Genomic DNA, 71,659 nt, shown 5'->3' with positions numbered 1-71,659 from the left:
ACAGTAATATTGTCATTTTCATCATTTTGGCCAAAAACGTGCTCCAGACGAGAAACCGAGCTTGATTTTAGAAAAAAGTATATATTTCACAAGAACTAACTCGTACTTTCACTGATCAACCAATGACAATATGCAGTAGCATGTTCAAGCAGTTTCAAACTGCTTATTCATTGGATTTACTCTGCGATTGTCATTTTCATCATTTGTGAGAAAAAAACGTGCTCTTGACGAGATACTGAGCGTGATTTTGGAAAAATGTTAATAATCACGAAAACACACTCGTACTTTCATTGATCCACCACATATAATATTGATTCAGCATATTCAAGCAGTTTCACCTTATTTATTCATTGGATTTACAATAATATTATCATTTTCATCATATGTGGCCAAAAACGTGATCCAGACGAGATACTGAGGGTGGTTTTGGAAAAATGTTTATAATCACGAAAACACACTGGTACTACTTTCACTGATCAACCACAAAGAATATGCAGTAGCATGTGCCAGCAGTTTCAACTTGTTTATTCATTGTATTTACTCTGCGATTGTCATTTTCATCATTTTGGCCAAAAACGTGCTCCAGACGAGAAACCGAGCTTGATTTTAGAAAAAAGTATATATTTCCCAAGAAATAACTCGTACTTTCACGGATCAACCACATACAATATTGATTTAGCATATTCAAGCATTTTCAACTTGTTTATTCATTGGATTTACAGTAATATTGTCATTTTCATCATTTGTGGCCAAAAACGTGCTCCAGACGAGAAACCGAGCTTGATTTTGGAAAAATGTTTACATTTCACAAGACAAACTCGAACTTTCACTGATCAACCACATACAACATGCAGTAGCATGTTCAAGCAGTTTCAAGCTGCTTATTCATTGGATTTACTCTGCAATTGTCATTTTCATCATATGTGGCCAAAAACGTGATCCAGACAAGATACTGAGGGTGGTTTTGGAAAAATGTTTATATTTCACAAGAACTAACTCGTACTTTCACTGATCAACCACATACAATATGCAGTAGCATGTTCAAGCAGTTTCAAACTGCTTATTCATTGGATTTACTCTGCAATTTTCATTTTCATTATTTTGGTCAAAAATGTGCTCCAGACAAAAAACCAAGCTTGATTTTGGAAAAATGTTTATATTTCCCAAGAACAAACTCGTACTTTCACGGATCAACCACATACAATATTGATTTAGCATATTCAAGCAGTTTCAACTTGTTTATTCATTGGATTTACAGTAATATTGTCATTTTCATCATTTTGGCCAAAAACGTGCTCCAGACGAGAAAGATTTCACAAGAACAAACTCGTACTTTCACTGATCAACCAAATACCCTCCACTGTGTTTCCCCTCCCTCCCCTGTGCGACTCCCACCCTCCACTGTGAAACACCCTCCCTCCACTGCCGTCATATTGAGACTCATTCCCTCTACTCTGAGACTCCCAGCCTCCACTGTGAGACTCCCTCCCTCTGCTGTGGGATTCCCTCCCTCACAGTAAAGCGCCCTCGTTCCACTTTGAGCCTCCCTCCCTAACCAGTGTAACCAGTAGGCTCCCTCGACTATAAGACTCCCTCCCTGAGCAGTAAGAATCCCTCCACTATTAGGCCCCCTCCCTACAATTTGAGCCTCCCTCCCTCCACCGTGAGACTCCCTCCCTCCACCGTGAGACTCCCTCCACTGTGAGGCTCCTTCCACTGTGAGACTCCCTCCCTCCGCTGTGAGACTCCCTCCCTCACAGTAAAGCTACCTCGTTCCACTTTGAGCCTCCCTCTCTCCCCAGTTCGACAGCCTCCCTCCACTGTGAGTCTCATTCCACTGTGAGACTTCCTCCCGCCAATGTGAGACTCCCTCCCTCCACGATGAGCCTCCCTCCACTTTGAGTGTCCTTCCACTGCAAGGCTCCCTCAAATGTGATCTCCCTCCCTCCACTGTGAGACTCCCTGCCTCCGCTGTGACTCCCTCCCTCCGCTGTGAGACTTCTTCAGTGCAATATAGGATACCCTCCCTCCACTGTGATTCTCCCTCTCTCCAGTTTCAGACTCCCTCCCTCAACTGTACGGCTCCCTCTACTATAAGACTCCCTCCCTCAACTGTAAGAGTCCCTCCACTATTACGCTCCCTCCCTCCAATCTGAGGCTCCCTTCCTGCACTGTGAGGCTCCCTCCACTGTGAGACTCCCTCCCTCAGCTGTGAGACTCCCTCACTCCACTGTGAGCCTCATTCCCTACGCTGTGAGACTCCCTCCCTCCGCTATGACTCCCTCCATCCACTGTGAGTCTCCGTCCACTCTGAGACTTCCTCCCTCCACTTTGAGTGTCCTTCCACTGTAAGGCTCCCTCCACTGTGATCTCCCTCCCTTCACTGTGAGACTCTCTGCCTCCGCTGTGACTCCCTCCCTCCGCTGTGAGATTTCATCCGTGCACTATAGGATACCCTACCTCCACAGTGAGGCTCCCTCTACTATAAAACTCACTCCCTCAACTGTGAGTCCCTCCACTATTAGGCCCCCTCCCTCTAATCTGAGCCTCCCTCCCTCCACTGTGAGGCTCCGTCCACTGTGAGACTCCCTCCCTCCACTGTGAGGCTGCCTTCCTTCTCTTTGAGACTGCCTCCACTGTGAGGTTCCATCCAATGTTTGTTTCCCTCCCCTGTGCGACTCCCTGCCTCAACTGTGAGACTCCCTCCCTCCGCTTTGAACTCCCTCCCTCCGCTGTGAGACTCCCTCCCTCACAGTAAAGCTCCCTCAATCCACTTTGAGCCTCCCTCCCTACCCAGTGTGACACCCTGCCTCCACTGTGAGGCTCCCTCTACTATAAGACTCCCTCCCCCAACTGTAAGAGTCCCTCCACTATTAGGCCACCTCCCTCCAATCCGAGCCTCCCTCCCTAAACTGTGAGGCTCCCTCCACTGTGAGACTCCCTCCCTCAGCTGTGAGACTCCCTCACTCCAATGTGAGCCTCCTTCCCGACGCTGTGAGACTCCCTCCCTCCGCTATGACTCCCTCCCTCCACTATGATCTCCTTCCCTCAACTGTGAGAGTCAATTCCTACACTTTAGGTTCCCTCCCTCCACTGTGAGCCTCCCACCCTCTGCTGTGAGACTCCCTCCATCCGCTGTGCGACTCCCTCCCTCCACTGTGAATCACCCTCCCTCATCCTGTAAGGCTCCCTCCTTCCACTGTCAGCCTCCCTCCCTCCACTGTTAGACTCCCTCCCTACACTGTAAGGCTCCCTCCATAAACTGTGAGACTCCCTCCCTCCACTATTACGCCCCCTCCCTCCAATCTGAGCCTCTCTCCCTCCAATGTGAGGCTCCCTCCACTGTGTGACTCCCTCCCGCCACTGTAAGGCTGCCTTCCTTCTCTGTGAGACTGCCTCCACTTTGAGGCACCCTCCCTCCACTGTAAGGATCCCTCCACTGTGATCTCCCTCCCTCCACTGTGAGACTCCCTCCCTCCACTTTGAACTCCCTCCCTCCGCTGTGAGACTCCTTCCCTCACGGTAAAGCTCCCTCGTTCCACTTTGAGCCTCCCTCCCTACCCAGTGTGACACCCTCCCTCCACTTAGGCTCCCTCCCTTTCGTGAGATTCCCTCCTTTGTGAGACTCCCTCCACTTTAGGCTCCCTCCCTCAACTCTGAGACTCTCTTCCTCCACTTTAGGTTCCCTCCCTCCACTGTGAACCCCCCACCCCCTCTGCTGTGAGACTCACTGCCTCCCCTGTAAGACCCCCTCCCTCAAATCTGAGATTCCCTCCCTTCACTGTGAGACTCCCTCCCTCCACTGTGAGACTCCCTCCCTCAACTTTGAGACTCCTTCCAGTGTGAGACTCCCTCCCTCCACTCCAGTGTGAGATGAACTCCACACAATGTTGAGGCTCCCTCAACTTTGAGGCTCCCAACCTCCACTTTGAAACTAGCTCCACTGTGAGGGTCCCTCCACAATAAGGCTCCCTTCCTCCACTCATGAGACTCCCTCCTTCGTGAGGCTCCCTCCCTCGACTGTGACTCCCTCCCTCCACTTTGAGGCTCCCTTTAAAGTGATTCCCCCTTCCTCCCCTTTGAGACTCCCTCCCTCCACTTTAAACCTCCCTCCCGCCACTGTGAAGATCTCTCCCTCCACTATGAGAATCCCTCCCCTGTCAGACTACTTCTACTGTAAATATCCCTGTATTGTGAGACTCCCTCCCTCTGCTGTGAGGCTCCCTTCACTGTTAGGCTCCCTCCACTCTGAGGAACATTCCCTCCAATATAGGCTTCCCTCACTCAACTGTGAGGCTCCCCTCCCTACACTTTATGCTCCCTCCCTCCACTGTGAGACTCCCTCCTTTGTGGGACTCCCTCCACTGTCAGATTCCCATTCCGCATTGTGAGGGTCCCTCCCTCAACTCTGAGACTCATCCACTGTGAGACTAACTCGTTCCATTGTGAGACTCCCTCCCTAAGACTCACAGTGGAGGGAGGCAGTCTCACTTTGAAGGGTGAATCAAAGTGGAGGGAGGGAGCCTCACAGTGGATAGAGCCTCCCAGTGGGAATCTCATAGTTTCGGCAGTCTCACAGGAGAGGAAGGGAGTCTCACAGTGGAGGGTGGGAGTCTCGATTTGGACTGAGCCTCACAGTGGAGGGAGTTTCACAGTGGAGGGAGTCTCACAGTGGTGGGAGGGGGTCTAACAGTGTAGGGAGGGAGTCTCCAAGTGGAGCAAGGTATTTCAAGAGTAGAGGGAGGGAGTCTTACAGCGTAGGAGTATAAAAGTGGAGGGAAGGATTCTCACAGCAGAGGGATAGAGTCGCACAGTGGAAGGAACCTAACAGTGGAGAGAGTCTCACAGTGGAGTGAGGGAGCCTCACAGTTTATAGAGTCTCACAGTGGAGGGAGGGAATCTCATAGTGTAGGCAGTCACAGCGGAGGGAGGGAGTGTCAGAGTTGGAGGAAGGGAGTGTCAATGTGGAGGGAGCCTCTGTCAGTGGAGGGAGCCTTGCAGTGGAAGGAGCCTTACAGTGGAGGGAGGGAGTCTCAGAGTGAAGGGAGGCAGGCTCACACTTGAAGGAGGGAGCCTTTACCGTGTGATTGTCATTTTCATCATTTGTGGCCTAAAACGTGCTCCAGACCAGATACTGAGCGTGATTTTGGAAACATTTTTAGATTTCACAAGAACAAAGTCGTACTTTCACTGATCAACCACATACAATATGCAGTTCAGGCAGTTTCAACCTGCTTATTCATTGGATTTACTCTGCGATTGTCATTTTCATCATTTGTGACCAAAAACGTGCTCCAGACGAGATACTGAGTTTGATTTTGGAAAAATGTTAATAATCACGAAAACACACTCGTATTTTCACTGATCAACCACATACAATATTGATTCAGCATATTCAAGCAGTTTCAGCTTATTTATTCATTGGATTTACAGTAATATTGTCATTTTCATCATTTTGGCCAAAAACGTGCTCCAGACCACAAACCGATCATGATTTTGGAAAAAAGTTTATATTTCACAAGGACTAACTCGTACTTTCACTGATCAACCACTTACAATAACAATATGCAGGAGCATGTTCAAGCAGATTCAAACTGCTTATTCATTGGATTTACTCGGCAATTGTCATTTTCATCAAATGTGGCCAAAAACGTGCTCCAGACGAGATACTGAGAGTGATTTTGGAAAAATGTTTATATTTCACAAGACAAACTCGAACTTTCACTAATCCACCACATACAGCATGCAGTAGCATGTTCAAGCAGTTTCAACTTGTTTATTCGTTGGATTTACAGTAATATTGTCATTTTCATCATTTTAGCCAAAAACGTGCTCCAGACGAGAAACCGAGCTTGATTTTGGAAAAAAGTTTATATTTCACAAGAACTAACTCGTACTTTCACTTGCCGGGTTGGGGGGGCGGTGGGGGGACCGGCTCCCGGGGGTGCGGCGGGGTGCGCTCGGCCCGGGGGCCCTGCTCCTGCCTTTTCTTGGCTTGGCGGCTTGGGTCGGGGCCTGGGGCCCTTTATCCTTCTCCCGTGGGCTCCTCTTGCCTAAGGCCCCCCCCGCCAAACACACACACACACACACACTTCCATTCCTCACGAATGGTGCTTCTGAAGTTGCTTGTTCTCTGTCATCATTTGCTCAAACTCTAAAAATCGTGTTCCTCTTTTGTTGTTGCTTCTTTGTTAATTCATGTTCCTGCTTCATGTTCCTGTCTAGATAGAGCTGCTCAGGCTGTTTAATGGATTTGGATCACTGTGATAACTGCAAATGTATGTAGCACAACAAGGGTATTGTATGTTACACCCCCCCCCCCCTCCCCCCCTTCCCCCCTCCCCCTCAACTTCTCATCTCTCTGTCTTTGAGCGTTCCCCCCCGGTCGTGTACAGCAGCCATGCCAATTCCTAATAAAGCAGCAACAGGAGGAAACTCCAGGTCTCTCCCTGTTCAAGAGCAAAAACTGATCTGACTCAGTAAGCTATGAGACCTCCCTCCACTGTGAGACTCCTTCTCTCCACTGTGAGACTTCCTCCCCCGAATGTGAGACTCCCTCCCTCCACTGTGAGACTCCTTCTCTCCGCTGTGAGACTCCCTCCATCCGCTACGAGACTTCCTCCCTCCACTTTGAGACTACTGTCATCCCCTTTAAGCTCACTCCCTCCACTTGGCAACTCCCTCCCCGGACTGTGAGACACCCTCCCTCCTCTTTAGGCTCTCTACGTAAACTTTGAGGCTCCCTCCCTCTAATGTGAGACTCCCTTCCTTCAATTTGAGACTACCGTCCTCCACTTTAGGCTCCCTCCCTCCACTGTGAGTTTCCCTCCACTTTGAGACTGCCTCCCGCCACGGAGCCTAAAGTTGAGGGAGGGAGCTGACAATGGAAGGAGGGAGTCTCACAATGGAAGGAAAGTGTGCTAAATTAATGCCAGTGGCAGAAGATGCATGCTACAACGACACAGGAAAGCCAAGATAGGCTAAGCCCAAATATGGAAGACTCAGCATACTCACCTGATCCAAAAGCACTGCCCCCTACCTCATACCTAACCCTAACCTTAATCTCACTCCTAAATTCTAATTTGAACCCTATGCAAATTGTAACCTAATGAAAAATCTAAATATGGAACAACGGAGTTTAAAACCTAATTAGAAATCCCAAAATTAAGCCCAGTCCTGATCCCAGCTCTAAACTAACCTTAATCAATGTAACCTATGTAAATTAAAACCTAATTAAAAATCCAAATGTGGACCTATGGGAATTAAAATGTTATTAAAAATCCCAAACTGGACCCTATGGAAATTATAAAACTCCCAAAATAATTGATATACAAGGAAAAACCACAACAACTGGGGTATATTCTTTTAATTACAGTTAATAAGATCGGGGTTCCAGAACACAAGCACAGAAACAGCAACAAAAAGGCATACAGAGGAGTTACACTGACTTTCGGCAGAACTAGCTTCTACATTACTTTGGAGTGTTTACGTGGACAAAACAACAGGTACATATTGGTTGAATTTAATATAGTTTTAGTGATAATAGAGTAGTAACTACCAGTTCTTATTGAGAGTGAAAATCTAAAAGGATTCAAGCATTTTGTTTACATTTGTTTTGTTATTGCTGGGACACTAACAATAGCCATAAGTCATGATGAGGGTTGTAGTGATGGGGGGGGGGGGGGGCAGTATGGGCTTTCTCAGTCTACTCACTCCTCTGTGTGGATTGACATCCGCCCTTACACTGTTTTGTTTGAGTCGGGGATTGGGGTTGGGATTTGGGGTTTATTTGGGCATAGATCGGTTGGCAGAGCAGTCGTCTCCCAATTGGAAGCTTGCAGGGTTCGATTCCCATCTCTACCATCACTGCCTGCCTACATGCCGAAGTGTCCTTGGGCAAGACACTGAATCCCAAACTACCCCCATTGGAGTGCCTTGCACGGCTGCAGCCTCCAATGGTGTGTGAATGTGTGTGTGAATGTGTGTGTGAATGTGTGTGTGTGAATGTGATGAGCTATGTAAAGCGCTTTTGGGCTGCTGTCATTTTAAAGGTACCAAATAAGTTAGTCCATTTATCATTTAACATTTATTTGAAATGTTCTTACATGCTTGATTTTATTGTGGTTTATTTTAGTTTCGCTTTTTGGTTGATGGTCACACTCAAAATCTTGTTTCACTTAAAATTTTGGAAAACTCAAAACTGTCAGACTTAATCATTATGAGCTGGAATGTCAGGGGACTCAATACATTATCAAAGTTGAAACAAGTTATGAACAGACTTAAAAGTTTAAATTCTAAAATATTCTTTCTCCAACAAACTCATATGACCGCCTCAGAAATCCAACATGTGGCAGGTGGACAAGTTATTGATGCAAATTATAATAATTATGCTCGGGGGCTCCTGATTCTTATCCATTAAACAATTCCTTTTTAGCTTTTCGTGAATATTCAGGATCTTCAAGGAAGATTTGTTATTGCTCAGGGACATATACGGTCTCTCACATTGAATCTGGATTGTATTTAAAGCCTTAATGAGGACAATCCTCATTGTATAGTCTAAATATTATTGGCGGAGATTTTATTGTACATTGAACACACTGTTGGACCGCTCTTCTACATTAGATCCCCATAAACAAAAATGTGGAAAAATGATATTGCAATATATGACTGATTTGAATTTAACAGAAATTTGGAGAAAACTTAATCCAAATAAACTAGAGTACTCAGTATTGCACAAGTCCAGATCTCGCAGGGATTGTTTTTTAGTGTCACAAGAATTTATATCAAAAATTACAAATTGTTGTCTAGTTATTATCGACCATTCCCCAACTTCACTCTCTGTCCAGGGAGACAGACTCTCAGGCTGTCCCCCTGATTGGCTCCTACAAGTGAGATAGTGACAAAACTTAAAATGTGTAGAATATCTAGAAGAAAGGATCAAGATCTACTTTGAGATTAATACTGAACAAACAAATGCGTGTTAGGTGGGAAGCATTTAAAACATACATTAGAGCGGAAACAATTAGTTTTACATCTACAAAATGTAAAATACAAAGAGAAGACACAGTAAAATTGGATCACCAAATAAAATCACTAGAAATTGATTCAAATGAGAACAAAGATCCTGAAAAACCAAAACAATTCCTTATCCTAAGAACAGAATACAATAAATTAACAGCTGATAAGGCTGCAAAAAGTCTACTGTGGCTGAAACAGACTTTTTACGACCAGGAGAATTAAAAAAAATTGAATCTGAAAAAACAATCAACTGTATTTCTTTACAATCAGGAAAAATTACAAATGATCTACAAAATATAAACAATGCATTGAAAGAATTTTACCAGTCATTGTACAAATCAGAACGCTCCCCCGCCTCTACAGATACTGATAATTTCCGACTCTCCCTGAAGAGATCAGACAGATTGGGACAGTGACATATCAAGACAGATTGGGACAGTGACATCACTGTACAGACCTACTGCAGACTATTAAAATCATCACATTCAGGTGTTGGGCTGAAGATTCCAGTGAACTGTTTCCCAAAGTTTCTCCCCCGAAGGAGAATCACCAGGGACAATGAACAGCCATAAAACAGCAGGGGAGCGAGCCAGACCCCGGAAGTGGCCAATGAGGATGGTTGAATCCGACCCGAACACCACAGGGGTCTGAAATTCTAGCCTGGGTGAAACTTCTCCTACCAAATCTCTCTGCTTCTCAATCTAATCTTCGAGGGAGAGACATGTCTCTGCCTCAGGATGATGAAGAGAACACCCAGTAAGTCCAAAAGAACCACCAACGCCAGCCCGCTGGACGAGCAGGACCCAATTTGGACTACATCTTGTGTTTTCCTCTATTTTTCCTGTTTTGGGGGGATTCTGGAGACCAGAGCCATCGTCTCCTTTCCAAAATCACCCTCTCAGCTGTCCACTTCTACAGCTGAAGCAAAGCCTCTGAATTCAGGACGCTGAATTCAGACCCGGTAACAACCAGTTACCACAGCCTCCCAGAACCAACAGCAGAACCATATGGTGAGAGAGCTTTTGTCTGGGCAGAGAATAGTTAGAATGATGTTCTGTTGAAAATGCAATGTGTTTCAATGTGCCGCTCAGAAGGCCGCAGCATCTCACATGTTTGTGTACGCGTGTTCACGCGCACCAACCAAGTCCAGGACTCTGGTTTTCCACCTCAGAACCAGAGGTCCAAGTGAGCTCCAGGCCCACTGGGAGCTCTGTGTGGAGGAACCAGGGTTCAAAACCGAGCCTCGCAGAATTCTCTGTCTTTCTCTTGTCTTCATCCTCTCTTATCTCTCCCCTCCTTCTACTAACCCACATCTGCCTCGCAGATATGCGCCCCCCCTCAACTGATCAAGATAAGGTCACACACACTGCTGCATGTAACGCCTAAGTGTTACCTGCTGCAAGGGCAGATCTGCCTTGATCACAAGAGTTCTAACTGCAGGTCCCGACCTCCACTTAGGACTCCGGTGCTCAGAACCGGGCCAACGGAACCGCCCGTTAATTACGCCCTCGGTAGACTGCCTCGCTCCGAGACCGCTCTCGCGCATGCACGCTCGACGGACGTCTTGTTTATCTGGCCGCTAAGCAACCACTGCGTCCCCAGAAAGAGCGAGTCAAACGCCTCCAGTGGTCGCGTGGGTCAGGGTTAGGCTAACCCTGACCCAATCCCTCTGGACATCCACCTGGTGGACACATCAAGTCATTGCGCTCTCCCTCGGCGCGCCGCCGCACGCCCCTAGTGGTCGTCACAGTCACCGCATTGACCCAAAGACGTCTGCCTCCAGTCAAGGTCATTACACCCACTCACTCCAGAAGAACACACACACACACACACACACACACACACACACACACACACACACACACACACACACACACACACACACACACACACACACACACACACACACACACACACACACACACACACTCTTTGTACATAGTGTTTGCTGTTTAATAGATCTCCGCGTTAGATGTCGTTTGCTATTTGAATGTGTTGATTTATGAAATGATTTCAGAATTATTTATGAATTAATACACTTTTATTGTTGACAATTCACTGGTTTGTAACAGTCTGTGCTCGGATCTCACACCGTCCATTCTATTTAAGATTGTTATATTTTATGCAGAAATATTAACTAACTTAAATAAACTTTTTGCAAACGAGACTGATATTTTGGTATTAGCTATTTCCAGTTTATCTGGTGGTGCCCCGATTTATTATTAATACATAAATAACAAATTTATGCAAATTAATAATTTTTTTTATTAATAATTTTTTTATAATTTATTCATTTTCCCCCCCTTTTAAGTAATTACTCAATTACTTTAGGAGTTGTTAATGAGTAAATGACCGTTTACTTCCATTAATAATTTAAATTTTTCATAAATTACTTCCAGTGATTTATTACTTTTAGTAATCTATTACTTAGAGTAATTATATGCTAATAACCAACCATAAATCCCAACACAGGTGAAGCCCCAGGAACCGACGGCCTGCCTATAGAATTTCATAAAGTCTTTCAAAACCATTTAGTGACACCCCTCTTGGATGTGTTTAATGAGCCGTTAAATAACAGTATCTTACCCCCAATTTAAGACAAGCTAGAATAATCCTTATTTTAATACCAAATAAAAATCCCATGGATTGCTCTTCCTACGGGCCTTCTGGGGTTGGAGAGAACAATCTTGTGTAATGTTCTTGCTCAAAGATTGGACCCTCACATCTCTCATGTGGTACATACTGATCAGAATGGATTTGTGCAAAATCACCAACGATTTCATAACATTAGAAGAGTTCTGAACATGATCCATAACAAATAAAATGAAAAAGATATGGCACTCTTATCTCTTGACGCAAGACATGCGTTTGACAGAATAGAGTGGCCATACTTGTTCTGTGTACTAAGGAGGTATGGGCTTGGAGTAAAATTCCTAAAATGGATAAAGTTATTGTACACTAGCCCCTCAGATTGTGTAATGATAAATAATACTTAACTAGCCAAATGACATTGGAAAGATCTGGGCTGCCCCCTCCCCCACTTATTGTTTATTTTGGCCATTGAGCCTCTGGCTATTTCCAATTAGAGCTGAGGTCAATCTTCCAGGATTAGCTGTTGGGGATTTTGAACATAAAATTCCATTGTACGCAGACGATGTGATTCTTTTTGTGTAAAACACAGTCAGCGTTCCAACACTATTACAATTAATCAAAATGTTTGGTCAGTTCTCTGGGTATAGTATTAATCATTCTAAATCCTCCATACTTTTTTAAACAAAGGAGAGCGGTCTCACCCAATCATACATACACAAGTTTTTAATGCGAGAGATGGATTTACATACCTTGGAATTAAGATTACTCCCTGCATAAATACAGTTAAGTGAACTATGACCCACTGGTGAATGAGGTAAAAGGCTCAGTTGAATGGACACCAGTGCTCTTATCAATGATAGGATGAAGTAACTTAATCAAGATGAACATTCTGCCAACATGTTTATACTTCTTTCAATCTATTCCACTTCTTTTGCCAAAATCTTTTTTCAAAGAAATTAATGGTATTTTTTGCAAATTCATCTGGAATAATAGAAAAGATAGACTTAGACTTACAGTATTGTACCTGCCATATGATAGGGACGGCTTACTGATGCCTAATCTTCAGTGGTATTATTGCTGCGTATTTTTATACACATTCCCCTCCAGCATGGATGAACAGTCTTCATCCAAGCTCCCGCTGTACCTCTACCTATACTCTGCGGATACCAAGACGTTAAAGATAGGAACAAGAAATCCTTTTCTTAAAAATACTATTGATATTTGGTTTAAAGCTCATACTGCTGATACACCCTCCAGCTCTCAGTTCTCTCCTATCTGGGGTAACGCACAGTTCACTCCGGGCACGTCAGACGGCGGTTTGAGAAATTGGGTTAAACAAGGATTACAAAAAATAGACATATGCTCAAGGTGATCACTTGTCATTCAATGATATCTGTTTGAAATATTATGTCCCAAAGAAACATTTGTTTTAAATATTTACAATTGAAGCATTTTAGTTCATCAAAACATTGTGACCTTCTACATGAGCCGCCGCTGTCGTGCCGAGGGCATCGTCATAAAACATATGCAAAGTACACGACAAATATCTGTACTGTGTACTGCACTGATTCTTATGACAAAGAATCCAGCTTTGATCGAATGGCTACATGGAGCTTGGATATTAGGGAAATATTGCTGAAGCTGAGAGGACAGCCGCTTGTTTAAAGGCTCAAACACGTACTAATAAGATATGAATTATTACAACATGAATGGTTAATGAGGACATGTGAAACTTAATAAATGCTCCCCAGACATTCCTGACAATTGTGTAAGATGTTGTAGTGAGAATTCCACTGTGTATGGGAGGGGCCTAAACTGGAAATCTTTTGGAAAACTGTCATTTCAACATTACATAGCATCGTTGGTATTCCAGTGCCTTGCCTGGGAAAAAGACCAGTATAGTCCAACCCAGTGGGAACCTCTGTTTGGGAGGGGGGGGGGGGGGTTCTCCAGGTCACAGTGGCCTCTGTTTGGGGGGGGGGGGGGGGGGGCTCTCCAGGTCACAGTGGGAACCTGTGTTTGGGGGGGGGGTCCAGGTCACAGTGGGAACCTCTGTTTGGGGGGGGGGGGGGGGGGGGTCCAGTGTCACAGCGGCTTGAACAGAAGAATTGTGCTTCAAAAGATCTGCCATTCCTTTGGCAGAGACGTGTCCCCTTGACAGACGCACTTCCTTTATAAACAGTTTGGTGCCTCAGTCACAAGCGATACAGCGTCTGTATTGGTCACATGACTTTATCTTAAAGAGATACACGCACCGACAAGGGGTTTGGCTATGTGAGCTGGATGCATGTGTCAGCGCACCGACGTTCCCGGACCCATGAGTGTGATCCTTACTATAGTGACCTCCTTGTCACACAGCCTCACCAAACCAGGGAGGGAGGGAACAAATGAACGGTGACACTGCAGAGACACACTAACCCTTAAGGCTGATTCATACTCCATAAGAACGATAAGAAGTTCGACACTGTGAGGTCCTGCCCAACAAAACGGCATCATTTTCTTCGTCCAGCTCCTTCTGGCTGAACAAATTTTGTTCCGGGCCGAAGTCATTGCTGCACTGCCGTGTGCTTCAGATGCGTGTTAAAGCTCGTTAATGACTATCAGTCATATTTTAATCATGTTTAGCTTGTAACATCGCTGCTGTATGAGCGTCTCGTTAACATATTGGCAGGCAGAGTTACGTGATGCACCTGAACGCATCACTCAGCGCCTGCAGTTAAATCCAGACCAACATGGCGGCTCAGACAAAAGCTCTGGGAAAGGTCAGAGAAGTATTCCTGAAAACAAATAGGCTGTGCAGTTGAAAAGTTAAAACGCCGCTTCACAGCTGTGTGCCTGATGAGGGGGCGTGGCCTGCAAATTCAATACCTTCTTCTGTGAAGAATGAACTCTGCTGCTGAAAGAGCCTTTTGTTCAGCAGCTGGCTGACGTTTCTTCTGCTTCTTATTGGAGTATGCAGGGGTCTTAACTTCTTTAACCTAAATGTAATCCTTTCTTGTATTTTTGAAAACAAAACATCAGACAGATTTTTCAACATTTTACTATATTATTGTTCAGAAGACAAAACAAGGCAGGAAGTTGAAATCACATTTCTTCTTCAAAATGTTTAAAGTGTGCTGCAGCTCAGTCCGAGAGTCGGTCCTCATCATATATAACGCCTGTGTTTTACATTAAAAGAAGCAGTAAGAAAATAAAGCAGTCATTCAGAGTATCAAAGCAAATATATAAAATTCAAAGCTTTAATTCACCACTGACATGGAGTTAAATCATTAATATAAAGATTTGTGCAGTAAAAAGACGTGAAACTGAAACATCACTCTGCAGCAAAATGCTTCAAACGTATGGCTTCATCCTCCAACATGTTACCTGGGAGACCTGGAGCAGAGTAATTGGGGCCTGGAGCAGAGTCACTGGTGCCTGGAGCAGAGTCACTGGGGCCTGGAGCAGAGTCATTGGGGCCTGGAGCAGAGTCACTGGGGCCTGGAGCAGAGTCATTGGGGCCTGGAGCAGAGGCAGAGTCAGAGTCATTGGGGCCTGGAGCAGAGTCAGAGTCATTGGGGCCTGGAGCAGAGTCAGAGTCAGAGGGGCCTGGAGCAGAGTCATTGGGGCCTGGAGCAGAGTCAGAGTCATTGGGGCCTGGAGCAGAGGCAGATTCAGAGTCACTGGGGCCTGGAGCAGAGGCAGAGTCAGAGTCATTGGGGCCTGGAGCAGAGTCATTGGGGCCTGGAGCAGAGTCATTGGGGCCTGGAACAGGCGTTGGGCTGCCACATCCGCAGGTCTGTCAGGATCTGGTTCAGTTTCTTCATCCACAGGTTCCTCTCATCCTTGGTGTCGGCGCTGAGCCAGTTTCTGCAAGAAGACAATGGGACACTCAACATTTCAGCAGGTCAACATGTGAAGAAACACATGAAAACACAAAAACACGTGAGGACAGAAACACATGAAGACAGAAACACGTGACGACACAAACACGTGAAGAAACAGAAACACGTGAAGACACAGAAACACGTGACGACACAGAAACACGTGACGACACAGAAACACGTGACGACACAAACACGTGAAGACACAAACACGTGAAGACACAAACACGTGAAGAAACAGAAACACGTGAAGAAACAGAAACACGTGAAGAAACAGAAACACGTGAAGACAGAAACACGTGAAGACAAACAGGTGCAGACTGCAGGAAAAACAAAGCGATGTGTCATCGCAGCACAGAGAAGCAGGACAGGTTGACCTGCTGCTGCTTTAAAGGTTTAAAATCTGCCACTGGCTATCGTCCTCCAGGTTTAATATCTGCCACTGGCTATCGTCCTCCAGGTTTAATATCTGCCACTGGCTATCGTCCTCCAGGTTGCTAAATAAGCCTTCTTACTAGCCTAAAACCTCAGAGCTATTAGGCTTCGCCCCCTTGGCTGAAGAAAATGGAGGCATGCACACGCAGTAATCAGCAGCGATGGTTTTAAAGTGCTTTATGTTCCACTGACTGAAGAGATCACCATGGAATCCTTTTATTTCGTCAAACGTCCAATCTCGGCGAGTGGGACTTCAGCCAGCTGAGGACTGTTTACTCACTGGAGGAGCTGCTCCAGCTGAACTCCCCCCTGCCCTCCCTTATCCTGGGAAACCTTCAGTCCCTGAGGAACAAGTTGGAGGACCTCCAGGGAAAGGTGAGGTTCCAGAAGGACTTCAGGGCCTTCACTGAGACGTGGCTGACAGAGCAGGACCTGGACGCCGACCTGTCAGGCCATGGATTTGGAGCTCCACTTTGTTTGGACCGCGACTCGGAGACAACGGGGAAACACAAGGAGGGGGGGTGGGGGGTGGGGCGGGGTGTTTGACATTCACAGCGCTGCAGAAACGGAGTGAATCTGCACCCCAGACGTCACTGCACCAGTTTTACCTGCCCCATGAGTTCAACCTACTTTTGAATACCACCGTCTACATCCACCCGCGAGCTCATGCCGCCTCCGCTTGCAGCACCATCACAGAGGCAGTGCAGAGGCTGCAGTTATTATGGGTGATTTTAACTACGTTTGCCTGAAAACCTTTGATCAATACGTGTCCTGTCCTCCCAGATGGGACAGAATGCTAGACCTGTGTCATGGATCAGTGAAAAACACCTCCCAATCGCTCCCTCTTCCTCCTTTAGGATCCACCGATCATAACCGAACGCCTCCTGCCATCTACAAGACTCTTCTAAGGAGGGAGAAGACAAGGACCAAGAACTCTCTGAAATGTGGTCAGAGGACTCTGCTCTCCCTGCAGGACTGTTTCTACTGTACAGACTGGGACGTTTTCACCCAGCCCTGTGGAGACCATCTGGACGCTGTGGTGGATGTCACAAGCTCCTATAAGACTTTCTGTAAGGACATGATCACACCATGGAACTGTGTTCAGGTGGACCCTAATAACAAACAAAAAGTGTCAAATCGTGTCTCAATAAGAAGAAACAGGCTTTCAAAGAAGGGGCTGTCCCTGACCTTCAGTCTCCCACCAAAGACCTCAAAATCGAGGTTCTGAACGCAAAACACCCACAAAAACCTCCTGGAAAGTAAAATGGCCACAAACAGTCTTGGTTCTGCCTGGACATGCATGAAAACCATGGTAGGCCTTCAGAATCCCCAGAGCAGCAGCCAGACCTTCTTAAATGATTTTAATTCAGAAAAAAAGAGCTAATTTGCTAATGCTCTTAATGCTTTTTATGGCTGTTTTAATTCCTCTGGTTTCAGCAAAGACATGTTGGACTTGAAAAAGGGACTGAAGGACACTCGGCTCTTTAACTTTGCGACGCCAGAAAAGCCTTTTGCAAACATAAACAAAACCAGGGTCCTGATAATATTAGTGGTCTTCTTATTAAACCATGTGACAGCATGAACCTTCTCTCTGTCCCTAAATCCAGCCGTCCTACAACTTTGAATGACTTCGGGTCAGTCGCCTCACCTCAGTAGTAATGACGGTCTTTAAATGACTTCGGGCCTGTCGCCTCACCTCGTTAGTAATGGAGGTCTTTGAACGACTTCGGGCCTGTCGCCTCACCTCATTAGTAATGGAGGTCTTTAAATGACTTCGGGCCTGTCGCCTCACCTCGGTAGTAATGAAGGTCTTTAAATGACTTCGGGCCTGTCGCCTCACCTCAGTAGTAATGGAGGTCTTTAAATGACTTGTGAGGAATGTGATACTGAGGGGAAACTGAACACCAGCTGGATCAATGCAGTTTGCATTCAGGTCAAACAGAGGAGTGGAGGACTCTACGTCTTTAAAAATCATGTTTAGTAGAGTCAGAGAATAAAGGGACGTCTGCTAGACTTTGATTGATTGACGTCTCCTCTGCTATTACTACAATCCAGCCCCACATTTTAACCAAAAGACTTTTAGAGCAGTTTAAATCTGCAATAACTTGGTGGGCTGGATTTTAGACTTTGTAACTGAAAGATCACCAAGAGTGAGATTAATGGGTTCTATCTGACCCAGAGTTCTCCTCCACAGGTTCTCCACAAGGGGGTGCTGTTGCCCCTTTTATTTACCCTTTACACAAACGTGACAACAGAACTATATGAAGTACGCAGATGACTGTGTTATTGTCCCTCCCCAGAGGGGGAACCAGTCATTAATGAGTTTGTACAGTGGTGTGCAGAGTCCCACCTTCAATTGAAGAGATCAAAAACAAAAGATATGCTCATTGACTTTATGTCAATCATGACTTTACGTCATACCTGAGGACCATTATTGCTGGCCGGTGTGTAAAAAGGGCCGCCAGCGCCTCCACTGCCTCAGGAAACTTCTCTTTTTCCACATTGACAGAACAATCCTGACACTTTTTATCCGTCTTTTCTGGAGTCTGATAGGTCTTTGTGCTCGGCGGCCCAGTTCGGTCAGAACTCTTTCAAAGAGAGAAACTCACTGAACCAAATAGTAAAATGGTCCAGTCGTCTCATTGGTCTTTTCCAGCCTCCCTGTTCACTAAACAGGTACAGAGGAGCTTCATCAGTCATAAGCAGTGACCCCCATCCTCTACCAGGCCCATTCCAGCTCCTCCCCTCTGGACGGAGGTTCCTGGTTCCATGCTGCAGGACGGAGCACTTTAAGAACAGCTTTGTTCCTGTCGCCATCATTGAACTGAAGAAGGCCCAGTGACAGTGTACTTATCCTGGTTAGTGACTGGTTTGATCTCTAAGGTTTTATTGTTTCTCTTCACCAATAAATAATTAAGATAAGATGAAGAATAGATGACTAGTGGAACATTGAGCTCTTGTCTTGTTTTATCTGCTTGTCTGGTTAATCGTGTATTTATTTGTTATGACGTGACAAATGACCTACGTACAGGTACTCATAAAGTAACCTTGCCCCCTTGATCAAAGAATGGTTGGGCTGAGGAGCCAGATCCTAACGACATTCTGTGTGATCCATTGATTGATTGTGATCTAAAGATTAAGCTATGTTGACTGGTTTCTATGGCTGCAGTGGGATTGTACTGGGGGACAGACGAAGACTCACTTGGTCACACACATGGTGTCGGTACATTGGCTGACCAGCGTCTCCTTGTCCTCCTCCCTCTGAGGTCGAGCGGTGATCAGCTCCAGGGTGTTGGGTCGGGCACAGAACTCTCTGCTGGCTGGTTCCACCGCCCTGCTGGTGCAGCTCGCCAGGTTGATGCGACCGATGGGACTCTGGCAGAAGAAGAAGAGCTCTGGTCAGTCAGTGTTGTGTGATACAGAACTCAGCCAGAGTGAGCCCTCCTGTCAGTAATCTAGAATCTTTGTCTGTGTGCAGCAGGAGGGACCTCAGTAGAATTTAGGAGAGAAAAGATGCTGGAGCCAAATGCCAGTTGCCACGACCTTGCTGTGGGAAGTTTGGGCTTCAACCGAATGAGCAAGGTGAGCCCATCAGCATGGACGGGCCAGTTTGCCCAATCCGTACGAAAGTGGTGGCAACACAAAAGAATGTAATTGCTCACCTAAAGCAGAAGAACCAGACCCCGTTTGTTTTTATTATGAGGGGTATCAGGGGCACGAAGGGCCAGGACCCTACTGTATCTCCTTCCTTTCTTATTCTTTCTTTTCCTTATGAGGCTTTGAGCACAAACCTGACCCCCTAAACACAACAAATTTAGCAAGCTCATCAAGACTGCCGAAAAAAGTAAGTGCCAAAAATTCACTGCAACGGCCACCACGGCCCGTAAGAATGTCTTAGAGAGATTAAACCAAAACTGAATAGTTTGTCTCATCCAGAGATACAAGTCACGCTCCGATAGCCTGGACCTAAATCCAACAGGAAGTCCGCAATTTGCCTTTCAAAGTAAGATGTGTCAACGCTATCTCCTCTGAGGGCAAATATTGTATCGGCTTCAAAACGCTGTTAAACAACAGAGGACACTCTCCTGCAGTGGAGTGGTTTAGCCGTCAAAGTTCCAAATGCCGAATCCTGCTGCCTCCCTCTTCCATCCTCCTCCTCCTCCTCCTCCCTCCTGCTGCCTCCCTCCTCCTCCCTCCGTCTCCCTCCTCTCATTCAAATACATGAGAAAACCAAGATGTCTCCTCAAAAACAGTGGTGACAGAACCCCCTGAATAAGCAGACTGTGGCTAAACCGTCACTCTGAGCCACAGAACCAGCAGATCAGAAGCACGAGTTGAACCTGCAGAACCAGACGATGTCGATGTCACACATGAGGGGGGACATTCCATAAAACATGAGCTTTTTGATGAGAGAGAACAATGATGTTGTTTTGTTTTCACCCACGATTTGAAGCAACATTAATCATCGAGTCTGATGGAGCAAAATCGTGTGTCTGCGTCAAACTGCGCCTCCTAGTGTCTAAAGTTTGTCTGACTGCTTCAAAACCCACACAGACTGAAAGACGACAAATTTTCCTTTCAAGAAATTATCATTTTATCAAAGTATGTGCCCGAAAGCTTTTGATTCAGAGGAGTTGCTTCCAAAACCTTTGGATAAAAGCCGTCCTCTCTCCCACTCTGATGACATCACTAACTGCAGATGCGTCCATCAGTGTGGCGTCATTCACACCAGGTAGTGCCAGCACCAGGTAGTACCAGTAGCACCAGGACCAGGTAGTACCAGCACCAGGAGTACCATGAAAATCCTTGTTAATGGGCTAACCTGCTAACATGTGCTACATAAGTCCTTGTTGGGCATTTAGGAATTAGCTAGATTAGAGGTTAGTTGGTTCGTTTAATGCGAATGCTAGGCTAGTTAGCTTAGCATATTAGCATGTGAGATAAGACCGTGGGTACGTCCAAATTGTCCTTCCTGTCTCCTTCTCTATCCACTTTTCTTTCACCCTGGAAGTGTTTAGTGTGGCGGCCATGATAAGGACTGTCTGAATTGTCAATAATCAAAGGAAAGGAGGGTTGCTTCTTTTAGAACCTCCTCTAGTCTAGGAACCATTGATGCATCCTTTAGAGCCTCCTTTAGCTTAAGAACCACTGATGCTTCCTTTAGAGCCTCCTTTACCTTAGGAACCACTGGTGCTTCCTTTAGAACCTCCTTTAGCCTAGGAACCATTGATGCATCCTTTAGAGCCTCCTTTAGCTTAAGAACCACTGATGCTTCCTTTAGAACCTCCTTTAGCTTAGGAACCACTGATGCTTCATTTAGAACCTCCTTTAGCCTAGGTACCACTGATACTTCCTTTAGAACCTCCTTCAGCCTAGGAACTACTGATGCTTCCTTTAGAACCTCCTTCCTGACATCACTAAGTGAAAGTGCTGTCTGACTGCCACACCACTGTGATCACCTTTATTAACTCCTTTAGGAAGCCTCCTAACACCTTTACTAACTCCTTTAGAAAGCCTCCTAACACCATTCACTAACTCCTTTAGGAAGCCTCCTAACACCTTTCCTTAACTCCTTTAGGAAGCCTCCTAACACCTTTCCTTAACTCCTTTAGGAAGCCTCCTAACACCTTTCACTAACTCCTTTAGGAAGCCTCCTAACACCTTTCCTTAACTCCTTTAGGAAGCCTCCTAACACCTTTCACTAACTCCTTTAGGAAGCCTACTAACACCTTTCCTTAACTCCTTTAGGAAGCCTCCTAACACCTTTCACTAACTCCTTTAGGATGCCTCCTAACACCTTTCCTTAACCCCGTGATGTCTTCCAGGGGTTAAGATAAAGTCCATAGATAAAGAGACAGGAGGGACAGTTTGGATGTACCCCAGGTCAGGGACACCTCGGTAGTGACCTGTGGGACTTTCAGGAAGATAACAGGTATTAGCTTAGCATGTTACTTAACATGCTAACAAAGTTTGTTGTATTGAGCTGATATTTGTGGGGGGGCCTGAAGGGGGGTACTAGGGTTACGGATCACTAGCTAATTAGCCTGGTCCACCCACTTTGGACCCCAACCTAGGATTAAGGTTACAGGACCAACTCCAGCTGAAAGTGGCTTAATAGATCTTTATGTATGGGAACGAACCAGAAACATTAGGGTTAGGTGGTGGCCTCTATGCCACGAGCTACATTACAGGTTAGGGTTAGGTTGGGGTTAGGTGGTGGCCTCTATGCCACGAGCTCCATTACAGGTTAGGGTTAGGGTTAGGTGGTCGCCTCTATGCCACGAGCTCCATTACAGGTTAGGGTTAGGGTTAGGTGGTGGCCTCTATGCCACGAGCTCCATTACAGGTTAGGTGGTGGCCTCTATGCCATGAGCTCCATTACAGGTTAGGGTTAGGGCTTTTTCTGAACAGACAGGCTGTATCATATAGTTTTTGGTTGTGGTTATTTTTCAATTGCATTTGTTTTTTAATTGTTTTATTTTTGTAAATTATTAAAAGATTCTGGACATTTCAATTCCAATGGTAAAAAATGAGAAATAAAAGTTTGTTGCATTTGAAAGGGTATACTCGCATTTTTAATGATATATTCAATATATTCAATTCAATATATCTCCCAGCAAAATGTATTATTCTCACTGGCCTCGTGGGAGTGATGGAGGAATCAGATCCACTGTGGTGGAGGTGATGGAGGAATCAGATCCATAGTGGTGGAGGTGATGAGGAATCAAATCCACTGCGGTGGAGGTGATGGAGTAATAAGAGGAATCAGATCCACTGTGGTGGAGGTGATGGAGGAATAAGAGGAATGAGATCCACTGTGGTGGAGGAATTAGAGCAGGTTGTTGACTTACCTTGCGCCTCTCGTCGTCCGGGTAGGTCCAGTAACAGATGGAATATCCTGACAGCACACACCACCTCCTGTGCCAGGCGCCAAATCCACTCACATCCTCAAACATGGTCTGGAGGCACAAACAACAGGACATGTGTAATTTAACACCGGGCTCATCTCCTTCTGGGTACTTACGTCAAGTACAAAGGTGCTTTAAAGACTCTCTTGTCCAGAATATTGTGTTTTAAAGAGTGTCGATGTGTCAGCATTGAAGTCAAGCTGGTTGAAGTCAAGCTGGTTGAAGTTAAGCTGGTTGAAGTCAAGCTGGTTGAAGTCAAGCTGGTTGAAGTTAAGTTAATTGAAGTTAAGCTGGTTGCTGTTAAATTGGTTGAAGTTAAATTGGTTGAAGTCAGGTTGTTTGAAGTCAAGCTGGTTGAAGTCAAGCTGGTTGAAGTTAAGGTGCTAGAAGTTAAGGTGCTAGAAGTTAACTTCAACCAGTTTAAGGTAATTGAAATTAAGTCGGTTGAAGTTAAGCTAATCATAGTTAAGTTGGTTGAAGTTAAGCTGGTTGACGTTAAGTTAATTTAACTCAAGTTGTTTGAAGTTAAGCTGTTTGGTTGAAGTCTTCCTGCTGCACCCACCAGGAAGCCCTTCTCCTCCACCCGGGAGCCGACTTCACACTGCAGTCTGAGGAACACGTGTCCCTCCAGAGGACACAGGAAGGGAACCTGAGGAGTACACGCCACAGTTTTATACCTCCAGAGGTTTCGCCTCCAGAAGTTTCCCCTCCAGAGGTTTCCCCTCCAGAGGTTTCCCCTCCAGAGGTTTCTCCTCCAGAGGTTTCTCCTCCTGCTTATTTCATAGGGAAAGCAGCAGGACAGAGACAGACGTTAAAGTGGGTGAGGTGAGAAAGGGACAGACTCGCAGTCCCTACCTTCTGCAGTGGAAACTTGTTTTTCCCGATGGAGGACAGACTGAGTGTGTGTGATCCCACCAGGATGAAGTTACTGGTGCGCACAGCGTGAGGACCTCCTGGACTCGCCACAACTGCAGAACCAGAGGAAAAACGGTTACAGGCTCAACAGCACCAGGAGCTACAGACACTCTGCAGCATGCTTGGAGGCAGCGATAGGTGTTCTGGGTGTCCCTCTACAATATACGGGTGTCCATAATATATTTGGGCAGGGACCAGCACCAGGGGGGTGGGGGAGGCCTCGCCCCAGGAACATTTTGAAAAAATAGACCTTAAATGGTTCATTCTACTGCGTTCTGGAGGACTAAATACTATATTTTGACGTGATTCAATTTTACTTCTTCACAGTAATTTATTTCCTTTTCTCTCTGACAATTCTGCTGATGCTTCCCGTTGTTGTCTTTTAAGGTAATGACTTCCTTTCATTGGTGATGGTTTCCACCTGTAATCGGACCTGTACTTCAATCACTTCACTCCAAACTTCCCTACATGTGCTTGATAGAACCGCCTGACGTTGCACATTGGTTCTATCCGAACCCTGAAACTGAGCAGCTGTAGACTCTGAGCTGTAAAATAGTTTCTATTGTTCTCCTCTCTGCTGGAGCATTTCAAGGCATCAAGATGAATGAGACAATTACAGACCAATTAGAGGCCGCCTTACAAAAGGAATATACCACCTGGTATGAATTGACCAATCACGTCGCTCGTTGCTGGGCGTAATGCAAAACAGGAAGTCAGTTGCTCGAGCTGATAATTGGGTATATTTTGGCAAAAAAAGGTTGATTTAGACTAAATTACATGGTGACAAGTAGTGATGGTCACTATGCATATTTTAGAAGCTTTGAACAACCCGTCCGTCTTTTCCAAAGATTGACCGATCAAATGACGGCTCGCTGCCTAAAACCATACTCTGGAGACAAATCTCCTCCGTCCACGACTCTCAAGGACATCTAATCCTGGTTTTCCTGTAACAGGAACAAAACAGAGCTTGTCCTGGCTGCTCCCGCTCCACCTTCACCAAAGCCCACGATTTCTCCATCACTATCGACAGCTCTTGTTTCTCCTTCGCCTCAGGTCAAGAGTCTGGGTGTTCACTGGTCACCTCCACACTAGACCACTGGTCACCTCCACACTAGACCACTGGTCATCTCCACAATGGACCACTGGTCATCTCCACACTGGACCACTGGTCATCTCCACACTGGACCACTGGTCACCTCCACACTGGTCCACTGGTCACCTCCACACTGGTCCACTGGTCACCTCCACACTAGATCACTGGTCACCTCCACACTAGACCACTAGTCACCTCCACACTAGACCACTCGTCACCTCCACGCTGGTCCACTGGTCACCTCCACACTCCAATAACCTCTCTGATCTCCTCTGTAACCTCTCTGTGATCTCCTCTGTAACCTCTCTGTGATCTCCTCTGTAACCTCTCTGTGATCTCCTCTGTAACCTCTCTGTGACCTCCTCTGTAACCTCTCTGTGACCTCCTCTGTAACCCCTCTGACCTCCTCTGTAACCCCTCTGACCTCCTCTGTAACCCCTCTGACCTCCTCTGTAACCCCTCTGACCTCCTCTGTAACCCCTCTGACCTCTGTGATCTCCTCTGTAACCTTTGACCTCCCTGTCCCTCCTCCCTTTACCACCAACACCAATAAAAAACAAACAATGGTCAGATTAAATGTTTAGTCCAGCCCTAGTGTATTGTAAAGTGACCTCGGGGGTTTTGAAAGGTGCTGACAAATAAAATGTATTATGATGATTAATTATTATTAAGAGTGAGCAAAGCAGGAATCTAAGCAAATAAATACTAGATCATTCATGTGTGTTTCTTCTGTTTTGATGGCTTCAGTGAGAAGCTACAGTGCTGGTGTGCGTTAATGAACATCGTCTCTAATTCTGACATTGGAAGTGTCATGGGGTCAAATATTAGATGTTTTATCTGTGAATGAGTTTTAACAGCTCCAACTTGAAGAACTACTGGATGAAGGTAGGAATCAGAGAGAAGGTAGCAAAACTCCAGCAACCCTAAAAACCAGTTAACGTGGCTTAAAAGGAAGAAGAGCTGAAGGGCTGAAACAGGTTGAAACAGGTCAAACAGGCTTTGTACATCAGACTGTTTCTGCCGAGATTCATCTGAGAGCTTCACATACCTGGAGTGTGTGCTGTTCTCTGTGGGAGACAGATTAAAGACAGATTAGAAGATTAACAGACACATGAGAACTCCTATCAGCAGCAGGAACAGTAAACTCACAGTGATGGGCAGGAATCTCTTTGGCGTGGCGGCCTAGAGGAGAACAGAAACAATTTGATGGGATCATTTCATCTAGAGGTGAGCAAAATAAACCATGTGCTGTGTTCTTCTAAATACCGAGATATAGATTTATTAGATATGTTTTCACATGGCGTGCGCCTGAGTGGCGGACGAGAGGTGGCAGGTATCACCATTACACACCTGCCAACATGTGAGGAGAAATAGTAGGATTTCACCAACCCCCACGGTCTCACACACACACACAAAAAATAAAGCCACTTACCTTTGACTTGTTGATTCTCTTCTTCTTGTCAGTGCACGGCTCACGTTTCTGCACCTGAAACACACACACACACACACACACACACACACACACACACACACACACACACACACACACACACACACACACACACACACACACACACACACACACACACACACACACACACACACTTAAACATGTAGCGAGCGGCTATGCTGACATGTAGCAAGCGGCTGTGCTAACATGTAGCATGAGGCTGTGCTAATATGTAGCGAGCGGCTATGGTAATATGGAGCGAGCGGCTATGCTAACATGGAGCACGCGCTATGCTAACATGTAGCGAGCGGCTGATTTAAACTCTGCAGTGGAAGTTAAAGAACTTTATTTTTTGATTGATTGATGGATCTTCCAGAATCAGTTTGAATACGCGACATTAAAAATCAAACCTACCAAACAGAAAACTTCCATGTGGATTTCAAAGTCACTGGAGGCGTCCGGCCTAAAGAGAAGAGACAGTAAACATAAATCTGAGCGATGAAGTGGAGGAAATGAAGCGGTGAAGCTTTACTTTAGTCTGAAGAGGAATCCCTATTTTTGGGGGGGCAGGGTGTATAGAGCAGTGTTTTCCAGCAGCTCTATATTGGAATCCGCTGAGAGGGGTACACTCAGCAGCAACCTCACCTCGGCTCAGGAATCGTTTATAGACAAGCGACAAGAATCACAGCGATCACTGGACAGTAACAGAACAACTCAGACATGACCTATAACACGGAACCAAGACAACACAGAAACAAAGAGCATTTCCCGGGATCCAGGGCGCCGCCTCCTCTCACTCCACAGCGATCGCGACAATACTCTTCCATATCACTAGATGGCAGCAGGTAAGGAACTGCATTGTACGTTGGGACAAGAGAATTAGTGAATGAACTGAACACACGAATGTAAGGCCGAAACGAAACCTGCTCACAAGTACACATACAATAAATGTCTTCTGTTCAAAGGTGCACCTCTGGCAACAACGTGTGGAAAGTGGCAACTTGAAATGTTCCCACTCACCAAGAAATGGCACCATGTTTACACCACTGCACCATGAGATAAGAGGTAAACCTTGATGTCTTCTTATTTGTCTTCAGCCTCCACCGACAGTCTTGACTTTTCAGGACCCAGACAGTTCAGCAGGTGTTGGACAGGAGCAGGAGGAACGAACTGAACTCAGACCAGCTTGCTTTAAAGCTTTGCTGATCTTACTTTGGACAGTTTTTGGTTGACTGCTGCCAAGGAGTTCCTCATTCTGGCAAACACAGCTATTTTGACTTTGCTCCCATCTTTCAGGACATATCTGTGTGAGGTGAGCTTCTCAAGCCTGACTGCCATCAAGAGTAGAACCAGAGAGGAAGAGCTGCAGTTCCTGCCAGGATATCAGCACTGGCTTCATCCAAACAGGCACAGCTTCACACTGACACTGACATTATGTACATGCAACTCTGGAATAGTCAAATCGTTCCCAAATATTATTGCTTCTGTCAGAATAAGCGGACTCACAGTGTGAACTGGATGGGGAACGTCAGTGTGTCTCCACTCAGGCCGCGGTGAGTGCTGGCTAATGGAGTGGCTACGATCCGCTCAGCTCCGGACCGGAGCAGAATGAAGAACGAGTGTCTGGTGGACTCTGAAAGCATCAGGGAACATGAGGAGAGAAGGAACATGAGAAGTTAGGGAACATGGAAGAGAAGGAACATGAGGAGAAGTTAGGGAACATGGAAGAGAAGGAACATGAGGAGGAGTTAGGGAACATGGAAGAGAAGGAACATGAGGAGGGGTTAGGGAACATGGAAGAGAAGGAACATGAGGGGAAGTTAGGGAACATGGAAGAGAAGGAACATGAGGGGAAGTTAGGGAACATGGAAGAGAAGGAACATGAGGAGAAGTTAGGGAACATGGAAGAGAAGGAACATGAGGAGGAGTTAGGGAACATGGAAGAGAAGGAACATGAGAAGTTAGGGAACATGGAAGAGAAGGAACATTAGAAGTTAGGGAACATGGAAGAGAAGGAACATGAGGAGGAGTTGGGGAACATGGAAGAGAAGGAACATGAGGAGGGGTTAGGGAGCATGGAAGAGAAGGAACATGAGGAGGAGTTAGGGAACATGGAAGAGAAGGAACATGAGGGGAAGTTAGGGAACATGGAAGAGAAGGAACATGAGGAGGAGTTAGGGAACATGGAAGAGAAGGAACATGAGAAGATAGGGAACATGGAAGAGAAGGAACATGAGGAGACGTAAGGAAACATGAGGTCGGTTGAGGTTCTACCGGGTCTGTTGGCGGTGGAGCAGACGAAGTCGGCTTTCAGTGGGAGGCGGAGCTCCTGCAGGCTGATGGAGCCTCTGGAAGCCAGTGTGGGGGCAGGAGGGTCCGGGGGGGCGGCGGACTTCCCACGGAGGCGGTCCAGTTCAGACTTCAGAGATTCTCTCCTCTCGGCTGCAGACATCACAGGAGAGAAGGTGAGGTCTGAGGAGACCAGCAGGAGGCGCTACTGAGGGATGTGATTATGATGACGATGATGAAGAACTCACTGGCCACAAGGAGCAGCCGCTCAGCCTCAGCCTCCACCTCAGAACCTTTACCATGTTCCTCATCAGTGCAGCAGTTCAGGGCCTGACTGGCCTGGTGGATCACCGTCTGCTGCAGGTTCATCTCACTGCTCAGGACCTGCACACACAGGACAGGGACTGGATCATCAAGACCCGGATTACCAAGACCTAGGACCAGATACTGAGGGGTGTGAGCAGCAGCGGCCTGCAGTGGACAGGTACTCCGACTCCAATCTGATGTAGATGATTCTGACCTTCATCTTCTGTTTGACATTGAAGAGTCCAGCTCCTTGTGGCCCCCCAGCTCCGGGGCCCCCCCCGGCTCTTTGGGAAACCTCCTCTTTCCTCACAATGACCTGCTTCATGCTGGGCCTCTCGGTCTCCTTCAGTCTCGTCGACCTGTATGCATCGATGCTAAAGCACAGAGAGAACCGGTTCAGGCCAGAACAGACTCTCTGCCTCCGCTTTGGTCCCTGTGACATCACAACCATCATCCTGGGCCGTCTGCTGCGTCCCCTCTGTGGTTCGGCTACACTCTTTGGTGACTGCATGGATTGAGCGCTCCAATGGCGCCTCTGGAGTGACTCTAAAACCCCTCTGGAGTAACACTAAAACCCCACTGGAGTTACTCTAAGACCCCTCTGGAGAGACAAAACCCCTTCTAGAGTGACAAAGACCCCTCTGGAGTGACGAAAATACCTTCTGGAGTGACTCTAAAAAACCCTCTGGGGGGACTAATACCCCCTCTGGAGTGACTCTAAACCCCCTCTGGAGTGTATCAAAGTTTCTTTGTAGAGCACTTTAACACCAAGAAGACCAGATTGCTTCAGATAAAGATGAAAGCATTAGAAACACCAGAATGGTTCCGTCCCAGACACAGTTCTGTGAGTTCTCGGTGTTAAAAGCACGTTTGAAGAGGCGGGTCTTTAACCTGGACTTAAAGGACAGGTCTGTGAGGACACGTAGACGTAAAGGGGCAGGCTGGTCCACACTTTATGAAATGAAGTTTTATTTTGGTTGTTTACATTTAACAATTGTATATTTCCTTCAAGAACCCAACCCCAAAGGGTTTGGGCAGAAGCAAGGCTTTTCTCCAGCGCACCCTCTACGTCACATCAACTCAACAATAAACTAACTTCTGCCACTGAGCTCACCTTCATCCAGAACCTTATGTCAATGTTTGTTTTCAATGAAGGAAGTGTACTGCACCGACTACTCACACTACTGATATGTATTAATCATATCACATTTTAGAGATTTTTTGAATTTGAACAGAGAATGGATTAACTTAAAGGAGACATATCATGCTTTTAAATCCTTCCTTTTTACATATAAATCATACAGTTGTGGTCTATACAACGCGAAACTGCAATGCTTGGGTCTGAATTCCTCATTATTATAGCTCCACAGGCCCCTTTTCAACCCCTTTTCTGATGCGCTTCTGAGAGCAACTCGTTTTGGGGCGGTCTCTTCAAATGCAAATGACACACTTCATACCCTGCCTCCTCTCCAGGTTGCAGAGGTGACACTCGGTTCAACGTCACCCTGTTCGGCCATCTTTGTAGTTTGATAGAACAGATACAATTATCTAGCGGCGCAGAAACTTTATATTCACACATTATTTACAAAATGTCAACAACGGAAGATTTGTCCATCCAGCCATACATGTTGGAGCCAGAGTCGGACCCGGCGGAGCGAGATGAAAATGACGATGATGCACCTACAGAACAACGTCTTCATATGGATGTAACGCAATGGTGTGTTACTATATTTACACTAACTTCTCCATCCATGCCCACTACTACAATACTGCCTGTATTACAACGACTATTTAACACAGAAGTTACATTATAATCTAAAACGAGCACACAGCGCTAACATATGAAGACGGTGCAACTGCTAATGCTAACAAAACAATGACAGGGACGTCTTATCATCACACTTTTTAGCGTTATATACAGCTTACCGAAGTGCTCTGTTCGTCGTCTCCATAGATAGAAGGAACTGACCGCTCAATCAGACGAAGTCTTTCGGCAAATCCTTCTTTATACTGGCGGAGGTTGCTGAAGCAGTCGTCCTTAAAGTGATTCGCGCACACAAAAATGACCTTACCCACAGATGTGGGTACATTTCTGTGAAAAATAAAACTCAACCAGGCACTTCGAAAAGGTTCTGATGCTGGGAGACGGTGTAACGAAGCTTGTGGGTTACTACATCCAACAACCGAACATTTCGACTTATCCTCTCGTAACTTCGGTTGGACTACAAAATCGCAGCGAGAAACAAAAATGGCGGATTGCTCGAAATGTCGATGTCCTAATTTGGCAGTTCCGCTGAGAATACTGTGACGTCATTGTTCAAAAAACGTAATAGAGAATAGAAAAATCGAAACCGATCGCAAAATATGACCAAAACAGAATATAAAGATATCAACGGAGCACCTGAAGAGACTACTTTGAACTTTTCTGTACTTCTAAACACTCTAAATATACAACAAAATGCATTTAAGGGCTAAAAAAGTGGATTTAGCATGATATGTCCCCTTTAAATTGATCAATATGATCATTCTAGAATTTCACCCCAACAACTGAAACATTGCTTTTTATTTTGTTTATTTCAAACCGAAGCAAAGCTCCTAAATTAGAATGTCCTTTTCTTAATTCGAAGGATTGGACTCTCCTGGGAAGCCTCCTGATTTCAGCACCAAACAACATTTCCAGCAGTTTTAACTAAACTAAATCCATAAAGTTTTATTGTTTGTATTTTATAAAGAGTGGACTGGTTGATTCCTGGAATCCAGAGTTGTTTATTATTCTAATTGCTCTTTTTGGTAGTTTAACGATTGGGTCTGGGAATGTTTTACAAGCATTCCCCCAAATTTCTGAGCAATATAATAAGTAGTGTAGAACAATATATGCAGACATGTTCTGTTCAGTAAAGTTTTAGTATTATATAGTATTACAAGGGTTTTTGATAGCTGAGACTGAACGTACTGAACATGTGGTTCCCAACAACGCTGATGGTCGATTATTATCCACAAAAACTCCTATTTCAGTTCCTTTCAAACAGTTTCATGTTACAGGTTTTCTCACAGGATCAAACAATCTTAATTTATTTTTCTGTTCATTCAGAGAGAACTTATTCAGATCAAACCATTTCTTAAAGAAATTCTGCTCAATTTCCACTTTAGAAAATCACCGCTTGAGGTCCTGAGCAGAATACGTTCATATCGTGTGCAAAGATTTTGGTTCACTACACATATCCTTCAAGTAAAGAATAAATAATATGGGTCCTAAAGCAGAACCTTGAGGGATGTCACAACATAAAGTTTTTTGAAATAATACAGTTCTGTTAATTTGTACACATTGGAGTCTGTTATGTAAGTAGCTTTGTAACCAATGATTGACCACACCCCCATAGTACTGACACTTCTGTAAAGGTAACCAATGATTGACCACACCCCTCATAGTACTGACACGGACTGAGTACGGACTTTAGCAGATTTACACCTAAATAGTGCAATACTGCCCAAACTATCAGCACAGGTGGAGTGGAAGGAGGGGGCAGCATCATGTGGGCAGATAGGGGAAGGCACAATTGTCTCTGTGTACAGAGCAGTGGTCATAAAGGAAACAATGGGGCGGCAGTAGGGTGTAACGGGGGGTTAGGTCCAGAAAGGGGTGCCGAGGATTCTAAAAGAATTGGGAAGTGACCCGAGATACATGTTGGGAATTTTTCTTTGAGTATCACAGGGAGCCACAGTGTGTGGGTCAAAGTCCTGATGGTGACCGGTCAAAAGAGTTTAACCAGCAGAGGAACTCATTAGCTGACTGAATAGATGGAGAGCACACATGGATGTGGAAATCCCCACAAATCATGATATGGTCACATGATGGAACAAACTCAGTTATAAAATCTTCATTCTACTTTGGTGGGAGGGAGACCATAGTGAGAGGCCAGAGAGCCGCGGTGTTCTGAGGTAGGAACATCCAGGTGGGAGGAGCTCATTAAAGACCAGGTCTCAGTCAGGAAGCAGGAATCCAGATCGTCGGTAGAGATGAAATCATTTATCATGAAAGTCTCGTATGGCAGTGAACGACCGTCGTGAAGCACTGCAGAGAAAGAGCCACAACTGTCTGGTTCCAGGCTGGGCCAAGGTGGAGCAGGGTGGACCAGCGGGTGGAGACTCCCAGATCCTGACAAGAAGCAAGTGCCCGGAAGCAGGGCGAGCAGGATGTTGCCCCTGATAGCAGAGATGCAGGGAATCCCCTGTTCAGGTGTGAGTGTGTCTTGGAACATCAGTACCGGAGGAAGCAAGGGAAGCCTTAAATCTGACAGAGGTCCTGCCTCGCTTTCCTCATCTTCTGCATCTCCTGTTGCGAGGCAACTTCCCCACAGGACACCGCAGATAGGGTGGGCCAGACGCCAGGACAGATGGCGCTGTCTTCGAATGTCCATCAATGGCGTGAAAGGGCAGATTGTTTACAGAATCCCAGATCTTTAACAGTGTCAGGCGATATAAACCCAAAAGCGACTTCGCTATATCAAGCAGAAAAATCAACACGCTTGGCACGGGCAGACGGCGAGCCAAACACAGTGGCGCCATCTTGGAGTGAATCTAAAACCCCTTCCATTATACTCTAATACCCCTCAAATATCCCTCTTCATGAGGGACACCAGGAGAAGGTGTTCACGAGGGACACCAGGAGAAGGTGTTTCAGTCTCTTCATGAGGGACACCAGGAGAAGGTGTTTCAGTCTCTTCATGAGGGACACCAGGTGAAGGTGTTTCAGTCTTCATGAGGGACACCAGGAGAAGGTGTTACAGTCTTCATGAGGGACACCAGGAGAAGGTGTTACAGTCTCTTTATGAGGGACACCAGGAGAAGGTGTTACAGTCGCTTCATGAGGGACATCAGGACAAGGTGTTACAGTCGCTTCATGAGGGACACCAGGAGAAGGTGTTTCAGTCTTCATGAGGGACACCAGGTGAAGGTGGAGGTGTGTCCTGCTGTGGAGCCGGTGATGTTTCAGCTGCAGCATTATTTTCCTGGGCAGGAAGTGGTTTGGTCGCACAATCTACACCCTACTGACCTGAGACTCCATCAGCTGATGCTGTGATCGTATTCCAGAGTCACGCCGCAAGAACCCCGGCTAACAGGGATATCTAGTTTCAGTTTTTTAACATCGCCATCTGTAAATATTTTGAGTATGATTTAAAATTCCTCAGCCTTAAAGTGTTTTTATGTAGTGAAGGTGTAGCCTGGTAGGTGAGGGAGGAACTGGTAGGTGAAGGTGTAGCCTGGTTGGTGAGGGTGTAGCTGGTTCTGACCTGTATGGCAGCCTGAGCTCGTCCTCGCAGGTCTCCACACTGTCTGAGGACGAGCTGTGGACCTGCAGGGTGTCCTGGACCTGCAGGGTGTCCTGGACCTGCAGGGTGTCCTGGACCTGGATGGGTCTGGACATGCGGTCTGGAGTTTGGTTCTTCAGGAGGAAGGAGTGAGCTGGAGTGGAGGTCTGCATTGAAGAACATAAAGAGGCATGAAGCAGCGGTTCAGCGAAGCAAAGCAGCTGAAGAGGAGCTATAGAGGAGGTGAAGAGCAGCTGAAGAGGAGCTATAGAGGAGGTGAAGAGGAGGGGTAGATGAGTTAAAGAGGGGGTGAAGAGGAGGTGTAGAGGGGGTGAAGAGGAGGTGTAGAGGGGGTGAAGAGGAGTTGAAGAGGAGGTAAAGAGGAGTTGAAGAAGAGGTAAAGAGGAGTTGAAGAAGAGTTGAAGAGGAGTTAAAGAGGTGTTGAAGAGGAGGTAAAGAGGCGGTAAAGAGGAGTTGAAGAGGAGGTGACGAGGCGTTGAAGAGGCGGTGAAGAGGAGGTGAACCTTCACCATCAGTCTTTTGTCTGGACTCGTCACCACAGCAGCCAGCGGAGCGAGGAGGGACATGGAGGAGATGTTCAGAGCATCTTCCTCCTCCTCCTTTTCCTCCTCCTCCTCCTCCTCCTCCGTCTGGTCCAGCACCCCTTCAAACAGCTGGCTGATGACAGCAGAGGTGATGGAGTCCTTCCCCTGGTCCAGTTCGTCCTCTGGAGACCCTGCAGACCTCCAAGGGCTGGACGAGCAGACCGGCGGAGACGACAGCGCAGTGCCTGTTACAGTGTGAGGACAGTTAGTTTCATCTCAGCATTACATCTCCATTAGTTACATCTCAGTATTAGTTACATCTCAGCATAAGTTCCTAAAGTACCTGTGGTATATCCTCCGAGGTGTGCTAAAGTACCTGTGGTGTATACTCTGAGGTGTGCTAAAGTACCTGTGGTATATCCTCCGAGGTGTGCTAAAGTACCTGTGGTGTATACTCCGAGGTGTGCTGAAGTACCTGTGGTGTATACTCCGAGGTGTGCTAAAGTACCTGTGGTGGTCGTCTTTGTTGAGGGTTCATCCTCTGACTCAGGCTCCTCACTCTCTGTAGGCTCCTGAAAAAAAAGGATCACATGATCAGAATTCAGAGGTCAACCTGCAATGCTCCACGGGGCAGTCTGTCTGAATCAACCGACCTGAGAGAGTCTGAATAAACCGACCTGAGAGTCTGAATAAACCGACCTGAGAGAGCCCGAATAAATCGACCTGAGAGAGTCTGAATAAATCGACCTGAGAGAGTCTGAATCAACTGACCTGAGAGAGCCCGAATAAATCGACCTGAGAGAGTCTGAACCAACCGACCGGAGAGAGTCTGAACCAACCGACCGGAGAGAGTCTGAATCAACCGACCGGAGAGAGTCTGAACCAACCGACCGGAGAGAGTCTGAATAAATCGACTGGAGAGAGTCTGAATCAACTGACCTGAGAGAGTCTGAATAAATCGACCTGAGTGAGTCTGGATCAACTGACCTGAGAGTCTCTTATCCAGGATTAACTCTGGTTTCCTCTTATGGAGGTAACATCAGGTTTAACTCTGGTTTTCTCGTATGAAGGTAACTTCAGGATTAACTCTGGGTTTTCTCTGATGAACGTAACTTCAGAATTAACTCTGGTTTTCTCTTGTGGAGATATCTTCAGGATTAACCCTGGTTTTCTCTTATGGAGGTATCTTCAGGATTAACTCTGGTTTTCTCTTATGGAGGTAACTTCAGGATTAACTCTGGTTTTCCGTACTACGACGCTGGTTCAGTCACACACTGCAAGCTCCGCCCCTTTCAGGTGAACGCTCTGATCCTGAAGGGAAACTCTGGTTGAACTGCTTCCTGTTAATGCTGATCAGGATCCAGAATGTCTGGATTAGTTAATCTAGGTAAAAGATATCCTGGTATGTTAATCCAGGTAACAGATATCCAGGTATGTTAATCTAGCTAACAGATATCCTGGTATGTTAATCTAGGTATGTTTATTAGTGGTTCAGGCCCCTACAGTGTGAAACTCACCTGTATGGAGCTGCTGGAATCTAACGGTCTGGCCTGGTGGTCTGTGGTGCTGCTGGACTCTGAAGGTCTGGCCTGGTGGTCTGTGGTGCTGCTGGACTCTGAAGGTCTGGCCTGGTGGTCTGTGGTGGTTTTATTCTGAAACTGCTTGTCATTTGTCTTCCAGATGTTTCCCTTCTGGAAACGATTCCGGATCAGAGCCAGCTCCGTCTCTCGCTCCTGAAATCACAGAAATTCTTAATGGAAGCTAGTGTGTGTGTGTGTGTGTGTGTGTGTGTGTGTGTGTGTGTGTGTGTGTGTGTGTGTGTGTCCTACCAGCTTCTGTCTCTGAGTCAGGTCAGCAGTGCTGGTTTTGACTGTCCTCAGCCTGTCTTGCACCAGCCTGGTGCTAGGGGACCCGCTGGGGGTCCTGTTCTGGGTGGCCCCCCCAGTGGAGGGTGAGTGGTGGACCTGGTCCGGGTAACGCTCCAGGAAGGACTTGACAGCTGTTGAGTCAACGGATGTTAATTCACCTTCCAATTTCTGTTCAACCATCTGAATCTTTTCTTTACAGTGAAATCAAGAAGCTCCATATCAGGTCACAGCTCTATGTTTAACATCACAGTTCTACATTCTAAGTCACAACTCTACATTCTACGTCACAGCACTACGTTCTACGTCACTGCTCTATATTATACATCACAGGTCTACGTTTTACGTAAGGTCACAGCTCCACATTCTAGGTCAAAGCTCTATGTCCTACGTGAGGTCATAGCTCAATGTTCACATCACAGCTCTACATTCTACGTCACAGCACTAGGTTCTACGTCACTGCTCTATATTATACATCACAGGTCTACGTTTTACGTAAGGTCACAGCCCCACATTCTAGGTCAAAGCTCTATGTCCTACGTGAGGTCATAGCTCAATGTTCACGTCACAGCTCTACATTCTACGTCACAGCACTAGGTTCTACGTCACTGCTCTCTATTATACATCACAGTTCTATGTTCTACGTGAGGTCACAGCTCAATGTTCTACGTCACAGCTCTACATTCCACATCAGGTCACAGCTCTTTGTTTTACGTCACAGCTCTAGGTTCTACATCACAGCTCTTTGTACTATGTCACAGCTCTACATCAAGTCCAGCCTGTAGCTGTGGCTGTATTATTACTTATTGCCAGTGAAGAACAGAAAGTGAATCTGCTCGTTGTCTAGGCTTCGCTTTAGGTGGAGGGTTAGGTGGAGGTGGATTCACATAGTTTCCTTTCAAGATTCCTTTTCTTTTACACATTTGGATGCTTTTCACAAGAAAACGTATTTTTTCTGATTTCAAGCACAAATATTGGAGAGTAAAAAGTGAGGTTGGAGAAAACTTGAATAAATCTGCTCTGGAGTAGAAGAAGTTTGGAGAACGAGGAGTCGTAGAGCTGACGGTGTCCCTCAGGGCCCAGTGTCAAGACTCTTTCCATTGATTCATCAGCATTAGTGTTGGATTATTTTTTTCATGTTTATTGATTCTAATGTGTGAATACTGACCCTCAGATCAACCAAACCAATTCATCAATAAAAACGAAATCCTCAACATCTTCAACTCACCAGGAGGGGGGCCCGGCTGGGCCCGCAGACTTGTGGGGGGGCTCCAGGCCACTGCGGTGGAGGAGGCAGGGGGCTTCTGGGGGGCAGGTGAAGAGGTGGGGGTCCTCTGGGGGCTGGCAGGAGCGCCCCCGCCTGAAGTCTGCTGGAATAATATGCAAACAGAACGACTGTTTGAGAAGCAAATGATTGGAAATGATTCAAGCTTGAAAGTGAAGAAAAGCAGCTTTGAAGTGGCGTCATCGTTTCACCGACACGAGATGTTGAGAAGTTCTGACTACAAACGGAGCACAAGAAGCTCCACCTCAAAAATTATTCAAACACTTATTCTGACTGTTTTTACCCCAAAAAAACCTAAATGCACCAAAGTCCTTTGAGAGAAGGTGAAGTCTCTGGAGGCTATGGTCTAACCCTAACCCCATGTCCAAACAGACTTTCTCATGATGCATTAATCCTGTTCTCTGCCCTTTCAGCCTAAACCAAATTAAATGTTACTTGGTAATCTGGGCGCCTGGTGAGAAAGGTTCTTCTATCAGAAACAGTAAACAGATGGGATATGGCCAGAGGAACTGTAGTTTGGATCATAAAAAAGTTCAGAATGGCTGGTGATGTGAAGAACTTGAGCAGTGGAAGACGTAACAGAAAGACAACACAGAGTAATATAACAGATGGTACAATACCGAGCTGTAAACCCAGACTGTTCCCACAGGCTGCAGGAGACTGCATGAAGAGTACCAGATAAGTTGAACTTGCTACCATTGATTTACAAAACTGTTCAGGTTGGCCAATATGTTCTTTTGCCAACTCGACATGTTTTGAGGGGTTTCGTCGACTGATCAAGTGTTTCCACTGCAGCAGCAGACAAAGTGACACCGATGTAGTTAGTAGTACTAACATAGTAGTCTGCCGGGCCACGGGAGGGCGCTGTGGCTTCTAATGAAACCACAGATGTGTGCAGAAAGCAATACGCTATAAACATGAAGAAAACAGACAGGGAATGGGGACTGGGAGTCACGCCACTACGGAGGCCCCCATGTTTGGTACTCGGGCATGAGCAGAAGGACTACTTACCCCGGGGTGGGGTAAAGCACTGCTGTCGGGTAAACGGACCCCGAAAAGTAAAGAAAGTTTTTGTTGTTGTGTAAACAGACCCAGGAGTCGGCATACCTGTTTGGGCTTGAATTTGCCATTTGCTGCTAAACAGTTTGTTGCTCCGTGTTTGTTGCCAGCTGCCCCCGGGGGGGCTTCGACGGTGAAGCCGGGGCCTGGGGGGGCTCCCTGCTTTTCCATGGGGCTCAGGTGGTCTTCCCAGGATCCGATGGTGGCAGCAAGGTGGGCCAGCCTGCCTCTTCTACCCAGCGGGGCTTCTGAAGAAGCAGTGGGGGGGGCAACAACTGCTGGGACCTCCGCTGCTCTGCTCAGGGGGGGACATTCGTCAGCTGCCTCCAAGGGGGCTGCAAACGGAGAGCAGCAAGCATCACATCCTGTCTATCCTTTTAACCCTTTCAACCCCCCCATGATCAGTCTGCTGCCATCAGCAGAAAGTACCAGACAGCTCCAGAACCAGAACCAGAACCAGAACCAGCTGTGTGTGTGTGGGGGGGTGGGGGGGGGGGGTATAGCTCAGGTCATGTGATGATTATATTAAATGTAAATCAGAGTTGTTTTGACTTTAGAAGAAACCATCGGTGTCATGATGATGTTTTCACATTATGTTTGGCCTCTTTAGCACTGGTGAGACCTGAACCTGAACCTGAACCCGTACCCAGGCCCAGAGTGGCTGATCTGGAGGGCTGGGACAATTCCCAAGCGCCGGTGCTCACTTGTTTTTCTTTCACAGCACAAGGATGATCAGGCGCTGTTTCCACTGTCCCTGGGCTCCCCGCACTGGCAGCTGCTTCTTCTTCTTCTCTTTTTAAAATACACTTTATTTACAGTTTGCCACTGGAAGCAGACGCACCCTGGTGATGTAGCACATCTGTTCACTCGGTCGGTGATTTGAAGGAGCAAGGTGGAGCAGAGAAGGCTGGAATTAAAACAAGGAAAGCTCTGGAAACAGAACTTTCCCAATAAAACCAGCTCACATTGAGCAACTAGAAATGACGATGGAACGGATAATATGTTTAACTTTGCCTCCAAACTTCTGTTCAATTTAATTATCAAGTGGATGAATTCTGTGGCTTTGTGGCAAATAACATAAAAACGATATCATTAGAATAATAGTGTGAGGCAAGCCACATAACTGGTAAACTTTGTCTTTTGGTTCTGCAGAACCCAGATCCAGCAGCACCAAGCAGGTCGGATCAGATTATTGGATTCAATATAATGAAGAGCAGGATGGAGACCTGCTCCATGAGAAATGTCCTGAGATTCTAGATGATTCAGCTCTACATTCATGAAACTGAGCTGAGATTTGTAAAAAGAGGAGATTTGGGCTGAGAACTTGGATCATTTATAAAAAGTGATTGAGTGTGAGAAGCAGAGCCAGTGGTGACGAGGGGGATGATCCGTCACTATGAAGGAACAGCTGAGCTTTTGGAACAGTGTGTGAACAATCAACAGTACCGTTCATTAAAAACACTCAGGAGAAACTTGAGGCATTCATGCTCATGAGCACTGAGGAAGGACTCCTCATGTCTGTGGACAATGATGTCATCATAAACAAAGAGGCAGAGACCAGTGCACTGCTCAGGGTTTATTCATGTTCCAGGGTCGGTCATGTTTCTTTGAAAAACAAATGATAGTGTTAGAGGAAAGTTCATTTTTTAATTCCATATTATAATTCTAATATTTTTGTTTCATTTTTAAGGTTTGGATTTCTGTTAACACTTAATTGAAATATAGATTCTGAAATTATATATAAAAAAAAAGATGTATTGTATAATGTTGGTGAACTTGTGTTGAACAAAATTTTCATTATGAAGCAACACTTACTTGCAATGAATTGGAAATATTTTAGACAAATACACTGAATTACAGAACAGCGCTATGGACTCACATGTAAGATTCTAATTACGGTACATGATTTTATTAGGTGGTGATCTAAAGTGGGTTTGAGGTGTGAAGCTCCAGGGCTTAAAATGACTCCCATTCCAGCCCTGCCCGTGCCGGTACCCGTACCCTTGCCGGTACCCGTACCCGTACCTGTACATGATGGAATGTGCTGCAGGAAACATTTTTCATTTGAAAAAAAACAGCAGATAAAAGTGTTGAACTGTAGTGGTACATACCGTCTCCGTCCCAGCACCGCCTTTGCTCGACCAGCCTCTGCAGACGTGACTTCATCCCAGCAGCAGAGGGGGCAGGTTCCTCCTCCTGCACCTCCCTGCTGGGAGCAGCAAGACCTGATGCGACCATGGTCTCTGCTTCTGGCTGCACGGCAGCTCGGGTAGAGGAGGAGGAGGAGGAGGAGGAAGAGTAACGGGGCCGGCCACCGGACGGACCCACCGGGGGCTTCTTGTCTGTGGGACAATCTGAGAGGAGAGGGACCGCAGGTCGACCCACCGCAGGCTGCTGGTTCTCTTCTCCACCGGCAGGATGGAGTGTCTCTCCAGAACACTGGCGCTTAGAGGGTGACGGCTTGGTGGACGCCTGAGGGACTGAGAGGACAGAGAAGAGAGAAAGGAGAGGGGACAGAGATTAGAAAGAGGACAGAGAGGACAGAGAGGACAGAGAGGAGGGAGAAGATAGAGAGGAGAGGGGACAGAGATTAGAAAGAGGACAGAGAAGACAGAGAGGGCAGAGAGGAGGGAAAAGTTAGAGAGAAGAGGGGACAGAGATTAGAAAGAGGACAGAGAGGACAGAGGAGGGAGAAGAGAGAGAGGGGACAGAGATTAGAAAGAGGACAGAGAGGACAGAGGAGGGAGAAGAGAGAGAGGAGACAGAGCAGAGAACCATGACCATCACCACCACCACCACCACCATGACCATCATCACCACGCCCACCACCACCACCACCACCAAGACCATCATCATCACCACCACGACCATCACCACCACCATCATAACCATCACCGCCACCAAGACCATCATCATCACCACCACCACGACCATCACCACCACCATCATAACCATCACCGCCACCAAGACCATCATCATCACCACCATCCTTTTGTTGTCATAATCATCATATATACTGTTATACTTTGTACTATGATTTCAATATGAATGTACAAATACATATGCACATATATATGGGACTTATGGGACAAATATTAAGAACTAAATTATGGAATAGGGGAATAATTTCAAATACATGATGAAAAAAATGAATTAAAAAATACATAAAGAATAAAAAATGCAGCCCTGTGGATATATGTGCAATGTTTTCTCACATTGAGCTTCCGTGTGTGTGTGTGTGTGTGTGTGTGTGTGTGTGTGTGTGTGTGAAAGAAAAATGTATAAAATGCATGTAATGAATTTGATGAGACCCCAGGAAGAAGCTAATGGAGATCTTAATGAAATCATGATCTCAGTATCACCTCCTCCCCCCCCCCCCCAGACTGAACTCACCTTGATCTGCAGCAGAGCAGCTCAGTAGACTGTTGGTTTCTCCCAGAGGCTCTCTAAGGCGCTTCGCCGCCGCCGCCGCCGCCGCCGCCGGACGCTCCGACAGCTTCTTCTGCAGGTTTTCTCTACGCGCCCGAGTCCGCTCCAACAGTTTCTACAGAGACAGACACAAACAGGCTGTAGCAGACTGCACAGGGACCCGTCTCTCTGGACATTCATTCATTCATTCACTGCAGACTGCGCAGGGACCCGTCTCTCTGGACATTCATTCATTCACTGCAGACTGCACAGGGACCCGTCTCTCTGGACATTCATTCATTCACTGCAGACTGCACAGGGACCCGTCTCTCTGGACATTCATTCATTCACTGCAGACTGCACAGGGACCTGTCTCTCTGGACATTCATTCACTGCCCTCCCCTGTATGTTAATTGTTCCCTTTCCACACCCTCCCCTGAACGTTAACGGTTCCCTTTCCACGCCCTCTTCTCAGGCTGTCAGTCAGTGTTACTACACTGAGTGTTAACTGTTCCCTTTCCGTACCCTCCCCTGAATGTTAACTGTTCCCTTTCCACACACCCCCTGAATGTTAACTGTTCCCTTTCCATGCCCTCTCGTGTACGTTAACTGTTCCCTTTCCATACCCTCCCCTGAATGTTAACTGTTCCCTTTCCACACACCCCCTGAATGTTAACTGTTCCCTTTCCATGCCCTCTCGTGTACGTTAACTGTTCCCTTTCCACACACTCCCCTGAACGTTAACGGTTCCAATTCCACGCCCTCTTCTCAGGCTGTCAGTCAGCGTTACTACACTGAGCGTTAACTGTTCCCTTTCCACACACCCCTTGAATGCTAACTGTTCCCTTTCAGCGTTACTACACTGAACGTTAACTGTTCCCTTTCCACACCCTCTTCTCAGGCTGTCAGTCAGCGTTACTACACTGAGCGTTAACTGTTCCCTTTCCGCACACCCCTTGAATGTTAACTGTTCCCTTTCAGCGTTACTACACTGAGCGTTAACTGTTCCCTTTCCACACACACACTGAATGTTAACTGTTCCCTTTCCACACACCCCTTGAATGTTAACTGTTCCCTTTCAGCGTTACTACACTGAACGTTAACTGTTCCCTTACCACATCCTTCCCTGAACATTAACGGTTCCCTTTCCACGCCCTCCCCTCAGGCTGTCAGTCAGCATTACTACACTCAGCAGCTCCTCCAGTGGAACAGCTGAGGTCAGATGGAGCAGCATTCCTCAGGACTGACTCACTGCTGACTTTGAAACACCTCACTGTTAATCCACAAATGAAGAATCACACATCCACTGGACATTTTGGCTTCTCCTCCCGACATATAACATAAGCATTAATGTGCTTCAGGACTTTCTTCAGCATTCAGAGATCTGAAGGACCCTGCCCCTTCCCCCAGACTGTCCTGCTGAAACAATAAACTGAAAACACTGAAACTTCTTGGACTATTCGACACTTTGTGTGACTTCATTTTCATTAGCATTTTTTTTAAAACGATCATTGATGTGTGCATTAAGAAGAGCCATACAATGAAAATGTATTATCATCATTATTCTTATTCATTCAACACTCAACTTGATAAACTGACGGTACAAGTTGCATCCAGAAGACAACAGGGACTTTTAGCGACATGTTGTTACCAGGGACCAAACTGTAATGGAGGTGGAACCTTCAACATGCTGCTTAAAGAAAGAAGAAGCTTTCACATAACGTGAGAGCAGCTCCGCTCTCTCTCACCTCCGTGAACGGATCCATCTCCTCCGACAGCCGGTGGCCACGATCGGCTGGACAATAGTCTACACCCGCTTCTCCTCACGGGCTTCTCCTCACGGGCTTCTCCTCACGGGCTTCTCCTCACGGGCTTCTCCTCACGGGCTTCTCCTCACGGGCTTCTCCTCACGGGCTTCTCCTCACGGGCTTCTCCTCACGGGCTTCTCCTCACGGGCTTCTCCTCACGGGCTTCTCCTCACGGGCTTCTCCTCACGGGCTTCTCTCTGAAAAAATACAAGCTCGGCTCAAATTTGAATTTCAGGAGGCAACTCGACAGCCAATCAGCGCCGAGGATCCAGTTTGTCTGCTGGATCAGCCAATTAGAGCCTCTGGGCGGGACAAACGGCTGACACGTTCCAGGAAGAGCCAGACAGCATAGACCTATACACTTAGAACATAACTAATAATAGAATCCGATTCTATGAAAGTAGATACATAGAAACATAGAAATATATACAGAAACATTACCTGCACCAGAAGGATCGAACCAGCAACCCGGACAAGTAGAAGACACCGTGCTACTACACAACACAGAAAGACATAGACATATAGACATAGAGGAACAACATTATGAGTAGATATAAATAAAACTGGGTAACAAAAAAAGGTTTTTGTAAATTGTCCGTTTTTTCGCCTGGTTTAGGAAAACTGTCACTGACGTCATGTGCATATAGACGGGGACAATGAAGGAGGAGACAGGCGTTGACCCTGGAAGGGCACACAGGGTTCTGCCCGCTCTGGCAGAGTTTATCAGAATATGATCGTGTTGTGTGCTCTGGTGAACTGAACTTGGAACTAATATAATTTGCACTGAAATAAAGACATTGTTGTCTCTTACCGGATCGTTGGACTCAGTTGATGGACAGGAAGCAAAAGGTAAACAATAGCCGCCGTGTGCGTCAGACCCCCCTACCGAGGCGACCCCTCCCCAGCCCAGTGTCAGGCTGGCTGGGATACACTTCTTCTTCCTCAATTACTTCTTCACTGGAGGAACCTTCGTCACTAATGTCAGGAAGTTCTCCAAAGACGTGCTGATTCAAGATCAGGATAATCCGGTTCTTTCTGTTGATCCCAGTCACATTAGTAGTAGAGTGAGTACTACTAGTGTCCCTCCAAACCATCAGATCAGTGCAGACACTCAGTTTGTGGTACCCAATGGTAAATAGACTCCCTTGCTAATGGAGAGCTTTACATGGTTCGTCACATTCACCCATACATTCACACACACAGAGATGGGAATCGAACCTGCAACCTGCCGATTGGGAGACAACCGCTCTACTGAGCTATGCCGCCCCACATACCAAAATAAGCATGGGCACCACGACTGGATTTCTGTTAGGAACAACGGTGGACGTAGTAGAACATGTGGGGTTCTTCTTACAAGATCTTCTGGTGGAAGCCGTTCTGTTCAGCTGCAACATAAAAAAACACTTAGTCATCAATTGGCGCATGCGAACTCTTCAGAGTTCCCTTCTTTCAAGAAACAAGACAGATTTTTGTATCATACAAAGTGAAAATAGTTGTACATGCAAACACAAACGTCAAAAACATGTAACTGGTTAAGTTAAAAAAGTTGACCTGATTGAGCAAAACCAAAGTTAGTTTTAGGTTCAGCTCATCAACGTTACTGTAAATCGGTGGAAAGAACTGCTCTGTGTTTGACTGCTCTATGTTTGACTGATCAATGTCTGACTGCTCTATGTTTGACCGTTCTGTGTTTGACTGCTCTGTGTTTGGCTGCTCTATGTTTGACTACTCTGTGTTTGACTGCTCTGTGTTTGACCGCTCAATGTCTGACTGCTCTATGTTTGACTGCTCTACGCTTGACTGCTCAATGTCTGACGGCTCAATGTTTGACTGCTGTGTTTGGCTGCTTTATGTTTGACTGCTCTGTGTTTGACTGCTCTACGTTTGACTGCTCTATGTTTGACTGCTCTGTATTTGGCTGCTCTACGTTTGACTGCTCTTTGTTTGACCACTATGTTTGGCTGCTCTACGTTTGACTGCTCTATGGCTCACTGCTCTATGTTTGACTGCTCTGTGTTAGATTGCTCTATGTTTGACTTCTCTATGTTTGACTGCTCTGGAGTTCATCACCACCTTGACCTATGTAAGGATACAGGCAGGTGCCATTGTGGGCACTACACGGCATTCCGGACCAGCAGGGTTGTTTCTTTTCACCATGAAGCCTTTTGGCCTGCAGGAGAACCCAGCCACGTTCCAGAGTGCTCCAGGGGTGTGACCACTGTAGCAGAACATGGGAAGAGCACCTGAAACACCTGACCCTGGTGGACGGTGTCCAGAACTGCCCTCGACCCCGCACCGCACCACGAGAGAGGTCCGCTCCTTCCTGGGTCTGGCTGGTACCGGAGATTAGTGCCTCACTCTGCCAGCAGCGGTACCTCACCCACAGCTCTGACCTGTAAGGACCAGAGGAACCCCGTCACCTGGACCGACGACTGTGAGACAGCCTTCAGGGCCCTGAGAGCCCTCCTCTGTTCATCTCCTGTCCTCTTGTCCCACATTTCAATAAAAGGTTTGTAGTGCAGGTGGACGCATCAGAGGTGGGACTGGGAGCCCAAGGAGATCCTGGGGAAGAAGGACCGATCGTGTACCCGAGCCGCAAGCTTCAGCCCCGTCAGTCCAGGTGTTCTGCAGTGGAGAAAGACGGCCTGGCTATCAAGTGGACACTGGAAAGTTTGAGGACAATTTGATCTGGAGACTGATCATGGAGCCCTCACATGGATCACCACCATGAAGGACCATAACGGTCGGCTGACCCGATGGGGTCTGTCCCTGCAGCCTTTCAAATTTGAGGTCAGGCATCGTCCAGGAAAGACCTGGAATTAGTTTTCACTCTAAATATTGTTTCTGGACAAATAAAGACCAAGAGGACATTCCATATGGACTGTGGTGGTTATTATTCTGAACTGGAGTAGAACCCCGCCACAACACCACCCTCTTCATATTCCACACCAACACCACCCTCTTCACATCCTACACCACCTTCTTCATGTCCAACACCACCCTCTTCACATTCCACACCAACACCACCCTCTTCACACTCAACACCAACATCACCCTCTTCACATCCCACACCAACACCACCCTCTTCACATCCCACACCACCTTCTTCACGTCCAACACCACCCTCTTCACATCCCACACCAACACCACCCACTTCACATTCCATACCAACACCACTCTTCACATTCAACACCAACATCACCCTCTTCACATCCCACACCAACACCACCCTCTTCACATCCCACACCACCTTCTTCACGTCCAACACCACCCTCTTCACATTCCACACCAACACCACCCTCTTCACATTCCACACCACCTTCTTCACGTCCAACACCACCCTCTTCACATTCCACACCAACACCACCCTCTTCACATCCCACACCACCCTTTTCACCTCCAACATCACCCTCTTCACTTCAAACACAAACACCATCCTCTCCAACACAACCCTCTTCATGTCCAACACCACCCTCTTCACATTCCACACCAACACCACCATCTTCACGTCCCACACCACCCTCTTCACTTCAAACACAAACACCATCCTCTCCACCTCCAACACCACCCTCTTCACTTCTAACACATACACCACCTAATTAACCATAACTCAACCCTCTTCACTTCCAGCACCACCCTCTTCACTTCCAACACCCTCTTCACCTTAAACACAAACACCACCCTCTTCAACTCCAACACCACCCTCTTGACTTCCAACACCACACTCTTCACTCCCAACGCCACCCTCTTCACCTCAAACACAAGCACCACCCTATTCACCTCAAACACAAACACAACCCTCTTCACATCCCACACCATCCTCTCCACCTCCAACACCACCCTCTTCACCTCCAACACCCTCTTCACCTTAAACACAAACATCACCCTCTTCAACGCCAACACCACCCTCTTCACTTCCAACACCACCCTCTTCACTTCCAACACCACCCTATTCACCTACAACCCAACCCTCTTCACTTCCAACACCACCCTTTTCACCTCAAACACAAACACCACCCTATTCACCTACAACCCAACCCTCTTCACTTCCAACACCACCTTCTTCATGTCCAACACCACCCTCTTCACATTCCACACCAACACCACCCTCTTCACATTCAACACCAACATCCCCCTCTTCACATCCCACACCAACACCACCCTCTTCACATTCCACACCACCTTCTTCACGTCCAACACCACCCTCTTCACATTCCACACCAACACCACCCTCTTCACATCCCACACCACCCTTTTCACCTCCAACATCACCCTCTTCACTTCAAACACAAACAGCATCCTCTCCAACACAACCCTCTTCATGTCCAACACCACCCTCTTCACATTCCACACCAACACCACCATCTTCACGTCCGACACCACCCTCTTCACTTCAAACACAAACACCATCCTCTCCACCTCCAACACCACCCTCTTCACTTCTAACACATACACCACCTAATTAACCATAACTCAACCCTCTTCACTTCCAGCACCACCCTCTTCACTTCCAACACCCTCTTCACCTCAAACACAAACACCACCCTATTCACCTCAAACACAAACACAACCCTCTTCACATCCCACACCATCCTCTCCACCTCCAACACCACCCTCTTCACCTCCAACACCCTCTTCACCTTAAACACAAACATCACCCTCTTCAACTCCAACACCACCCTATTCACCTCAAACACAAACACCACCCTATTCACCTACAACCCAACCCTCTTCACTTCCAACACCACCCTATTCACCTCAAACACAAACACCACCCTATTCACCTACAACCCAACCCTCTTCACTTCCAACACCACCCTATTCACCTCAAACACAAACACCACCCTATTCACCTACAACCCAACCCTCTTCACTTCCAACCCTTGGCGTTCAACAAAAACAGACCTAGATTATATAGCCTGGAAGGATAGCTTCAAAACTTATAAGAAAGCTCTGCGTAGAAGTAGAACTAATTACTACTCATCCTTAATAGAGGAAAACAAAAACAACCCTCGCTTTCTTTTCAGTACTGTAGCCAAACTGACCAAGAACCAAAATAGTGTTGAGCCCACTATTCCTATCAATATATGTAGTGAGGACTTCATGAAGTCCTTTCAAATAAAATTACAAGGCTTCGGGATAACATCCATCAAACCCTACCGTCCGTTAGCCCCATAACAGAGGAACTGGTTAAACCTAACAGTCATCTGGAATGCTTTCAGCAAATACAACTAGTCCAACTAAATTCCCTTATTTCTTCTGCTAAACCAACTACTAGCCTGTTGGACCCAATTCCTACTAGAATTCTGAAAGAGGCACTGCCACTAATCAATAATTCTATTCTCGCAATTATTAACCAGTCTCTAACAATAGGCTATGTGCCCCAATCCTTTAAACTAGCAGTTATTAAACCTCTCATTAAGAAGCCAAACTTAGACACAAGCCTTCTCTCAAACTACAGGCCGATCTCCAACCTTCCTTTCCTGTCAAAGGTTCTGGAGAAAATAGTCGCTAAACAACTCCAGGATTATCTGCAGGAGAATAATCTGTTAGAGGACCTTCAGTCCAGCTTCAGAATGAACCACAGTACAGAGACTGCACTGCTAAAAGTTACTAATGACCTTCTAATGGCCTCAGATAGAGCTCTTCTATCTGCTTTACTTCTTCTGGACCTTAGTACTGCATTTGATACTGTCCATCATAATATACTCTTAAGGAGATTAGAAGATGCCGTCAGCATTAAAAACTTAGCCTTAAACTGGTTTAAATCATATTTATCTGACCGGTTTCAATTTGTTCATGTAAATAACAAATCTTCAATGCATGAACGGGTCCTGTGTGGAGTACCACAAGGCTCCGTCCTCGGACCCATGTTGTTTAATCTCTATATGTTACCACTCGGAAATATTATTAGGAAACACAACATTAACTTTCATTGTTATGCAGATGATACTCAGCTCTATTTATCAGTTAAAGCCAATCAGGCCGACCAACTTGTTAAACTAGAGTCCTGCCTCAGGGACGTTAAGTCCTGGATGTCTATCAACTTCTTAATGCTCAACACATCCAAGACTGAGGTTCTAATCCTAGGTCCTAGAAAGCTCAGGGATTACTTTTCAGATAGTCTGATTACCTTAGATAATATTACCTTAACCTCTAACAGTGATATTAGGAACCTGGGTGTTATTTCTGATCAGGATCTGTCCTTTATGTCCCATGTTAAACATGTCTCCAGGACAGCCTTCTTCCATCTAAGGAATATTGCAAAAATGAGAAACTTCTTGTCCTTCAAAGATGCAGAAAAAATGCTTCCTGCCTTTGTGACTTCAAGATGAGATGATTGTAACTCCCTAATGTCAGGATGTCCAAACTCCTGTTAGGATCTTCCAGCTAGTGCAGAACGCTGCTGCAGGTTTACTAACCAGAACTGGAAGAAGAGAGCACATCTCCCCAGTCTTAGCATCCTTACACTGGCTTCACATCAAATCTAGAATAGAATTCAACATCCTTCTGATCACATCTAAAACTCTTCATCACCAGGCTCCGTCCTATATGGAGAAACTTCTAGAAGGGTCTCACCCTCCACGAGCCCTTGGCTCTGAGGATGCAGGACTGTTGGTAATCCCTAAAGTCCTTCAAAGTAAAAGAGGAGGCAGGAGTTTCAGCCATATGGCTCCTTTACTCTGGAATCAACTAGCAGCCTCGGTCCGAAGGGCCCACACCATTAGTTTATTTAAGAGGAGACTAAAAAGCTTCCTCTTTGATAGAGCTTCTCATTAGGAATAAAATAGGAGCACTAAGTTGAGCTGCTCTAGGCCTAGACTGCTGAGGGGATTTTCTCTCTCCCGTTAAAGGGAGGAATTCTACATTTGGAACTTCTGTTTCTTGTCTTTCTTTCTTTGTCTCTGTGTAACATTACTGGAGCCACCAGATACTGACAGGAGGGGAGCAGGATCCAGGGGATCAGACCCAAGACTCCCAGAGTGGAGTTACCACGGTCCTACTACCCGACCCCACCACAGCACCGGGACCCCACCGCAACGGCACGGCCCTTAAACTCCAGACTGAGATTGGTTCATCATCAGACCAACGCTCATCATAGACTTTTCTTAATATTTGTACTTCTCTGGCCTGTCTGCCACTCTCTCTCTCTCCCTCTTCTATTCCTCTCTCTCCTTGTCCTATCCCATGTACTTCTCCCCCCAACCGGTCAAGGCGGACGCCCCCCCCCCTTCCAGAGTCTAGGGTCCGCCCCACGCTTTCTTCCTGAAGAGGGACTTCTTATGAACTGTTCTTCCCGCGAGGGAGTTTTTCCTGGTTTCCACTGTTGCTTGTTCCATCTGCTGCTCTGGAAGGTTTAGTTGGGTTCTGTTGTTCTCTATCATTGTAAGAGGCTTTGAGATGTTTGTTGATGTGATTTAGAGCTTTACAAATAAAATTGAATTGAACACCACCAACACCCTCTTCACCTACAACACAACCCTCTTCACTTCCAACACCACCCTTTTCACCTCCACACCACACTCATCGCCTTCAGCACAAACCGTACTGTCATGAGACGGAACTGAGGCTCAGACGGCAAAACAGGAGACACAGAAATTCAGTCCACTGATTTATTTGAACAAAAAGAAGAAGCGGAGTCAACAAAAACTAGGAGGGTCAGAATGAGGTAGGTTTACGGTTTGGTGTCGATTAGTGCTCAGCCGGTGTTTATGTAGAGGTGTGAGTACTTGCAGGTGTGGAGGTCACTCCCTGTCACAGCTGGAAGCAGTTGAGGTGATTGGAGGTGAGAGGTCGGGCCAATGAGGCAGGGAGGCCACCAGATGGTGCCAACGGACCAAATTAGGTTTAAGAAGTGGAGGGCATGACAACACCACTTTCTTCACCTCAACACCACCCTCTTAGCCCTGGATAAACCCTGGATAATACCTGGATAAACCCTGGATAATACCTGGATAAACCATGGATTATACCTGGATAAACCCTGGATAATACCCGGATAAACCCTGGATAAACCATGGACAATACCTGGATAAACCCCGGATAATACCTGGATAAACCCTGCACAATACTAGGATAATACCTGGATAAACCCTGGATAATACTAGGATAATACCTTGATAATATCTGGATAAACCATGGATAATACCTAGATAAACCCTGGATAAACCCTGCACAATACTAGGATAATACCTGGATAAACCCTGGATAATATACCTGGATAATACCTGGATAAACTATGTATAATACCTGGATAATACCTGGATAAATGCAGGATAATACCTGACTAAACCCTGGATAAACCCTGGATAATACCTGGCTAAACCCTGGCTAAACCCTAGATAAACCCTGAATAATACTAGGATAATACCTGGATAAACCCTGCACAATACTAGGATAATACCTTGATAATACCTAGATAAACCCTGGATAAACCCTGGATAATATACCTGGATAAACCCTGGATAATACCTAGATAAACCCTGGATAATATACCTGGATAAACCCTGGATAATATACCTTGATAATACCTGGATAAACCTGGGATAATATACCTGGATAATATACCTTGATAATACCTGGATAAACCTGGGATAATATACCTGGATAATACCTGGATAAACCTAGGATAATATACATGGATAATACCTGGATAAACCCTGGATAATACTTGGATAAACTATGGATAATACCTGGATAATACTTGGCTAAACCCTGGATAACACCTGGCTAAAACCCAGATAAACCCTGGATAAACCCTGCATAATAATAGGATAATACCTGGATAAACCCTGGATAATATACATGGATAATACCTGGATAATATACGTGGAGAAACCCTGGATAATACCTAGATGAACCCTGGAGAAACCCTGCATAATACCTGGATAATATCTGGATAAACCCTGTATAATACCTGGATAAACCCTGTATAATACCTAGATAAACCCTGGATAATATACCTGAATAATACCTGGATAAACCTGGGATAATACCTGGATAAACCTGGGATAATACCTGGATGAACCTGGGATAATAGACCTGGATAATACCTGGATAAACCTGGGATAATACCTGGATGAACCTGGGATAATATACCTGGATAATACCTGGATAAACCGAGGATAATACCTGGATGAACCTGGGATAATATACCTGGATAATACCTGGATAATACCTGGATAAACCTAGGCTAATACCTGGATAAACCTGGGATAACATACCTGGATAATACCTGGAAAAACCTGGGATAATACCTGGATAAACCCTGGATAATATACCTGAATAATACCTGGATAAACCTGGGATAATACCTGGATAAACCTGGGATAATATACCTGGATAAACCTGGGATAATATACCTGGATAATCTGGATAAACCTGGATAATATACCTGGATACCTCAAGTTTAATTTGAATATGAGTGTGTGGTTGGGGGAGTTGTTTGTATTTTTCAATAAAACCTGGCTGGTCGTCTTGGAAACGGGGCTGACCAGATTATTGAAGCCAGTCGACCACAGGAGGTCATGGGATTAACGGCAATTCCCTCTCCATCAGCTGTGAGGAAACCATGGTTTAATCCCAGTGTACCCCATGTGGTGACGGATGGAACTACAAGCAGAAGAATTACGCTCAGGCTTCAAGTTTTCTGTCCCATCACAACTTTATTCTTTCGCGTTACAGTAAAACATTAGAACGCAGAACCAGCAGAAGGAGCAGAAGGAGCAGAACAAGCAGAATGAGCAGAACCAGCAGAACCAGCAGTACCAGCAGAACCAGCAGAATGAGCAGAACCAGCAGAACGAGCAGAACTAGCAGAAGGAGCAGAACCAGCAGAAGGAGCAGAACCAGCAGAACCAGCAGAAGGAGCAGAACCAGCAGAACCAGCAGAAGGAGCAGGGTCGGGGGGGGGGGGGTTGACAGCTACATTGGTTTGTTGCATTATCATGAGTGAAGAAACACTGGTGAGAAGGGCCATCTGAAGCTGGACCAGGGGAAGCTGGACCAGGAGGAAGCTGAACCAAGGGGAAGCTGGACCAGGGGGAAGCTGGACCAGATGGAAGCTGGACCAGGGGAAGCTGGACCAGTAGGAAGCTGGACCAGGAGGAAGCTGGACCAGGAGGAAGCTGGACCAGGGGAAGCTGGGTTATTTTTGGTTTGAAGAGGAACCCAAGCAGAAGAAAGAAGAAGATCTGATGAACCACGTGAACCAGAACTTCCAGGTTCTAGAAGAGCTTCTTCTTCTTGTTCTTCTCAAGGGTCCTGAAGACACACACACACACACACACACACACACACACACACACACACACACACACACACACACACACACACACACACACACACACACACACACACACACACACACACACACACACACACACACACACACACACACACACACACACACACACACACACACACACACACACTGATCACTACCTTCCCCATTATGTCGGTAGAACAAACTCAAACAAACAGAAACATTAAAACTACATTTCCGTGTTCCACCGGTCAGAGTTCTATAGTGGAACACAGTGATTCCCGGATTAGTTCCACTTCTGGTGTCACGGTTCTACATTGCTAAAGTACCATGAGGAGTCAGAGCACTGCATGAAGAGTGGGAGCGCTGCATGAGCAGTTGGAGCGCTGCACGAGCAGTTGGAGCGCTGCACGAGGAGTCAGAGCACTGCATAAGGAGTGGGAGCGCTGCATGAGGAGTGGGAGCGCTGCATGAGGAGTTGGAGCGCTGCATGAGGAGTGGTAAGCGCTGCATGAGGAGTGGGAGTGCTGCATGAGGCTTTCAGAGCACTGCATGAATAGTGGGAGCGCTGCATGAGCAGTTGGCGTGCTGCATGAGGAGTGGGAGCGCTGCATGAGCAGTTGGAGCGCTGCATGAGTAGTGGGAGCGCTGCATGAGCAGTTGGAGCGCTGCATGAGGAGTCAGAGCGCTGCATGAGGAGTCAGAGCGCTGCATGAGGAGTGGGAGCACTGCATGAGGAGTTGGAGCACTGCATGAGTAGACAGAGCGCTGCACGAGCAGTCAGAGTGCTGCACGAGGAGTGGGACCGCTGCATGAGGAGTGGGAGCGCGGCATGAGCAGTCAGAGCGCGGCATGAGGAGTGGGAGCGCTGCATGAGGAGTGGGAGCGCTGCATGAGGAGTGGAAGCGCTGCATAAGGAATCAGAGCACTGCATGAGGAGTGGGAGCGCTGCATGAGGAGTTAGAGCGCTGCATGAGCAGTTGGAGCGCTGCATAAGGAGTGGGAGCGCTGCATGAGGAGTGGGAGCGCTGCATGAGGAGTCAGAGCGCTGCATGAGGAGTTGGAGTGCTGCATGAGGAGTCAGAGCACTGCATGAAGAGTGGGAGCGCTGCATGAGCAGTTGGAGCGCTGCATGAGGAGTCAGAGCACTGCATGAAGAGTCAGAGCACTGCATGAAGAGTGGGAGCGCTGCATGAGGAGTGGGAGCGCTGCATAAGGAATGGGAGCGCTGCATGAGGAGTCAGAGCCCTGCATGAGGAGTTGGAGTGCTGCATGAGGAGTTGGAGTGCTGCACGAGGAGTCAGAGCGCTGCATGAGGAGTTGGAGCGCTGCATGAGGAGTCAGAGCACTGCATGAAGAGTGGGAGCGCTGCATGAGCAGTTGGAGCGCTGCATGAGGAGTCAGAGCACTGCATGAGGAGTCAGAGCGCTGCATGAGGAGTGGGAGCGCTGCATGAGAAGTTGGAGCACTGCATGAGGAGTGGGAGTGCTGCATGAGCAGTTGGAGCGCTACTTGAGGAGTCAGAGCGCTGCATGAGGAGTCAGAGCGCTGCATGAGGAGTCAGAGCGCTGCATGAGGAGTGGGAGTGCTGCATGAGAAGTGGGAGCGCTGCATGAGGAGTGGGAGCGCTGCATGAGCAGTCAGAGGGCTGCATGAGGAGTGGGAGCGCTGCATGAGGAGTGGGGGCGCTGCTTGAGGAGTCAGAGCACTGCATGAAGAGTGGGAGCGCTGCATGAAGAGTGGGAGCGCTGCATGAGGAGTGGGAGCGCTGCATAAGGAATGGGAGCGCTGCATGAGGAGTCAGAGCCCTGCATGAGGAGTTGGAGTGCTGCACGAGGAGTCAGAGCGCTGCATGAGGAGTTGGAGCGCTGCATGAGGAGTCAGAGCACTGCATGAAGAGTGGGAGCGCTGCATGAGCAGTTGGAGCGCTGCATGAGGAGTCAGAGCACTGCATGAGGAGTCAGAGCGCTGCATGAGGAGTGGGAGCGCTGCATGAGAAGTTGGAGCACTGCATGAGGAGTGGGAGTGCTGCACGAGCAGTTGGAGCGCTGCTTGAGGAGTCAGAGCGCTGCATGAGGAGTCAGAGCGCTGCATGAGGAGTCAGAGCGCTGCATGAGGAGTGGGAGTGCTGCATGAGAAGTGGGAGCGCTGCATGAGGAGTGGGAGCGCTGCATGAGCAGTCAGAGGGCTGCATGAGGAGTGGGAGCGCTGCATGAGGAGTGGGGGCGCTGCTTGAGGAGTCAGAGCACTGCATGAAGAGTGGGAGCGCTGCATGAGGAGTTGGAGCGCCGCATGAGGAGTTGGAGCGCTGCATGAGCAGTCAGAGGGCTGCATGAGGAGTGGGAGCGCTGCATGAGGAGTGGGGGCGCTGCTTGAGGAGTCAGAGCACTGCATGAAGAGTGGGAGCGCTGCATGAGGAGTTGGAGCGCCGCATGAGGAGTTGGAGCGCTGCATGAGCAGTCAGAGCGCTGCATGAATAGTGGGAGCGCTGCACGAGCAGTTGGAGCGCTGCATGAGGAGTGGGAGCGCTGCATGAGCAGTTGGAGCACTGCATGAGGAGTGGGAGCGCTGCATGAGCAGTTGGAGCGCTGCACGAGCAGTCAGAGTGCTGCATGAGGAGTGGGAGCACTGCATGAGTAGACAGAGCGCTGCACGAGCAGTCAGAGTGCTGCATGAGGAGTGGGAGCGCTGCATGAGGAGTCAGAGCGCTGCATGAGGGGTGGGAGTGCTGCATGAGAAGTTGGAGCGCTGCTTGAGGAGTCAGAGCGCTGCATGAGGAGTCAGAGCGCTGCATGAGGAGTGGGAGTGCTGCATGAGAAGTGGGAGTGCTGCATGAGAAGTGGGAGCGCTGCATGAGGAGTGGGAGCGCTGCATGAGCAGTCAGAGGGCTGCATTAGGAGTGGGAGCGCTGCATGAGGAGTGGGGGCGCTGCTTGAGGAGTCAGAGCACTGCATGAAGAGTGGGAGCGCTGCATGAGGAGTTGGAGCGCTGCATGAGCAGTCAGAGCGCTGCATGAATAGTGGGAGCGCTGCATGAGCAGTTGGAGCGCTGCATGAGGAGTGGGAGCGTTGCATGAGCAGTTGGAGCACTGCATGAGGAGTCAGAGCGCTGCATGAGGAGTGGGAGCACTGCATGAGGAGTTGGAGCACTGCATGAGTAGACAGAGCGCTGCACGAGCAGTCAGAGTGCTGCATGAGGAGTGGGAGCGCTGCATGAGAAGTGGGAGCGCTGCATGAGGAGTGGGAGCGCAGAATGAGCAGTTGGAGCGCTGCTTGAGGAGTCAGAGCGCTGCATGAGGAGTCAGAGCGCTGCATGAGGAGTCAGAGCGCTGCATGAGGAGTGGGAGTGCTGCATGAGAAGTGGGAGCGCTGCATGAGGAGTGGGAGCGCTGCATGAGCAGTCAGAGGGCTGCATGAGGAGTGGGAGCGCTGCATGAGGAGTGGGGGCGCTGCTTGAGGAGTCAGAGCACTGCATGAAGAGTGGGAGCGCTGCATGAGGAGTTGGAGCGCCGCATGAGGAGTTGGAGCGCTGCATGAGCAGTCAGAGCGCTGCATGAATAGTGGGAGCGCTGCACGAGCAGTTGGAGCGCTGCATGAGGAGTGGGAGCGCTGCATGAGCAGTTGGAGCACTGCATGAGGAGTGGGAGCGCTGCATGAGCAGTTGGAGCGCTGCACGAGCAGTCAGAGTGCTGCATGAGGAGTGGGAGCACTGCATGAGTAGACAGAGCGCTGCACGAGCAGTCAGAGTGCTGCATGAGGAGTGGGAGCACTGCATGAGTAGACAGAGCGCTGCACGAGCAGTCAGAGTGCTGCATGAGGAGTGGGAGCGCTGCATGAGAAGTTGGAGCACTGCATGAGGGGTGGGAGTGCAGCATGAGTAGTTGGAGCGCTGCTTGAGGAGTCAGAGCGCTGCATGAGGAGTCAGAGCGCTGCATGAGGAGTGGGAGTGCTGCATGAGAAGTGGGAGCGCTGCATGAGGAGTGGGAGCGCTGCATGAGCAGTCAGAGGGCTGCATGAGGAGTGGGAGCGCTGCATGAGGAGTGGGGGCGCTGCTTGAGGAGTCAGAGCACTGCATGAAGAGTGGGAGCGCTGCATGAGGAGTTGGAGCGCCGCATGAGGAGTTGGAGCGCTGCATGAGCAGTCAGAGCGCTGCATGAATAGTGGGAGCGCTGCATGAGCAGTTGGAGCGCTGCATGAGGAGTGGGAGCGCTGCATGAGCAGTTGGAGCACTGCATGAGGAGTGGGAGCGCTGCATGAGCAGTTGGAGCGCTGCATGAGGAGTCAGAGCGCTGCATGAGGAGTGGGAGCACTGCATGAGGAGTTGGAGCACTGCATGAGTAGACAGAGCGCTGCACGAGCAGTTAGAGTGCTGCATGAGGAGTGGGACCGCTGCATGAGGAGTGGGAGCGCTACATGAAGAGTGGGAGCGCTGCATGAGGAGTTGGAGCGCTGCATGAGGAGTCAGAGCACTGCATGAAGAGTGGGAGCGCTGCATGAGCAGTTGGAGCGCTGCATGAGGAGTCAGAGCACTGCATGAGGAGTCAGAGCGCTGCATGAGGAGTGGGAGCGCTGCATGAGAAGTTGGAGCGCTGCTTGAGGAGTCAGAGCGCTGCATGAGGAGTCAGAGCGCTGCATGAGGAGTGGGAGTGCTGCATGAGAAGTGGGAGTGCTGCATGAGAAGTGGGAGCGCTGCATGAGGAGTGGGAGCGCTGCATGAGCAGTCAGAGGGCTGCATTAGGAGTGGGAGCGCTGCATGAGGAGTGGGGGCGCTGCTTGAGGAGTCAGAGCACTGCATGAAGAGTGGGAGCGCTGCATGAGGAGTTGGAGCGCTGCATGAGCAGTCAGAGCGCTGCATGAATAGTGGGAGCGCTGCATGAGCAGTTGGAGCGCTGCATGAGCAGTTGGAGCACTGCATGAGGAGTCAGAGCGCTGCATGAGGAGTGGGAGCACTGCATGAGGAGTTGGAGCACTGCATGAGTAGACAGAGCGCTGCACGAGCAGTCAGAGTGCTGCATGAGGAGTGGGAGCGCTGCATGAGAAGTGGGAGCGCTGCATGAGGAGTGGGAGCGCAGAATGAGCAGTTGGAGCGCTGCTTGAGGAGTCAGAGCGCTGCATGAGGAGTCAGAGCGCTGCATGAGGAGTCAGAGCGCTGCATGAGGAGTGGGAGTGCTGCATGAGAAGTGGGAGCGCTGCATGAGGAGTGGGAGCGCTGCATGAGCAGTCAGAGGGCTGCATGAGGAGTGGGAGCGCTGCATGAGGAGTGGGGGCGCTGCTTGAGGAGTCAGAGCACTGCATGAAGAGTGGGAGCGCTGCATGAGGAGTTGGAGCGCCGCATGAGGAGTTGGAGCGCTGCATGAGCAGTCAGAGCGCTGCATGAATAGTGGGAGCGCTGCACGAGCAGTTGGAGCGCTGCATGAGGAGTGGGAGCGCTGCATGAGCAGTTGGAGCACTGCATGAGGAGTGGGAGCGCTGCATGAGCAGTTGGAGCGCTGCACGAGCAGTCAGAGTGCTGCATGAGGAGTGGGAGCACTGCATGAGTAGACAGAGCGCTGCACGAGCAGTCAGAGTGCTGCATGAGGAGTGGGAGCGCTGCATGAGAAGTTGGAGCACTGCATGAGGGGTGGGAGTGCAGCATGAGTAGTTGGAGCGCTGCTTGAGGAGTCAGAGCGCTGCATGAGGAGTCAGAGCGCTGCATGAGGAGTCAGAGCGCTGCATGAGGAGTGGGAGTGCTGCATGAGAAGTGGGAGCGCTGCATGAGGAGTGGGAGCGCTGCATGAGCAGTCAGAGGGCTGCATGAGGAGTGGGAGCGCTGCATGAGGAGTGGGGGCGCTGCTTGAGGAGTCAGAGCACTGCATGAAGAGTGGGAGCGCTGCATGAGGAGTTGGAGCGCCGCATGAGGAGTTGGAGCGCTGCATGAGCAGTCAGAGCGCTGCATGAATAGTGGGAGCGCTGCATGAGCAGTTGGAGCGCTGCATGAGGAGTGGGAGCGCTGCATGAGCAGTTGGAGCACTGCATGAGGAGTGGGAGCGCTGCATGAGCAGTTGGAGCGCTGCATGAGGAGTCAGAGCGCTGCATGAGGAGTGGGAGCACTGCATGAGGAGTTGGAGCACTGCATGAGTAGACAGAGCGCTGCACGAGCAGTTAGAGTGCTGCATGAGGAGTGGGACCGCTGCATGAGGAGTGGGAGCGCTACATGAGGAGTGGGAGCGCTGCATGAGGAGTTGGAGCGCTGCATAAGGAGTGGGAGCGCTGCATGAGGAGTGGGAGCGCTGCATAAGGAATCAGAGCGCTGCATAAGGAATCAGAGCGCTGCATGAGGAGTCGGAGCGCTGCATGAGGAGTGGGAGCGCTGCATAAGGAATCAGAGCGCTGCATAAGGAATCAGAGCGCTGCATAAGGAATCAGAGCGCTGCATGAGGAGTGGGAGCTCTGCATGAGGAGTTGGAGCGCTGCATGAGGAGTGGGAGCACTGCATGAGTAGTTGGAGCACTGCATGAGTAGTTGGAGCGCTGCATGAGGAGTTGGAGCGTTGCATGAGGAGTGGGAGGGGATAAACCAGCAGTCTGAAGGTATTTTAAGGTCAATAACCAAACCAGTCCAGCGGCCAGTTGTACTATTTGCTTCACCAGAGTCCCGAGAGGTGGAGCACCAGAGCTTCGTTTAACACAACTAATTTGATAAGACATCTAAAAAGTAAACATGTGGTGAGGACGCACAGGGGACGTCCACACCAGGAGACTGGTTAACCTGGACCAGCTGTTCCTGTCCTCTCATCCACAAGAGGAGTGTTTAGGAGCCTGGAGACGGTTTTCAACATGGGTCCCTGCTCCTCCTCCTGCTCCTCTCCTTCCAGATCATCCTCTTCCTCCTGCTGCTCCTCCCCCCTTCTCCTCTCCTTCCAGATCGTCCTCTTCCTCCTGCTCCCCCCCCTTCTCCTCCTTCTCCTCTCCTTCCAGATCGTCCTCTTCCTCCTGCTCCCCCCCTCCTTCTCCTCTCCTTCCAGATCGTCCTCTTCCTCCTGCTCCCCCCCTTCTTCTCCTCTCCTTCCAGATCGTCCTCTTCCTCCTGCTCCCCCCCCTTCTCCTCCTTCTCCTCTCCTTCCAGATAGTCCTCTTCCTCCTGCTGCTCCTCCCCCCTTCTCATCTCCTTCCAGATCGTCCTTTTCCTCCTGCTCCCCCCCCCCTTCTCCTCCTTCTCCTCTCCTTCCAGATCGTCCTCTTCCTCCTGCTCCCCCCCTTCTCCTCCTGCTCCTCTCCTTCCAGATCGTCCTCTTCCTCCTGCTCCCCCCCTTCTCCACCTTCTCCTCTCCTTCCAGATCGTCCTCTTCCTCCTGCTCCCCCCCTTCTCCTCCTCTCCTTCCAGATCGTCCTCTTCCTCCCCCATCTTCTCTCCCTCGTGCTCCTCCTCCTCCTCATTTCCCATCCTCATTCTCTTCTGATCCTCCTCCTCCACCTCCTGCTCCTCCTCCTTCTTCTGCTGCTGTCTCTTCTCCTGCTCCTCGTCCTCCTCTCATGTCCTCCTCTCCTCCCTGTAGAACATGACAGACGAGCAGAGCTGTCTGTCCCCTCTCAGCAGGGAGCCTGCAGCACTGTGACGCTCAGAGAAACAGATCACAGTTGATACAATTAAATTAGGTTTTTACTCGGTTCCCATCGGCTTTGAACGGAAAATAACTTGCAGGTTTTTGTGATATTTTCAGAAATGCTTCGCCATATTGCTGATAAAAGTCAGAACACACCTGTCATGAATTTGTACCTGCGCCACACGGTGCGGGACGAGTGACACAGCCAAATGCAGATTGAAAATAAAGGTGATCCTGGGAATAGTAATCTTGGCGCCTTGCCAGACAGCTCTGGTATCGGAACAGTATCGGTACCGTCAGATATCCACATTCAGGTATTGGGATCAGAAGTGAAAAAAACCTGGATCAGTGAATCCCTACTCTTGGTCCCTGGAAGTGTCCACCCTCTGCTGGATGTCTCTCTCCCTACCCATCTCTCTCTCGGTACCTGGAAGCGTCCACCTTCTGCTGGACATCTCTCTCTACCTGTCTCTCTCTCTGTACCTGGAAGAAGTCCACCCTCTGCTGGACGTATCTCTCTGTACCTGTCTCTCTCTCGGTACCTGGAAGCGCCCACCCTCTGCTGGACGTCTCTCTCTACCTGTCTCTCTCTCGGTACCTGGAAGCGTCAACCCTCTGCTGGACGTCCCAGTCAGCCTTCTCGTCCTCGTGCTGCCGGCGTCTTTCATCCAGCTCTCTGTGTTGAGCCTCCAGGTTTTTCTTCATCTGCTCGTGGCGCCTCTGGAGCTGGAGGATGTCACAGGTCAGGGGTCAGAGGTCAAAGACAGACCCCGAGGTGGGCTCTCTGACTTACCTCGAGCTCCGAGTCCCTGAGCTTCTGCAGCTTCTCCTTCACCTTCATCTCAAACACCTGCTCCATCTCTTGCTCCATCTTCCTCATCCTCGACTCGTGCTCCTGTCGCTCCTTCTCCATCTGAGCCAGAGGAGTCCTGAGGGCAAGTATGAGGACAGACAGACAGTTCAGACAGAAAGGTCAGAGGGCAGACTGACAGTTCAGAGGGAGGACAGAAAGGTCAGAGGGCAGACAGACAGGTAAGAGGGCAGACAGGTCAGAGGGAAGACAGTTCAGACAGACTGATCAGAGGGCAGACAGGTCAGACAGACAGGTTGGAGGGAAGAAAGGGCAGAGGACACACAGTTCAGACTGACGGGTCAGGGGACAGACAAAGGTCAGAAAGACAGCTCATGGGACAGACAGACAGGTCAGAGAGACAGGACAGAGGACAAACAGATCAGAGAGCAGGCAGACAGGTCAGAGGGCAGGCAGACAGGTGTCGTGGTAAAATGATATCTTGGCCTTATACTCATTAAATTTGATCATCAGAGGCTTCCTACCTTCCTGGCTTTAAGCCAGCAACTCTTGGTTCACTCCTTTTTCCAGCTGGCTTTCAACTAGCAACCATTCCCTCACTCCCTTCTCCAGCAAGGCATTATCTGCCTGGGAACCAAGGTCAACGCTCTACTATTGCTAAGACCCAACAGTTCAATTGTTCTGCTTCAAACCCCTCCGTCTTCTCCCCACCGGTTAAGACTCACAGGCGCAACTTGTGAGACGGACACTCGATCCTGCAGACAGCTGGATGTCCTCTGCATGATCCTGGGTCTTGGGGACCCCAATAAACTTCTCCTGACAGAAAAACCTTGTTCTAATACTTTATTCCAAACAGCACCGACAACAACAACAAAATATCCACGACACAGGTCAGGGGACCGACGGAAAGGTCAGAGGGCAGACAGGTCAGAGGGCAGACATACTAGTCAGACAGACAGGTCAGAGGGCAGGCAGACAGGTCAGAGGGCAAACAGGTCAAAGGGCAGACAGACAGGTAAGAGGGCAGATGTGTTAGAGGGTAGACAGACAGGTAAGAGGGCAGACAGCTCAAAGGTCAGACAGGTCAAAGGTCAGACAGGTCAGACAGACAGGTCAGGGGCCAGACAGACAGGTAAGATGGCAGGCAGACGGGTCAGGGGATAGACAGGTCAGAAAGACAGGTTGGGGGCCAGACAGACAGGTCAGAGAGACAGGACAGAGGTCAAACAGATCAGAGAGCAAGCAGACAGGTCAGAGGTCAGGTAGAAAGTTCAGACAGACAAGTCAGGGGACAGACACAGAAGCCAGAGAGCAGACAGGTCAGAGGGCAGACAGACAGGTCAGAAGGCAGATAGACAGGTTGGAGGGCAGACAGACAGGTCAGGGGACAGACAAAGGTCAGAAAGACAGCTCAGGGGACAGACAGCCAGGTCAGAGAACAGGCAGACAGGTCAGAGAGCAGACAGGTCAGAGGACAGACAAGTCAGATAGAGAGGTCAGCAGACAGACAGACAGATAAGAGGGTAGACAGACAGGTCAGATGGCAGACAGGTCAAACAGACAGGTCAGACGGACAGGTCAGAGGGTAGACAGACAGGTCAGAGGGCAGACAGGTCAAAGGGCAGACAGGTCAGATAGACTGATCAGAGGGCAGACAAGTCAGACAGACAGCTCAGAGGGTAGACAGACAGGTCAGACAGACAGGTCAGAGGACAGACAGTTCAGACAGACAGGTCAGAGGGTAGACAGACAGGTCAGAGGGCAGACAGGTCAAAGGGCAGACAGGTCAGATAGACAGGTCAGAGGGCAGACAGGTAAGAGGACATACAGTTTAGACAGACAGCTCAGAGGGTAGCCAGTCAGGTCAGAGGGCAGGCAGACAGGTAAGATGGTAGACAGATCAAAGGTCAGACAGACAGGTCAGAGGGCAGACAGGTCAGGGAACAGACAGACAGGTCAGGGAGTAGACAGGTCAGGGGACAGACAGATGGGTCAGACAGACAGGTCAGAAGGCAGACAGGTCAAAGGGCAGACAGACAGGTCAGACAGACAGATCAGAGGGCAGACAGGTCAGACAGGCCAGAAAGACATGTCAAGGGACAGAAAGACAGGTCATAGGGCAGAAAGACAGGTCAGAGGGCAGACAGGTCAGAGGGCAGACAGATCAGAGGGCAGACAGGTCAGACAGACAGGTCAGAGGTGAGGCAGGTCAGACAGAAAAGGTCAGAGGGCAGACGGGTCAGAGAGCAGACAGGCAGATCAGAGTACAGACAGGCCAGAAGGCAGATAGACAGGTAAGAGGGCAGACCGGTCAGAGGGCAGACCGGTCAGAGGGCAGGTGGAGGAGGTTGAGAAGGTGGATGATGGGGTGGAGGAGAAGCTGGAGGGGGTAGAGTAGGTGGATGATGAGGTGGAGGAGAAGATGGAGGAGGCGGAGAATGTGGATGATGAGGTCAAGAAGGAATATAGTGAGGTGGAGAAGGAAGGTAGATGAGAGAGCAGGTAGAGGAGGTAGATAAGGTGTATGATGAGGTGAAGGAGAAGCTGGAGGAGGTGGAGAAGGAAGATGGTGAGGTGGAGGAGAAGCTGGAGGTAACACTTCCATGCCGTCAGCTGTTCCAGCTCTAGAAACACAGACACAGTTAAGAAGTAATTATCCCTCCTTCACAGAAGAAAACAACCTCAGATTTCTCTTCAGTACAATAGCCAGGCTGACAAAAACCCACCGCTCAGTCGAACCTCATATCCCTTTAACTCTGAGCAGTAACAATTTCATGAACTTTAATGACTAAATTCGAACTATTAGGGATCAAATTAAAGGCTCACTGCCCAAAGCAGTCACATAGTGATCAATAACATCTTCAGGTTTGTCAGTAGAACATGATTTCAGTTCTCCAGCCTCCATCCTGTAGAGCAGGGGTCTCAAACTCACACCTTGCTATGAAAGTATAGCGTTAGTGCGGCCCGCAATGGGAGTGGACCTCCTAACATTACAACTCAGGCAGCTCGCACGGCTTGAGTGTATTACACTCAGTTTGACATTGTGATTTCTATAGTTGTTAAGAGCAAGAACTTCACATTGTTTGTGGGCTGTACAGTAGGTAAGTACAGTCGGTAAGTACTGTAGGTTACTTGTTCTGTCTTTTGTAAATAGAACCCTAACCCTAACCCTAACTGCAAGCAATGATGAGCTCAATGAATAGATCTTCTCTATTGCTCATTCTGCAAAAAAGTTAAGCTTTTATTTTGACACTACCCAACAGGAAAACCATGGCCAGAGGATACTACACACAAAACCCTCTTCACTCCTGGTTGCAAACTTACAACTAATAAACTAAACTAAACTAGATGTACTAATTAACTACATGAACTCAGCAACAAAAACACAACACAACCATTAGCAACACTACAAACCTAATATAAGCCCAATAATTACATCTAAAACACGACAACAGAAACTCCCATGATGCATTGCAGCGATCAGCTCCATGACGCTCCATATTATTAAAATGGAGGATATATGCAGGAGATCAGGGCTTTAGAACCGTGAGTGTGAGCGGGGGGGCTTTCAATCTCTTTTAGTTGTTGTGTGAGTCATTATTGTTCAGAGTGGAGAGCGTTAGCCTCTGTGGCTGTGAGCATCAGTATGAAGCCTCGTTCTTCCTGACGTAGTGACCATCGTACTGGTCACTACGTCGCTCTGCTCTCACTGCTGGTTTAGTTGACTGGATGTATTGAAACATGGCGCTCCACAGTGGCTGCCCAGAGCTCACCGCTTCAGATGGCTGCAGAGCTGCGGGTCCGTTCACTACTGTTGTGTAATGACGTTACATCCCTGCCTCGTTCTCCACCCGCCTACATGGTACCATACTCTCTGTAGTGGTACCGTACTCTCTGTAGTGGTACTGTACTCTCTGCAGTGGTACCGAGCAACACAGGTGGTCTGGGTGCGCTTTGCCTTACCATACCGTACCGTCCACCACCTCGCTCAGGGATGTACTGCAGTGGTCCGAGGCTAAAAGAGCAGCAACAGAGGAACCAAAGAGCTGCGGGTTCCCGACCCCTTGTTCTAGACATTCTAAGGGTCTCAACTGCTTCTTCTCTCAAGACAAATGTGGCTCAGATATGTGAGAAGAAGAGCTGCTAAGTCTCTGGCAGCAAGGAGGAGGAAAGAGAACCCATGTTCAGGAGAACCGTTCATGAGCTTCGCTCAATGTTCCATTCGTGTTCAGAAGAAATCATTAAAATCGTTAATAGTGACGTTTGAGGGTTTGTTGTAGAACTTGTTTTGAGGAACCCAGCCTCACCCAGACCCTGCCTCCAGCGGGGAGACCCCTGGTCTAGGGTCTCTGAGTCTAACATGTCTGTTTGATCCAATCCACACTAGACTTTTCAAAGACATTTTCCCTGATTAATAATCAATACTAGATCAGATCAACCCGATTAGTAATCAATACTAGATCAGATCAATCTGATTAGTTATCAATACTAGATCAGATCAACCCGATTAGTAATCAATACTAGATCAGATCAATCTGATTTGTTATCAATACTAGATCAGATCAACCTGATTAGTAATCAATACTAGATCAGATCAACCTGAATAATAATCAATACTAGATCAGATCAACCCGATTACTAATCAATACTAGATCAGATCAACCTGATTAGTGATCAATGATAGCACGAATCATTGCTCTTTAGGCCTTTCAGGCTGCTGTTAATAAAAGTATTGATTAGGTTATCAATATCCAACTTTCCATTAGTTCCTGCTGCAGTTCACCATGAGAGTGTTTCTGTCAAGAGGAGAACCTGAAGCTTCCAGAGTGGACTTGTGTAAAAGTACTGACAAGAAGTACTGACACAACGTACTGACAGGAAGTACTGGTTTTCTACAAAACACTTGGTTCTCAGTGCTGCTCCCTGGAGGTTCCTAGGTTTTCTACCAGTAGAACGGAGGTGGAGCTTCCAGCTCTTAGGCTCCTCCCATGAGGAAGAAGCTCCCAGGATCAGTATGGAGGACGACTCTGGAGACGTCCGAATTGTCCCTCCTACCTCCTTGTCGATGGACTTTACCTTAACCACTCGATGACATCACAGGGTTAAGGAAAGGTGTGAGGAGGCTTCCTAATGGAGTTAGTGAAAGGTGTTAGGAGGCTTCCTAAAGGAGTTAGTGAAAGGAGGCTTCCTAAAGGAGTTAGTGAAGGTGTTAGGAGGCTTCCAAATGAGTTAGTGAAAGGTGTTAGGAGACTTCCTAAAGGAGTTAGTGAAGGTGTTCGGAGGCTTCCTAAAGGAGTTAGTGAAAGGAGGCTTCATAAAGGAGTTAGTAAAAGGTGTTAGGAGACTTCCTAAAGGAGTTAGGAAAGGTGTTAGGAGGCTTCCTAAAGGAGTTAGTGAAAGGTGTTAGGAGACTTCCTAAATTAGTTAGGAAAGGTGTTAGGAGGCTTCCTAAAGGAGTTAGGAAAGGTGTTAGGATGCTTCCTAAAGGAGTTAGTAAAGGTGTTAGGAGACTTCCTAAAGGAGTTAGGAGGCTTCCTAAAGGAGTTAAGGAAAGGTGTTAGGAAGCTTCCTAAAGGAGTTAAGGAAAGGTGTTAGAAGGCTTCCTAAAGGAGTTAGTGAAAGGTGTTAGGAGACTTCCTAAAGGAGTTAGGAAAGATGTTAGGAGACTTCCTAAAGGAGTTAGGAAAGGGGTTAGGAGGCTTCCTAAAGGAGTTAGGAAAGGTGTTAGGAGACTTCCTAAAGGAGTTAGGAGGCTTCCTAAAGGAGTTAGTTAAAGGTGTTAGGATGCTTCCTAAAGGAGTTAGGAAAGGTGTTAGGATACTTACTAAAGGAGTTAGTTAAAGGTGTTAGGAGGCTTCCTAAAGGAGTTAGTGAAAGGTGTTAGGAGGCTTCCTAAAGGAGTTAGTGAAAGGTGTTAGGAGTCTTCTTAAAGGAGTTAAGGAAAGGTGTTAGGAGGCTTCCTAAAGGAGTTAGTGAAAGGTGTTAGGAGGCTTCCTAAAGGAGTTAGTGAAAGGTGCTAGGAGACTTCCTAAAGGAGTTATTGAAAGGAGTTAGGAGGCTTCCTAAAGGAGTTATTGAAAGGAGATCACGGTGGTGTGGCAGTCAGACAGCACGAACCCTCAGTCTCAGGCTCTCGCCTCACAGCAGGAATGTTGTGGGTTCAAATCCAGGGCCTTTCTGTGTGGAGTTGGCATGTTCTCACTGTGTGTACGTGGGTTTTCTCCGGGTTCTCCGGTTTCCCCCACAGTCGAAAAAACATGCACCGGGGGTCCCTGAGCAAGACCCTCGGCCCCCCCAGCTCTCCAGGACACACTTGTAAAAGAGATTATTAATCTCAGTGTGGTTCTCCTGGCTAAATAAGGACTAAACACTGTGCAGGTTTATCTGTTTAATGGAGCTTCAGTGAAGCTGCTTCACCCTGGAACATTTTCTAGTCCAGCTGATGGAGATTTAGACTGATGGAGGTTTACTGATGGAGATGTGCTCGCGTGCTCGCATGCGCGCGCACACACACACACCCACACACACACACACACACACTGACCTGGTTGCCCCCCCCCGGCTCGGGTGGCCCCCCCCTCCCTGCCAGGTGACAGCAGCCAGCTTCCTGCTGCGGAAGTTTTCATAGTGAATGTTGTTGGTGACGTCCTTCAAGTCCTGCATGTGAGTCCTGAAACACCAAAACACCACGTCACTGTGTGTGTGTGTGTGTGTGTGTGTGTGTGTGTGTGTGTGTGTGTGTGTGTGTGTGTGTGTGTGTGTGTGTGTGTGTGTGTGTGTGTGTGTGTGTGTGTGTGTGTACCAGCAGTCCTACTTAACTACATGTCAGGTCTGGCTCAGCTGGTTCCAGCAGGCAGGAAGTGAAGCTACTCAACATGTTGAAACCCTTTCCTAGTTACTGACCCATGAGGGTGGTTAGAGGACTAGATAGAGGAATGGTAAGTAGACTACTTAAGAGTCTACTTACTTAAGGTGAATAGTTAGAGGACTAATTAGATGACTGGTTAGAGAAAAAATTTGATGACAGGTTAGGATGCTACTTAAGAGCAGTGGTTGGAAGACTAGTTAGGTGAATGGTTAGAGGACTAGTTAGATGACCTGTTAGAGGACTAGTCAAAGCAGTAGATCGAGGGATAGTTTTGTGACTGGTTAGAGACTCTGTAGAGGACTGGTTAGTGGGATAGTCAGATGACTAGTCAGAGGACGGATTAGAGGACTAGTTAGAGGACTGGTTAGAGGACAAGATAGATGACTAGTTACAGGGCTGGTTCGAGCAATAGTTAGAGGAATAGTTAGAGGGATAGTTAGAAGACTGCTGAGAGGACTGGTTAGATGACTAGTTCGAGGACTGGTTCGAGGAGTAGTTGGATGACTCGTTAAAATACTAGTTAGAGGACACCTGGTCTCAACCTTCCGTGGTCTCAACACACTTCCTCCATAAACCTCCCGTGGTCTCTCCTCACCTGGTCTCAACACACCTCCTCCATCAACCTGATCTGGTCTCTCCTCACCTGGTCTCTCCACACCTCCTCCATCAACCTGATCTGGTCTCTCCTCACCTGGTCTCAACACACCTCCATCAACCTCACCTGGTCTCTCCAAACCTCCTCCATCAACCTCACGTGGTCTCTCATCACCTGGTCTCTCCTCACCTGGTCTCAACACACCTCCTCCATCAACCTCACCTGGTCTCTCCACACCTCCTCTAACAACCTCACCTGGTCTCTCCACACCTCCTCCATCAACCTCACCTGGTGTCTCCACACCTCCTCCTTCAACCTCACCTGGTCTGACCACACCTTCTCCAACAACCTCACCTGGTCTCTCCACACCTCCTCCTTCAACCTCACCTGGTCTCTCCACACCTCCTCCATCAACCTCATCTGGTCTCACCACACCTCTTCTAACAAATTCACCTAGTCTCTCCACACCTCCTCCACCAACCTCACCTGGTCTCTCCACACCTCCTCCTTCAACCTCACCTGGTCTCTCCTCACCTGGTCTGACCACACCTTCTCCAACAACCTCACCTGGTCTCTCCACACCTCCTCCTTCAACCTCACGTGGTCTCTCCACACCTCCTCCTTCAACCTCACCTGGTCTTTTCCTCACTTGGTCTGACCACACCTTCTCCAACAACCTCACCTGGTCTCTCCACACCTCCTCCACCAACCTCACCTGGTCTCTCCTCACCTCCTCCATCGCCAAGAAGGCTCATCAGCGCCTGATCTTCTTGTGGCGTCTGAACAGAGCTCATCTGAGTACATCAGCCCTCACCACTAGAGGAGCTATAGAGGGAGCTACCAGCAGCTTCTCTCTGTGGAAGAGAACATCACTCCTCACCACTATTGATTATGGATGAATAGTCCATGTATTCCAGATAATAATCTTAACTAATCCTAACCCTCATGTCTCCGTTCACTAGTCCCTATGTTCTCTCAGCAACATTTCCAGTGAATTCCAGTTGTCAGCATTAATTCAACTGTGCTTGGAATAGATTAATCTCCGCCTACTGGTCTCTGACTTCCATGACATGTTACGTTATGGACCGCGCTCTGAGAGGAACCCTGACATGTGTGAATGGAATGGCAGCAGGTGTGCAAATTCTGTTAGAACCTTGAGACTCACCTGAAGAGCAGGTTCCTGAGGAGCAGGAAGTCACAGTGTTCACTGTTCTCCACTGAAACACACAGCAGAGTGAGACACTCCTCCACCTCACCTCCACCTGCAGCATAACACCTCCACCTGCAGTGTAACACCTCCACCTCACCGCCACCTGCAGCACAACACCTCCACTTCACCTCCACCTGCAGCATAAAACCTCCACCTCACCTCCACCTGCAGCGTAACACCTC

General features: G+C 48.0%; 2 protein-coding genes across 9 annotated transcripts in view; both read right to left on the bottom strand.

Annotated features, from left to right (window-relative positions):
- Positions 1 to 14,634: 14,634 nt before the first annotated feature.
- On the bottom strand, positions 14,635 to 44,388 carry anln (anillin, actin binding protein). 2 transcript variants are annotated; one of them, XM_080484949.1, is made up of 23 exons: positions 44,089 to 44,388; positions 42,326 to 42,476; positions 41,044 to 41,412; positions 38,981 to 39,267; positions 37,817 to 37,958; positions 36,553 to 36,722; positions 36,241 to 36,456; positions 35,232 to 35,295; positions 34,709 to 34,968; positions 34,161 to 34,345; positions 29,084 to 29,243; positions 28,812 to 28,947; positions 28,549 to 28,716; positions 27,781 to 27,907; positions 26,689 to 26,737; positions 26,257 to 26,310; positions 25,974 to 26,006; positions 25,873 to 25,891; positions 23,672 to 23,784; positions 23,379 to 23,465; positions 22,760 to 22,867; positions 19,111 to 19,283; positions 14,635 to 15,459 (listed from the first exon to the last, which is right to left on the bottom strand). In XM_080484949.1, the coding sequence occupies exons 1-23, from the start codon at positions 44,104 to 44,106 to the stop codon at positions 15,345 to 15,347; spliced, it is 3,204 nt and encodes a 1,067-aa protein (XP_080341075.1). In that variant the 5' UTR covers positions 44,107 to 44,388; the 3' UTR covers positions 14,635 to 15,344. The 2 variants fall into 2 exon arrangements, with proteins under 2 accessions (XP_080341075.1, XP_080341076.1); XM_080484950.1 differs by having other exon boundaries at positions 37,817 to 37,955; positions 44,089 to 44,344.
- A 9,401-nt stretch (positions 44,389 to 53,789) lies between these two features.
- Positions 53,790 to 71,659, bottom strand: part of LOC308122825 (septin-7-like) — a 42,611-nt gene continuing 24,741 nt past the window's right edge. For 3 of the 7 annotated variants that reach the window (XM_080484942.1, XM_080484936.1, XM_080484938.1), the window contains 5 exons: positions 71,433 to 71,484; positions 69,349 to 69,474; positions 62,787 to 62,922; positions 62,592 to 62,719; positions 53,798 to 54,411 (listed from right to left, as the gene is read on the bottom strand). In XM_080484942.1, coding sequence (XP_080341068.1) covers positions 54,375 to 54,411; positions 62,592 to 62,719; positions 62,787 to 62,922; positions 69,349 to 69,474; positions 71,433 to 71,484 — 479 coding nt within the window. In that variant the 3' untranslated portion in view covers positions 53,798 to 54,374. Of the gene's footprint in view, positions 54,412 to 62,573; positions 62,720 to 62,786; positions 62,923 to 69,348; positions 69,475 to 71,432; positions 71,485 to 71,659 lie in introns of all 7 variants that reach the window. The other 4 variants (XM_080484937.1, XM_080484939.1, XM_080484941.1 and 1 more) reach the window with 3 other exon arrangements.

This window comes from Lipophrys pholis, assembly GCF_963383615.2.
Source record: "Lipophrys pholis genome assembly, chromosome: 17".
Lineage (NCBI taxonomy): Eukaryota > Metazoa > Chordata > Actinopteri > Blenniiformes > Blenniidae > Lipophrys > Lipophrys pholis.
The sequence above is the reverse complement of the archived record's forward strand: the minus strand, read 5'-3'. Positions and strand labels throughout refer to the sequence as shown.

Bases quoted from the DNA above. Each gene is read 5' to 3' on its own strand.
- anln (XM_080484949.1), bottom strand. The intron at 36,457-36,552 runs GTAGGACACACA...CTGTGATTTCAG, and splicing joins TGACTCAGAGACAGAAGCTG to GAGCGAGAGACGGAGCTGGC. The intron at 26,007-26,256 runs GTAAGTGGCTTT...GTTCTCCTCTAG, and splicing joins AGAGAATCAACAAGTCAAAG to GCCGCCACGCCAAAGAGATT.